The 71,868-nt window shown below is 42.6% G+C and overlaps 2 protein-coding genes across 2 annotated transcripts; both read left to right on the top strand.

Annotated features, from left to right (window-relative positions):
• The first annotated feature begins 24,342 nt into the window (after positions 1–24,342).
• TMEM35B (transmembrane protein 35B) lies at positions 24,343–42,897 on the top strand. Its single transcript, XM_074191015.1, has 3 exons — positions 24,343–24,518; positions 39,390–39,570; positions 42,362–42,897. Exons 1-3 carry the CDS (start codon positions 24,408–24,410, stop codon positions 42,472–42,474), a joined length of 405 nt encoding a protein of 134 aa, XP_074047116.1. The 5' UTR covers positions 24,343–24,407; the 3' UTR covers positions 42,475–42,897.
• A 5,696-nt stretch (positions 42,898–48,593) lies between these two features.
• LOC141490759 (platelet-activating factor receptor-like) lies at positions 48,594–49,616 on the top strand. The gene has a single exon (XM_074191005.1). It carries the CDS (start codon positions 48,594–48,596, stop codon positions 49,614–49,616), a length of 1,023 nt encoding a protein of 340 aa, XP_074047106.1.
• The last annotated feature ends 22,252 nt before the right edge of the window (positions 49,617–71,868 follow it).

Raw genomic sequence — 71,868 nt, 5'->3', positions numbered from 1 at the left:
GAAGAAGTTACCCCCCAGGAATTCAAGGATGTTGTCAGTGTCCATCTCTATAAAGGTAAAGGGAATAGGTTGGCCTGTGACAGTCACAGGGGGAATTCCTCTCTTAGCCATTTCCAGAAAGATTTGCCGGAGTTCTTAATAGTTTGTTCCTTCACCTGGAATATGGTCACCTCCCTGAGAGCAAGTGACTCTTCAGAAGGGCTGATGAACAGTCAATATGGTGTTTGCTATCCAACAACTCCAGGAGAAATGGAAGGAGCAGAATAGAGGGCCTGTACACACCATTTGTGGATCTGACCGAGGCCTTTGATATTGTCAGTTATGAGGGCTTATGGAAAATTATATCAAAATTTGGTTGCCAAAATTTCAAGATAGCCTGCTTGCCCGGGGTTTAGAGGACAATGTTCTTGAGCTTTCCCATTCACCAACAGAATGAAACAACATTGTGTCTTTGCTCCCATACTTTTTAGTATATATTTTCAGCCATGTTGTCAAATGCTTTCAAAGAAGACAAACACAACATCAAGGTCAATTACCACTAAAAAGGCTACAAGCCAAGTCCAAAGTGGAGGGAGTGTTGGTGCATGGTCTTCTGTGCATTCAATGCAACCTCTGAAGCTGCACTGGATCCATTCTCTGTTGCTTGTGCTAATTTTTGCTTAATAGCTAACACCAAGAAAACACAGGTGCTCTATCAGCCAGTCTAACACCATCATGTGGAGCCATCAGTTATGACAAATGGAGAATTTTTGAATACTGTCAATAAGTTCACTTGGCAGTATATTTTCTAAGGGTTGTACACATTGATAATGAAGTTGACATACATTGCCAGAGCTAACTCAGTGTTTGGGAGGCTCTGAAGGAAAATGTGGGAGAGAAGAAGTATTAGACTGACTACCAAACTGAAGGTCTAGAGAGCCATTTTGCTGACCTTATTGTTGTGTGCCTGTTAAACCTGGACAGTCTACCAGCTCCATGCCAGGAAACTGAATTGCTTCTATTTTTTTAGGGATTTTTTGGCAAGGCAATGGGATTAAGTGGCTTGCCCAAGGCCACACAGCTAGGTGATTATTAAGTGTCTGAGGTCGGATTTGAACTCAGGTACTCCTGACTCCAGGGCCGGTGCTCTATCCACTGCGCCACTTAGCCACCCAAATTGCTTCTATTTCAATTGTCTTAGAAAGATTCTGAAAATCACCTGCTGGATGGGAAAGTGGACTCTAGGGTCCTTTTTCTAGCTGAAAAGCCAAGCATTTAAATGTTACTTCAGAGAATGCAATTCTGATGGTCTGGCGATGTTGTTCAAATGCCAAACATGTTTGCCAAAAAAGACTATTTTACAGAAAACTTACACAGGGCAGGTATTCCACTAGAGGCTCAAAAGAAGCGATACAAGGACACTCAAGGTCTCTCTTAAGAACTTTGGAATCGGGGCAGCTAGGTGGCGCAGTGGATAGAGCACCGGCCCTGGAGTCAGGAGTACCTGAGTTCAAATCCGGCCTCAGACACTTAATAATCACCTAGCTGTGTGGCCTTGGGCAAGCCACTTAACCCCATTTGTCTTGCAAAATCCTAAAAAAGAAAAAAAGAACTTTGGAATTGACTGTGAAACATGGGAGACACTGGCACAGGACCACCCAGCTTGGCATGCTCTCATCAGAGAGGGTGCTGTGCTCTATGAGCAAAGCAGAATGGAAGCTGTTAAAAAAGAAAAACAAGATGCACAAATTAGGAGAATCCACCTGAAATGTTTTCTTGTCCTATTTGTACCTGACCTGTGATAGAGCTTTCTGAGCTTGTATTGGTCTGAACCGCCATAGTAGGTTACTATAATTTGACTTAGATAGTGCTGTCATTTTCTTCATCTCTGAGAAGGAAGGACAGCAACCATGTTTCAGAGCAGAATGAGTTCCTGAGAGTTCATCTGAGTTGAATGAACATGGCTCAAAATTTTCTTTGGGACCCTGGGTAAACTTAAATGGATCTGAGATATTGATGTGGGTACTTCCTGTGAGGATACTGATTGAAATCTGGCTACACTTTCTTATTTCTTTTGTTGTGATTTCTATCTTCCCAAAATTCTCCATAGAACACCTACACAATTTACTTGGTGATTAATAAGAATTTTTCTTTCATTCAGGCCATTTATCTCTCTTTTATCTTTCTGGCCATACACCAATCTCCCCAAGGTCCTCAGTGACATTTTTAATGAAGTGTTTCCAGACATCCAGAGTATCTTCCTCTTGTCTTCCCCTCTTGAATCACCTTTCTCTAATGAAATCATGAATGAAATTCTTTATACAAGTTAGTGTACCACAGTGGATAGGAAGCTGACTTGAAGTAAAGAACATTTTGCCTTCAAATCCTGGTTCTGATACATACTAGCTATGTGATCATGTGACTTAATTTCTGGGCAATTCTTTCAGACCATTACAGATAACTTGATGGGCATTAGTGCAGGGAGTTTACATTTTGGAAAAACCTTATGCTTGATGAAATCACTGATCCAGGATTATATGTATGTGTATGTGTAAAGGCTTATTTATATGTTTCTATATAATTTATTTCTGTATATATATTCAGAGGTTAGCTAAATGGCACAGTAGACAGACTACAAGGTTTAGAGTCAGGAAGAATTGAGTTCAAATCCATCCTCAAACACTAGCTGTGTGATCCTGGACAAGTCACTTAGCCTTGTTTGTCTCACTTTCCTCCCCACTGGAGGAGGAAATGGCAAACCACTCCAGTATCTTTGCTAAAAAAAAAACTCCAATGGGCTCACAAATAGTTGAACATGACTCAAACAACTGACTTTACAGCAATCTACATTCACAAGCTATTAAAACAGAACTGCAATAAGATTTTTAGAATGTACTGTGTATGTGAGTATGTTGTGGGATATATAAGTATGTATATACATTTATATATGTGTATATATATTCACACTTACATTATCCATTTCCTTCTCCAGCTAATTTTAAAGATGAAGAACTGAGGCAAACAGGATTAAATGAATTGCCTTAGAGTCACATAGCTAGTAAGTGTCTGAGGCCTGACTACAGGTCCTGCACTCTATTCACTGTACCACCTAACTATGCTATAGTGTAAACACACACACACACACACACACACACACATATGAAAAGTCTATACATATGTATTTTTCATATATGTAGTATATACACACACATATATATATATTATACATTCACATATATACATATACAGATAAGTAGATGCATAAATCATTACTGTTAATCCTGAAGTTTACTTAGCCCTTCCAGAAGCTATCAAGACATGGCAGATTTGCCACCACTGGGGGTGTGCTCTTCCCTTGGTTTCACCCTTCATCTACATTGCTTGACTGCTCACAGGTTATTTATTTCAAATTTTCAGTGTGAGCTTTTACCCTTCAGAAACTGGAAAATACAAGAAATCTGGGCTTGGTTTATTGTTTAGATTGTCTAGTTTTAAGAAAGTGAAGGAGAAATTGTACACAGTGCCAATTAAATGTAAATGTGGTGCAGGAGAATTGGTTGTTAACTTTACCAGCCCACTACTGCTCTCACAGTCCTGTAGGACTTACCAAGACCCTTTTTCTGCATCTTACAGCTATCATCTGACCTATTTATGTAACCTAAGGGCTAGGATTTCTGGGTCTTTCTGATTGCCTTACACTTGACCTTTTTTGTACAGATTCAAACCTCTCATTAGAGTATGAACTTGAGAACCCAGACTCTCTCTAATTTTTGTTTTTTGGTATTCCTATATGCTTTGCATATAATAAGTGATTAATAAGAACTTTTCATTCATTCAGGCCATGCATCTCTCTTGTCTTTCTGACCACCCACCATTTTATTTTTTTTTGCATATTGTGGGGGTTTGAGTCACATCACTGAAAATATAATGTTGTTAAAAAAGATGGATTTTGTGTTAGGTAGTCAAGCAAAAAGAGAAAGCAGTATGATATAATGGTAAGAACATTGTCCTTAGGAGCAGAGTTGAGTTCTAACAATGATGCCTACTAAGCTGGAATGACCCTGGGCATAGAATTTACTTCCTTTGAATACTTTCCTTTTCTGAGAAATGAGATTTACTAATTCTCCTATTACCTACCTTACAGAATTGTTATGGATAAAATGCCTTGTAAACCTTAACATATTATATAATTGGAAGCTACTGTCATGCCATATTTTACTAAGTAGAAAGCAGAGATTGGTCAAATTTAGGAAGTGGGGGAGGAAATCACGACTGAGCCCTTGAATATCTATCTGACTGGCATTCCCTTGACTCCAATACCCTGTTCTCTGCCCCCTGGGTCTGAGCCATGGCTTTCCAAGCATCAGGGGAGCTGAGGGTGCTCTGCACAGCAGTTGGCAACAGGCGGGCAGGCGGTAAATGTGTGAGGTTGGCACTGACGCCCACTTGGCAACGGTAACTACTTCCCCTCCTTCTCCTCCTCCAGGCCCTGCACCAGCTCCAGGCCATATGTGGAATGGGGAAAAAAAAGAATGCTTGTGTATCTCCCCCAACCCTCAAACTGGGATGGAATGTTACTGAAGTTGGTTCATGTGTTTTTCTTTGGGGAGTGGGAAGCTATGAATGATTAAGTAAGCTGTAATCCAAGGGTCAGAACCTCTTGGCTTCATAGAATCTCAGAGTTGGAAGGGATATCAAAGGTCAAACATTTTATTAATATAGCGTTATAAAGCATACAAAGAGCTTTTCTTGGGTCAGTTATCAAGTCCAAACTGAATTTGGTACCTGAATTTCCTCTATGATGGTCAGCCTTTGATGGAAGACCTCTAAGGAAGGGAAAGTCAGTAATTCTTTATTGGCTATGTGACCTTGGGTAAATTACCTTATCTCTCTGAGTTTCTGTTCTGTCATCCTTAAAATGGTGATGATAACATTAACACTAGCTATTGTTTAGGTGGCTTACCTTGAAAACTTTAAAGGGCAGTGGAAAATAATGCCTTATCACTTTTAGCATCATCAGTAGCCCCTTCCATTTCTGAAATGGTCTGATTTTTGGAAAGTCATTCGGTGACAGATGAAATGACTTTGCCTGGTGACAAAACCTTGAGTGGGGGAGAAGGGAAGGAGGAAAGGATATCTATCAATCAATCAGTCAATAAGATTTATTCATATGTGCCAGGCATTGGGGACACAGGTACAAAGAATGAAAAGATTCCTACTTGCAATGAGCTTATATTCTAAGGGAGGAGACAATGAATACATTAAATATTATAATAATTATTAATTTATAATAGATATTTAACTATGAAATCATTAAATACAACATTGTTTGGGAATAAGGGCTTCAGATTTTAGGGGAATCAGGAGTCTGCATGTAGGATATGGAGTCTGAGCTACACCTTGGAGGATATAGGTAAGGGAAGAAGTCCATGGAAGATGGGAGATGGAGTATTTTTTTTGCAAGTCAATGGGGTTAAGTGATTTGCCCAAGGTCACACAACTAGGTAATTATTAAGTGTCTGAGGCCAGATTTGAACTCAAATCCTTCTGTCACCAGGGCTGATGCTCTATCCACTGGGCCACCCAGCTACCCTGAGATGGAGTATTTTGAAGGAGAAAGAGAGAGGAAGGAATTGGAGGGAGGGAAGGGATAGGGAAGGAGGAGGAGAGAGGGAGAAGGGAGAGGGAGAACAGAGGAAGAGAGAGCCAGTTTTCCTGTATTGCCAAAGTATGGGAGGGGAAAAGTAGTGTTTAATGAAGTTAAAAACATAGATTGGGACTAGATTATAACGGGCTTTAAGAGCTAAAGAAAGGAGTTTATATTTTATTCTAGAAGCAATAAGAAGTCAGTGGAGTTGGTTGGGTAGGGGATTCTCATGGCCAATTCATGGTTGTGGTAGATGTGATAGATGGTGCAGGCATGGAGTCTAGTGAGGAGGCTGGTGCCTCTAGGCAAGAGGTGATGAGGGTCTGAACTAAGGTGAAGAAAAAGGTGAAAAACTTATGTGAGAGAGGTTATAAATGTAGAAATGGAAATTTGAGTAACCAGTTGGGCTTAAGATGTGAGAGAGACTGAGATTTAGTGAATAATGGTATCTTTGACAAGAAATAGAGAAGTTCAGAAGAGGGGAGAGTTTAGGAAGAAAAATGATGAGTTCATCTTTGAAGATGTTGTTTTTAAGACATCCTTGGAACAAAAGATTGAATAGGCAATTGATAATTTGAGACTGGGCTTCAGGTGAGAGCCTGGAAGTCTTCTGCATGGAAATTATAGTTAAAAACCTATTTTGGGGGGGGCGACTAAGGTGGTACAGTGGATAGAGCGCACTGGTCCTGGAGTCAGGAGGACTTGAGTTCAAATCCAACCTCAGACACTTGTTACTGTGTTGACTTGGGTCAAGTCACTTAACACCATTGCTTCACACAAACCAAACAAAACCAAAAAAAACCCCTATCTAGATCACAGTTCTCTGGAATCATGATCTATGCACAATAATAGTAATAGCAATTAACAATTACATACCTTAGTCCTAGGCATTGTGCTAAATGCTTTATAATTTTTTTTCATTTGAACTTCACAATGACTCTAGGAAGTAGGTGCTGGAGAAGAACTGGAAAACAAAACAAAAAGTTTTCAAGTTATCCAAAAGTAATGTCATATAATCTTAAAATTCTTGCAACATAGTGATAGAGAATATAGTCCCCAATCCCCATCCTAACCTTTGACTCCTGCCTTATTTATCTAATTTAGTTTTTTAAAAACAGCTTTTATTTTTTTACTTGGTTTAGTACATTTTCACTCAACAGTTAGTTTTAGCAATTTGGATTTAATGGTTGCCATACCTGAAAAAAAGGAAAAAAAAACTCAGACTGATTATCAATATATCATATACATAGATATAAAGATGTGTATCTTTGTGTATGCATAAAAAGATAATATAGATCCAAATTTATGATCTGTATTTTTGGTTGCACTTACAGGATAGTGATTTTTATTTATCCATATAATTCTTTTTTATTTATATTTATTTTATTTTTGTACAAATGATTTTTTATACATTACTAAAATATTCTTTTTTAGGAGTAAACATAATATCCCCTTCCCCCAAAATATAGACCCTCATGAACAATAAAGTAAAGGAAAGAGGAAAAAATTAAAATTAAAAAATAATAATAATAGGGGCAGCTAAGTGGCACATTGGACAGAGCACCAGCCCTGCAGTCAGGAGCACCTGAGCCCAAATCTGGCCCCAGGCATCCAACAATTACCCAGCTGTGCGACCCTGGGCAAGTCACCCCAACCCCACTTTCCTGCAAAAAAACCCCCCAAAATAAAATAAAATGATAATAATAATAATAATAATAATAGCAGTAGTAGTAGGGGAGGCCAGGTGGCACAGTGGACAGAGCACTGGCCCTGGAGTCATATCCATATAATTCTAACAAACTAGAATAATTGTTTTTGAAGACTATAATCAGTTTAAAGTAACGAATTCTAATTTGTGAGTAGAGAGGTTGATATACTAACAGTAGAAGCCTGGGGAAACCTCTCAGGCAGATGTAATTCTGACTTTGGCAGGGGGAAGGACAGAAAAAAGCAAGAGAAGAGAGGACTTGAGCCATATAAAGTGAAGAAAATCATGTAGATATCTTGGAACGGTCTTGTTTAACAAAGAAGGGCAAATATTAGATTTGAGGAGGAGAAAAATCTCTGGACCTAAATGATAGTCCAAAGTCTAAGAAAAGAAAGAGACAGTTTAAGCATTAAGGAGAAGTTAGTAGGAGAGACAAGGCAAGGAAAGTAAGAAAAGGTACCTGGAACAAATAGAGGGTTAAGTAATTTTCTAGAGTAGATTTTTTTTTTTTAGGTTTTTGCAAGGCAAATGGGGTTAAGTGGCTTGTCCAAGGCCACACAGCTAGGTAATTATTAAGTGTCTGAGACCGGATTTGAACCCAGGTACTCCTGACTCCAGGGCTGGTGCTTTATCCACTGCACCACCTAGCCGTCCCTGGAGTTGGATATATTGAGGAGAAAGAGACTGCTTTTCTTACCAATAACAATAAGATAGTGCTACAGAAATTAGCAGGAATGAGATCCATTCAGGAAGTGGCAGAGAAAAAAGAGAAGAACTGGTTGGATGATTGATTCCTTACTCAAGAGGTACTGTTGTGATTGATATTTTTAACAATAAGGTAAACTGAGGCAGAGCTCCAGGCAAGGTAACGTTTCTTAGTAGGGGCTTGCTACCTGTCAATAAATGGGTCAATGACTTGCTTCCATGAATGCCAAAGACTCTGAAAAGAAGACAATTCCCCTTTTGTAGGGTTTGGGGATTACAGAATAAAGAATAGAAAGCAGATGATACTATAGGATCAAAGAAAATATAATTGGTTACATAACTGAAGTAAAGAAAACCACATGATTGGTTGGAAGTTTGATTATTGGGGGCTAGCAACAACCCCCTCCCCCTCCCATTTTGTTAGGATATTATAAAGTGCTCTTTGAGTACAGGTATGAGATAGTAACCCAGATTTTTGACTAGCAAACCAAACCAATCTTTGAAGCCTAGCTTGTGTAGGTAAGATATCAAGTCCAACTACTTTTCTGTTCATATATTCCTGTAGTTGGCAAAATTCTCTGAGGCAAGAAAGCCAAATTTTTAGATTTAACCCATTACAAGCCAGCTAAAATTTGAAATATGTTCAGAGACAAATAACCATGACTTAAGTAATTACCAGGACAGAATTAACTAATTGTAAATAGGATTAATAAAAAAAAATGACCCAGGATCAGTCTTGATCTTCCCAATATCAAGACACTATTTGTTGACCTAAGAGCAACAGAGAGGTCTCTTGTCTGGTTCTTGCATCCAAGACATAATCAGCCAATCCACAAACATTTATTAAGTACCTGCTATGCTAGCCACTGAACTAAACTCTAGGGGTACAAAAGTGGCAAAAAAAAAAAATAATTGCTGCCCTCAAGGAGAATACAATTTACTGGAGGAGACAACATATAAGCAAATATATACAAATATGTAAGGTAAATAGAAAAATAATTAACAGAGAGATGGTGCTAGAATTAAGAGAGGCTGAGGAAGATTTCCTGTATAATAGATTTGGGGAACCTTTTTTCCTGCCAAGAGCCATTTGGATATTTATAGCATCATTCAAGGGCCATAGAAAATTATCAACTTAAAAATTACCTTGCTATATTTGGTCAAACATTTAATTAATTCACCCCTAAAAAGTTCTGAGATTATTGAATTTCAAGTCCCACTTGCAGTTGCTATGGCAGCACCAGACCCAGTAGTTTCATGGTCCTTATAAAGCCCTGGGGTCAGATATTTCTGCCCCTACTCTAGAAAGTGGAATTTTATCTGGGACTTAAAGGAAGCAGGGAGTTCAGTGTAAAAGCAGAGAATGGAGAACATTCTAGACTTGGGGGGGAAGTCCAGAGAAAATGTTCAGTGTTAAGAGAATGAGTATGTCATTTGTGGGAAAAGAAGGAGGCCATTGTCACTAGTTGGAGTAAGGTGTAAGAGTACAGGAAAGGTAGGAAGGGGCTAGGTTATGAAGAGCTTTGAATGCCAAACAAAGCAATAGGAAGCAATAGGAAACCACTGGAGTTTACTAAGAGTGTTTGTGTGTGTGTGATTTCATGATATGATCAGACCTGTGTTTTATTTATTATTTTTTCCCCTTCTCTTTTTAAAAATCATATAAATATTTTATTTGTTTTTCAATAGACCTGTGTTTTAGTAAAACTACTTTAATGACTGAATGGAGGATGGATTGGAGTGGGGAGAGACTAACAGGTTATTGCAATAGTCTAGGTATGAGGTGATGAGGTAGTGGCAGTGTCAAGAAGAGAGAAGGGGCCATATTGGAGAGAGATTATAAAAGTTAAATCAATAGACCTTGGTAACAGATGATAGGAATCCAGCAGGCAAGGGGAGGAAACTAGATTGAAAACATGAGGGAGGTGTTTGTTTCTAGTAAAAGAGAAGGTAGGAGATGGGGAGGATTTAGGGGGAAATATGAGTTCTCTTTTGGACATTAGTTTCAGATGTCTAATGAAAAGCATTGGAGTTGTGATTGGAGGTCAACAGAAGGAATGAGGTAAGAAAGGTAGATTTGAAAATCATCAACATAGAGATGGTAATTAAATCCATGGGATCTTGTGAGATCACCAAGTGAAGAAGTATTAGAGGGAGAAGAGAATAGAACACAGGACAGAATCCTTTGGGATACCTACAGTTAGAGGGCATGATCTTATTGAGGATTCATTAAAGGACCCAGACTAATCATATATATAAGGAGGAGAAAGAGGAGAGAATAATGTTCAAAAACCTAGAAAGAAGACAATATCAAGGAGCAGAGAGTGAACAAAAGTATCAAAAGCTGCAGAGAGGTCAAGGAGAATAAAGATTGAGAAAAGGTCATTGGATATGGCAACTAAGAGATCATTAGTTAACTTTGCAGAGAGCAGTTTTATAACAAAAAAATATTTAAGATTTATAAAAAAGGTTGAAAACTACTCACTTCTGATGTTTCACATGGATGCAAATAGATTTTTAGAAAGAATCTAAAAAGCAGTGCTATCAATTGTGAACTGTTGGATGGATCAATATGTATCCAAGTTTAGCACGATTATGTATGTATGTATAGTCTATATTAGATTACTTTTGGACCGGCTAGGTGGCGCAGTGGATAGAGCTCCGGCCCTGGAGTCAGGAGTCCCTGAGTTCAAATTTGTCCTCAGACATTTACTAGCTGTGTGACTTTGGGTGAGCCACTTAACCCTGATTGCCTCTCATCCAGGGTTATCACCAGTTGTCTTGATTCATATTTGGCCACTGGACCCAGATGATTGTTGAGGAGAAAGTGATGCTGGTGAATTAACACAGTAGCCCCTTACACAAATCCAATTCACCTACAAGTCTTGGCATCACCTCCCTAATGTCTCGGTCTTCTTCAAGAATAAAGTGGAGTCAGGAGGCCTCAAGATCAAATCTGTCCTTAGACACTTAATAATTATCTAGCTGTGTGACCTTGGACAAGTCACTTAACCCCATTGCCTTGCCCCACCAAAATGAAGGACAAAACATCATCATCATCATCAAAATGATATTGCTATATTGGGGTTAGTATACAGTGTGTCTGACTATGACTGATCAGACCAATATGAACTCAAAAGGCTCTACCACAAGTTAGGCATAGATAGTTCATATGAACATTTGGAATGGAGATGTCTCTAAAATTGCCCATTTCATGTTTCTTTTGAACTACAGCAATTCTGCTTTGCTCATAGAGCCCACAGCTTTCTTTGATGAGGATATACCTTGCTGGGCAGTTCTGTGCAAGTGTCTTTCATGTCTCAATCAATTCCAAAGTTCTTCAGAGAGAACTTGAGAGCATCCTGTTTAGCTTCTCATCACCATGTGAGCCCTTGCCTTGTGTGAGTTCTCCATAAAATAGTCTTTTAGACAACCATACATTTGGCATTTCTGCACCATGGTCAGCCTATCAGAATTGTATTCTGCAGTAAAGTCTGAATGCTTGGTAATTCAGCTCACTGTCCAGGACCTTATCTTGCCAGAGAATCTTCAGAATTTTTCTAAGACAATTCAAATGGAAGCATTTCAGTTTCCTGGCATGGTGCTGGTAGACTGTCCAGGTTTCATAGCTTTAACAATGAAGTCAGCCCAATGGTTCTGTAGACCTTCAGTTTTGTAGGCAATCTAATACCTCTTCTCTCCTATGCTTTCCTTTGGAGACTCCCAAATGCTAAGCTAATTCTGGCAATATTTACATAAGCCTCACCATTATGTGTACATCCCTGGAAAGTATACCACCAAATTAAGTGAATTTATTAACAGCATTCACAATTACTCCATTTGCTATAACTGATGGTTCCATGTTTTGATGATGTGGTATAGACTGGTGGAGAACCTTTATTTTCTTCGTTGGTCAGGTCAAAATTAGTACAAGCAGCAGAGAATCAATGCATACCTTGTTGTAACTCAATTTCAGAGATTATATTGAGTGCATATAAAAATTTGTAAACAAAAAATCATGTACCAAATCTTCCTCCACTTTAGTCTTGCATGTAGTCTTTTCAAGTTAAAAAAATTTACCTTAAGTGCCACTTTTTTTTGTCCTTGTTGAAGGTGTCTGACAACATTGCTGAAAACATTATTCTAAAAAAAGTAAGGAAGCAAGCACAGAGACCTGCTTCACTCCATTGATGACTGGAAAAACTTGAGAGCATCATCCATTATACAGAACCCGGGCAAATGCTGCTGTTATGAAACTAAATATTATAGATAGAGAAGAGCCTCATTCATCCCTACAAAAAAAAAAGAAAAGAAAAGAATAGCAGAGACAACTACATATTCATAGAAGACAAAAGTCCAACAGATGAACCACATTAAGACCCATGGCTTCAAGTGTCTATATAGAAATGTCCAAAGTTAAGGTAATAAGCAAGAGATACCTGAAGTCCCAACGCAAAGGGGCAAACTTGATTTCATAGGAATTACTCTGACTTAGTGGGTTGAAATCCATGACTGGACCATGGCTCTGGTTAGTTATGTTTTTACAAAAGAGACAGGATAGGAAAAAGGGAATTGGGTGTAGGGTAATTGTATATTAAGAAGGGAGGAAATCCAGGACCCAGAGGGAGGAAGCAAGATGGAGAATATTTAGGTAAAGATCAAAGGTGGGGAAGGGGTGGGGAAAGAAAGGGATTTTTGTTATCAGAGTGTGCTTCCTATCACTTGGAGAGAAAGAACAAATAAATGAGAAATTTGGGAAAGAAATCAAAATCTGGCCCAGAGGTATCCTATAATTGAGATATGAAACTTCAATTGTCCAAACTGTCTCTGCCAAAAGCAGATGCATCTGATAACTTCTTGAATTGTTATAATGATAATTTCCTCCTTCAAAAAGTACAGGAACCAATAAGGGGAAATTAGTTTCTGAATCTGATTCTCACTAATAGGAAAGAACTGGTTGCTGAGATGGAAATGATGGGAGTCCTGGAAGAGAGTGGTCACTCCTTCCTAGCATTTGTAAAAGACATGAGGAAATCTGAGTAGAATTTGAAAAGCACCATAGGTTTTGGGGAGGCAGATTTCAAAAGGTTCAAAAGGAAAGAAAGAAGGACCCCACAGAATAGGGAAAGGCATCCCAGGAGGGAAAGAAGAGACTGAAAATGGAATTCCAAACATATAAAGGAAGTGATTTCAATGAAAAGAGGAAAATGTGAAAATTGTCTAAAAAGACAGATGTTGATGCATAGGGAACTCCCTGATAGATTTAAGAAAGTATTGTACAGAAGACAAAGTCTAAATAAAAAGAAAGTTAATAGTAGAGCATAGCAAGGTCCTATTAAAATTAATGTGGGAGGTTTATATTTGATTCTGGAGGTAATAGGGAACCATTGCTTTATTGAGCTGGGGGGAAGATGGTGAAACCTGTACTTCAGGAAAATTCACTTTAACTTCTGAGAAGGGGATGAATTGGGATGAGGAGAGTAGAGGCAAAAAGAACAATTGGAAGGTTATTTTAAAACTTAGAATAAGTTGAGGCTGGTGACAGAAGCTAATGGCCACAAATAGTGTTTTGTTTTGTTTTTCATTTTGGGAGGAGAAGGAAGATCACATAGAATGTGGGACTTTTGCTTGAGGCAGATAGAATGATGACAATTGATGATGGAGAGAAGACTGAGTTTCTCAGTTCTTATGATTTTTTTTTTGTCTTCTCTGCAAAGGAAACCAACCTTTAAATTGGAAATGACAAAACAAAAATGACTAATAGGGAGTTTAGGGTCAAGATAAGTAATGAGATAGTGAGAGAGCACCTAGCTGCCCTGATGAATTCAAATCATCTAGCCTAGATCATGAAAGAATTGGGAGTTATGTTCAATGAATCAACAAGCATTTATTAAGCCCTTACTATGAGCCAGATGCTTCTCTCAGAAATGGTGGGAATACAACAATGGTGTAAAAGAAATAAAAAATGCAGTTTCTCTCCTCAAGGAGCTTGGATTCCACTGGAGACAATGACATGCAAATAACTGTACAAGCTAGATATGTGAGGTGTAAATGGATGATAATGTCTGAGGGAAGGAACTGGAGTGAAGGGAGGCTGTAAAGACTTCCTTCTAAAGGTGGACTTTGAGTTAAATCCTGAAGGAAGCTTGGATCATATGAGATGCATTCAAAGCATTAGAGACAGCTACTGAAAAATGCATGGAGTCAGGAGATGGAGTGCCCTATGTGATAGGTCAGTGTAGCTGAATTGTGCATAGAGAAGGTAAAAGGTTAAGAAACTTGGAAAAGTAGGAAAGGGGGTCAAGTAGGAAGGTTTTAATTTTATATTTTATCTTATTTTACATGAGAATTTTATATTTGATCCTAGAGGTAATAGGGAGCCACTGAAGTTTATTGAGTTGGTGGAACAGGACCTGTATTTTAGTTAAATTCCCTATGGCAGCTGAGTGGAGGTCTGGAGTAGGGAGAATCTTGAGGCAGGAAGAACCCCTGGAAGACTTGCAATAGATGAGCCAAGAGATGATAAGGGTCTATATGAGGGTGATGGTTCTGTGGAGAGGATATTTCTATGAGAGATAATAATAGTAATAATAATAATAATAATAGTAATAGAACAATAATCACTAACATTTATGTAGTCCTCACTATGTGCCGGTACTGTGTAAAGACTTTATATAATTATTATGTCTTTTAATCCTCGCAACAATCTTGGGAGGTAGGTGCTATTATTATTCCTGCTTTACAGATAAGAAACTGAAACAAATAGAGATTTTGTGACTTGCTAGGAGACCAATTTGAACTCAGATCTTTTTGACTCAAAGCTCAATATTCTATTCACTGTAACACTGGAAGGTAAAAATAATAAAATTTAATGTCAGATTGGATACCTGAGATGAATGGGAGTGAAGAGACAAGGATGATACCAGTCTTGGGAGAATTGGAGGATGGTAGTACCCTCAATGTTACCAGGAGGAAGAGAAAGTTTGACTAAGTGGAAAATAGAAGTACCATATGATTAAAGAAGACTAACTATTGACCTGATTCTTTAAAAAAAAAAAAAGGAAAAGGTAATAAGGAAAAAGAACAGAGCAACAAACTATAGGTCAATGGGCTTAACTTTGATTCTTGGGAAAATCCTAGGATGAATCATTCAAGGGATAGTTGTCAATACCTAGAAAAGGAAATAGATTACCAAAGCCAGCATGGTTTCATCAAGAACAGATCTTAAAAAACCAACATATTCTTGTTTGTTAGGTTTATTAAACTAGACTGATTTACTAAACTATGGATTTAATTTTAGCAAAGCTTTTTTTTTTTTAGGTTTTTGCAAGGCAAATGGGGTTAAGTAGCTTGCTCAAGGCCACACAGCTAGGTGATTATTAAGTGTCTGGGACTGGATTTGAACTCAGGTACTCCTGACTCAAGGGCCAGTGCTCTATTCACTGCTCCACCTAGCTGCTCCATTAGTAAAGATACTTCTGATAAAGTATCTCATCCTATTCTTGTGGAGGAGAGACATAGATTAGGCATGAGATTAGGAGAGATTCAGAACTGGCTGAATGACCTTGCTTGAAGAGTCATTGTTAATGGTTCAGTGTTAGTGTGGCAAGAGATGTCCATTGGAGGTCCTCAGGAATATGTGATTGACTTATCCTGTTTGCTCTACTAGTCTTGGATAAAAGGAAAGATAGTCTGTTCATCAGTCTTTAGATGACACCAAGTGGGAAAGGATAGTGGAAAACAGAGAAGAGATCTAAAAGAATATCAATGGGTTAGAACATTGGGTTGAATTTAATAAGGTGTATTTTATTTGGGATAAATGCAGTGACTTATAATGTAATGTCAGCTACTCAAACATAAAATGAGGGAAGCATGAATCAACAGAAATTATTATTAAAAAAAATCTGTGGCTTTTAGTGGATTGTAAGATCAATATGAGTAAGCAATATGTCAGTCAGTCAATAAGTGTTTGATATCATTAGTCCTCACACTGTGATAAAGGCAAAAGACTTATTCTCAAGGAACTCAAGAGTATAAAATCTAATACAATCTTGGACTGCATTAAAAGTAACATAGCTTCTAGAAACTGGGAGTCGAGAGTTTCTTGTGAAAGAACAGATGTTGTATTCTGTTGAAGCACTATGGCTTAAGAAGGACACTGAATTTTAATGAAAAAAGGAACCTGATGAATTGAGAAATGACTGGAGGATGTCCTTGGGTCCATGTCACATGAGGATTGACTGAAGAAACTGGATCTTTAGCTTGGGAAAAAAACTCATGACAGACTTTCAAGTATTTTATAAATGTCTGTCACATGATGAAGGGAACTGATTTGTTCTGTTTTATCCAGAGGGAAGAGCAATGGGTAGAAATTACAAGGAAGGAAATTTAGGTTCAATGTCTAGGAAAAACATTTCAATAATTATTGCTTCTCAAAATGGAATATGCTGCCTCTCAGGAAGTGGTGGGTTCTCCTTTCTCAGAGGTCTTTAAGTAAAGACTATTTAATAGACTATGTTGGTGGGGTCAAACTCAAATAGAAAAGACTTTCTGTGGAGTATATTGACTTAAAAAACCACAAATAACATTATCTTTTTGTATTTGTTTTTATTTACTTTGTTTAACATTTCCCAATAAAACTTTAATCTGGTTCTCAGACTCTTGGGAGTTTGGCTATTGTACCAACTGACTGCCTTGAGTCTGACCCGTTTGAGGAGGTAGGTTATAATAGGGATTCCTTTTTGTGTATGGGTAGAACTAGAAGGCCGATGAAGTCCTTTCTGGCTCTCAGATTCTGTGATTCAATCATTCCCCAAAACTTCCTTTTGTGGTCATTTGACCCCATTTGCCTCATCAGTTCTTAAGGGCACCTGGGAATAGTAAATACAGTGAAAAGGCCTCCAAACACCAAGAAAAACTGAATTTGTTCTGACTCAGAACCCGTTTCTAAACTATGAGCTTAAGGCAAGAGAGAAGGAGACAAATGGAAATCAAGGCTGGATATGTTCCAAAAGTATTGCTGATGTGATCTTTCTTCTTTTTGAGCCCTGGAATGGGATTTGGGAGGACAAGAAGCTGCTTCTTAACTACCTTTGTGATCTTGGGAAAGCCATTTTTCTCCTTCTGGTTCTCAGTTTCTCCAACATGAGAGATTTCCTAGTTCCCTTCTAGTTCTGACATTCCAAATTCTAGTCATAAGATCCTTTCCAGCTTTGACATCATATGCACTAAGGGCCTTCTAAGACTTGATATTCCGAGTTTCTTATAAGGGACAGTGGTGTTGTATTCCAGAAAGGAATAATTTTCTGGGATGGTCTGGGTTCAGTTAGCATAGGGGTTAACAGCAGACCATCCTCTCTAGTTTGGCTTAAGCATCTGTGGAGTCTGGGCAGCTTGAAACTATCCAGGACCTTGGAAGATGGGAACACAGCCAAGTCTTGGGTATCTGTGTACAGATAAATGAAATCCACAGATCATCCCTAAAGCCATTACTTGGAGCCTCTCTTCCCTCTCTGTATAAACTGCAGAATTGCCAGTTTGCTTCTCTTCCTTCTCTTCTCCCTCCCTTCCCTCTGCTATCTCCTCTCCCCCTTTCTCCTCTTTTCTATCCTTCCCCAGGACCCTTCTCTTTTCCTTTCCTTTCCTTAGCAAAGACCATAAGAATAGGTCACAGTTAAGGAGTGTCTCCTGAGTTCTCCATGTGGAATTGGCAGAGGGTCCAAGCTCTCTCCTCCAAGCCCTGGGAAAATGCTAATAAAGCTCCAAGTTACTCTGTGGGACATGACCCCCATCTTCTTGTTGATGCCATTTATGAAGGCAGGGTTTGACCTTCAGACTGGTTAACCAATGCAGGAATTTGTAGCTGTTCTGTATGTATGGGGCAGTTAGTTGGCACAGTTGGTAGAATATTGGCCTTGAAGTCAGGAAGACCTGAGTTCAAATCCAACCTCAGATACGCACTAGCTGTGTGACCTTGGGCAAGTCACTTAACCTCAATTGCTTCTCATCCAGGGTCATCTCCAGTCATCCTGATTCATATCTGGCCACTAGACCTTGATGGCATTGGAGGAGAAAAGTGAGGCTGGTGACTTAGCACAGCTCCCCTCACTCAAATCCAGTTCCCATGCTTGTCATGGCATCACCTCTCTGATGTCATGGTCATTGAGAATGAAGGACAAACATAATAATGTTGCCCCAAGGCATTGTGTACAATGACACTGGTGACCTTGATCACATCCAGATCCCTAGAGGAAGGGATGAGAGAGAGCTTTTTGTTTTTCAGTGTCACTGAAGCTGACTATCCCCCCAAGAAGAGATTGAAAATCTGAGAAACATGAAAGCTGTACCTTCTGATATCTCCACTTTTACATCTATCATCTATATCATCCACCTCCCAATTATCTGGAAAAAAGACTGCATAGAAAGCCTTTTCCAAAGGGATCTCCTGAGTTTTCCCAAGGCAGAAACTTGATTAGATTTCATGTCTTTATCACTATTATAGAAAAGAGCTTTGAGGACTGGCCAGAAAATAAAAGACCTAGGAAGATTTGGTTGAACATAGCACTCTGGATCTCCTTTTTAGTCTCATTTCACAGGGAAGAACATTCCATTGGAGTTTTGAATCTGAGAGTAGAAATCTGGTGATGGAGATGGGGTGGGGGTATGGATTGTCCACATTTGCAAACTTTTGAGATGGGGAGACTTGGCACCCAGATTTCCTGGATTACATTTCTCCTTTGTTCCTATAATAACAATTCATATTTCTATAGCTTTGTTAATCTTTCTAAAAATACTTCCCTCTAACAATTCTGCAATGGAGATCCAATTCTACTATTGTAGTTGTTCAGATCTGTGATTTCATGGGTATGGGAATTCCTAGCGAGCAAATACCTTCTCTTAATGCAACTCAGCAGTTATTCTCTAAGGTTTCTAATCTTAGAAAGTTCCTGGTGGTCCAAGAGGTTAGGGGGCTTGCCCAGAGTCTCACAGCTGATATGTGTCAGATGGACAACTTGGACTCCAAGAGTTCCTGAATCTGAAGCAAGTTCTCTATCATTATGCCAAGCTCCCTTGAAATTAAGTGACTATTCTTTTGTTAGGTCCTGGGCGTACAAAGGCAAAAAAGCAACAAATAGTCTCTACTCTCAATAAAAATCGCTTTTGTACAGTGCCTTAGGGTTTTCCCAAACACTTTATCAATATCTCATTTTATCCTCACAACAACCCTGGTTGCTATTATTATCTCCATGTTATAGTTGAAGAACCTGAGGCAGACATAAATAAAGTCACTTTCCCAGGGTTCCACAGCTAGTAAGTATCTGAGGCAGGATTTGAACTCCTAACTTCCTGAATCTAGGCCAGGCTCTTTCTCTACTTCACCATCTATCTATCTGACTGCCTCTGAAGGTCCTATCCCATTGAGAAGATACCACATGTACCTGAATCATATAAAAAATGTTTTTAAGAAGAAGGGGACTCTAATGCCTGGAAAGACCTTAAGGAGGAAGTGGAACCTGAGTGGTGGAAAGAGAATTGTATTTGAAGCCAGAGCACCTAAAGATGAAGGAGAAGTGAGTGGTAGAGACACCTGAACCCAGATATTCTAACTCCAAGTCTGAGGATCCTCCCTTTTCTCCCTACTTACCTCCCGGCCTCCCTCTCTGCCTACCTGGCTAGGATTTGAACTCAGGTACTCTTTTCTTTTCTGTTCTATTATTCTTTTTTTTTTTATTAAAGATATTATTTGAGTTTTACAATTTTCCCCCCAAGCTTACTTCCCCCCCCCCCCCCATGGAAACAATCTGTCAGTCTTTACTTTGTTTCCATGTTGTACATTGACCCAAATTGAGTGTGATGAGAGAGAAATCATATCCTTAAGGAAGAGACAAGTCTAAGAGGTAACAAGAGCAGACAATAAGATATCTGTTTTTTTCCTAAATTAAAGGGAATAGTCCTTGAACTTTTTTCAAACTCCACAAACTCCTTATCTGAATATAGATGGCACTCTCCTTCGCAGACAGCCCAAAATTGTTCCTGATTGTTGCACTGATGGAATGAGAAAGTCCTTCAAGGTTGAACATCACCCCCATGTTGCTGTTAGGATGTACAGTGTTTTTCTGGTTCTGCTCATCTCACTCAGCATCAGTTCATGCAAATCCCTCCAGGCTTCCCTGAAATATCATCCCTCCTTGTTTCTAATAGAACAATAGTGTTCCATGACAACATATACCACAGTTTGCTAAACCATTCCCCAATTGAAGGACATTTCCAATTCTTTGCCACCACAAACAGGGCTGCTATTAATATTTTTGTACAAGTGATGTACATCATCTCTTCAGGGTATAGACCCAGTAGTGGTATTGCTGGGTCAAAGGGTATGCTCATTTTTGTTGCCCTTTGGGCGTAGTTCCAAATTTCTCTCCAGAAAGGTTGGATGATGAACTCAGGTACTCTTGATTCCAGGGCCAGTGCTCTATCCACTGTGCTACCAAGCTGCCCCTCTGGTAGTCTTTTCTAGATACCTTCTTGCCATGCATTCTTCTTGGGTTTTGTTTTCCTTGTCTCAAAAATGATTAAGCATTGAGATTTGTGGAAAAAGTACTGTGTGCAAAAAGAAGAGGGAATGACTATCTCTCTAAGGCAAGGCAGCTCAGACCTAGACTCCCCCCTTCCCCAGCCCTAGCTGGTATCATCAAGTTTCCCATGCTGAAAACCTAAGATAACATTTTCCTCAGCCAGACCACCAGATAGACAATCAGACCCCAGGGCCTGCCTACAAGCCCTGCAGGGAGGGATGAAGAAGCCTTCAGCAAATGTAAAATACCATGGAAACGCCAGAGCAACAGCTTCAGAGGTGATCTGTGTCCCCAGGAAGAGACACAATCACCCCCTTTGAAATCGAAATGGGTGATTACCCATGACTAGGTAATTTTAGGTTCTTGTATCAGGGGCTTGGAGAAAAAAGGGAGTGAGAGCTGGGCGGAGGACCTAAGAAATGAAGACAATGAGAGAGAGGCCCTGGAAGGCACTGAGACAGTAAGAGACACTGAGAGACAAGGACCATAAGGAGACACAGACATACAGACATGGTGAGACAGTGATGGGGTATACAAGACAACGATAGGGGATATGTAGAAGCACAATGAGAGAAACAGAGAAACAGCAACCTGAAGAGATATAGGGAATGAGAGACAAATCCAATGCAAGCCCAGTCAGAAAACCTTTATTAACTGCTCACTAAATGCAAGATGCTATGTTAGATGATGGGGATGCAAAGACACAATGAAGGAAAGGATCTGCCCTCAGAGAAGCTTGCATTTCTTCTGGGGCTGGGAGTGAGAGTGGGCCGGTAGGATGCAACATGAAAGCAGATAAGCATACACATGATAATTTGAGGAGGGAGTGAGCATTAACAACCCGAAGTGGGGGGGGGGGGATCAAGAAAGGTTTTCTGTGTAGGAGAGGCTTGAAGGAAGCAGGGATTCTAAGAGGCGGGGGTGAAAAAAGAGGAGGCAGAGACACTTGGGGAGGCAGACCCAGAGAGAAAGCAAGAACATTTGAAAGTTTCATTTGCCTCAGTTGGTTTGGTAATCAGCAGTTATCACCCAAAATAAATTTTCCAAACCCTCTCTCTCTCTCTCTCTCTCTCTCTCTCTCTCTCAGCTGCCTCGATGCAAGATGTTACATGTGATTGGGGTTTTTGGGTGGAAGGGGGTGGGGGGAGAGGGGGCCTTCCATGGAGACAGGCAATGCGTGACTCATTATTTCCTCTCCCGGTTGCAGATGAGAAGAGCCAAGGTTGCCAGGACTGAAAGGCCCAGTAGGAGAACTATTAAATAACACCTGGACACAGAGCTGGACCTGCTGGGTCTGCAATGCTTGACCCTTTGTAGCTCTAAGGAAAAACACTGTCTTTGGGTAGCTCCTTCAAAGTCAGGTCTCCTGCCTTCCTGCCTTTGGAACCAGAGCTGCTGCTGAGCATCCAAAGCCCCCCCCCCCCCAAACAAATTCAGCCTCCCTTAAGTCCCTGGCAGAGGGACTGTTTAACACCAGGAAGGGAAAAGAGAGGTTCCCTGCCCTTTGGCCACAGGGATATTGACTTAGGATCCCTCTTCCTTGAATTGTATCCCACCTAGAAGCCCAGGAGGCTGCTGGATCAGTTTGGATTGGGGGTAGTGGACACTCCAAAAGTAGTGCGGTCAAGAAAGGACAAAGCCAGGAGGGAGCTAAGGGGAAAAAGGGGATGGCCACTTCAGGCCCCAAACACCCTCCCTTCCCTAATTACCCAGAGGAGAAACTAAGAGAAAATCAGGGTATTTCAGGCAAAGACAAAAGAATAAAAATAAACATTTCCATTTCTGTCTCACTTAACAGTTTACAAAGTGCTTTCTGCATCACAGCCTTGAGAGGCAGGACAAGGATTATTATCCCCATTTTTAATCACAGAATGTCAGCACTGGGAGGGACCTTCGAACATAGAATGTGAGAGGTGGGAGGGATCTTAGCTCATAGAAAGTCTGAGCAGGAAGGGTTCTTGAAACATAGAATGTCAGAGATGGGAGGGATCTTAGGATACAGTTTCTCAGAATTGGGAGGGCTTTCAGAACAGAATGTGAGAGATGAAAGGGTCCTAGAATATATTAGGTTAGAGCTGGGAGGAAGCCTTAGAACACAAAATGTCAGAGATGAAAGGGTCTTAGAACATAGTATATTAGAGCTGAAGGAAGCCTTAGAACCCAGAAAAGAAAGACCCTTAGAACACAGAATGAAGGATTGGGAGGGATATAGAATATAGAGAATCTCAGAATTGGGAGTGTTTTCAGAATGGAGAATGTTCTTGTTGGAAGGGAAAAGAAAGGTCCCTGCTCTTTGGCTACTAGGATCTTGGCTTAGGTTCCCTCTCCATGATCTGCCCAGGAGGCTACTGGATTGGGATGGACTGGTGGTGGTGGAGGACACAGAATGTCAGAGATGAAAGGGCTCTTAGAACTTAGAATATCAGAATGGAAAAGGCCTTAGAATAATAATATGTTAGAGCTTAGAACACAGGAATGTCAGATGAAAAGAATTTTAAAATACAGAAAAAAGGATTGGTAGGAACCATAGTATAGAGAATCTTAGAACTGGGAGAGGTTTCAGAACAGAGAATGTCCTGGCTAGATGGGAGCCTTGGAAAAAAGAATGTCAGAGATGAAAAGTACTTTAGAACAGAGAATGTTAGAGAAAGAAAGGACCTTAGAACACAAAATGTCAAAGATGGAAAGGGCCTTAGAACACAAAATGTCAAAGACAGAAAGGGCCTTAGAACATAGAATGACAGAGATGGAAAGGGTCTTAGAACATAGAATGTTAGAGATGAAAAGAATTCTAAAATACAGAAAGAAGGATTGGGAAGGACCATAGTATAGAGAATCTCAGAACTGGGAGAGATTTCAGAACAGAGACTGTCCTAGCTAGATGGGAGCCTTGGAACAAAGAATGTCAGAGATGGAAAGTACTTTAGAACAGAGAATGTTAGAGACAGAAAGGACCTTAGAACACAAAATGTCAGAGATGGAAAGGGAATTAGAATATAGAATGTCAGAGAGGGAAAGGGCCTTAGACTATAGAATGTTAGAGGTGAAAAGAATTTTTAAATACAGAAAGAAGGATTGGGAGGGACCATAGTATAGAGAATCTCTGAACTGGGAGAGATTTCAGAACAGAGACTGTCCTAGCTAGATGGGAACCTTGGAAAAAAGAATGTCAGAGATGGAAAGTACTTTAGAATAGAGAATATTAGAGACAGAAAGGACCTTAGAACACAAAATGTCCAAGGGACCTTAGAACACAAAATGTCAGAGACGAAAAGGGCCTTAGAACACAGGATGCCAGAGGCAGAAAGGGTCTTAGAACACAGAATATCCAGAATAAAGGGGATCTTAGAAGGTCGGAGCTGAGAAGACCCGGTGCAGACATGGGGATGTGAGGTCACATCTAGGATTCTCTTGAATCTTCCGGATCCCACCCAATTCTCTGTCACTAGACTTGGGGATCTGAGCTCCAGCAGCGCTGGGTACAGGGCAGCCCAGGCTGGTCTCTGCGCGGAGGGCACTGCTGGGCAGCACTTTGGCAGCTGGCGGCCTCTGGCCTCGGGGGTCCAGGTTTCTTCCCAAATGGGGGCCGGGCCGGGCCTCCTTCCTTCCTCTTCCCTCTTCTTCCCCAGTTTGGGGCCGGAGAGGGTCCAGAGGGGAGCAGAGGGCGGAGCCCCTTGGGGAGGCGGGGCCGTGGGTGGGGTGGGGCCGGAGGAAAGAGTGGGGGGCAGGGCCGGGCTTGGGCAGTCCCCAAGCTGGGCTGGGGTCGCTCCGGGCCCCCGGCCTGCGCGCGGCCATGGAGCCGGTGTTCTCGAGTCTGCGGCTGCTGCTGGGCCTCTTCTTCATGCTCACCGGGGCCGTCAAGTTCTCGGATTGTCACACCCCGGCCCAAGTGTACGAGCATGTGGTGAGCGGGGGTCGGGGGCGGTGCACGCGCCCGGGAGGGCTGGGGGGTCTCCAGGAGGAAGCTGGACTCTTCCGCACCCCCTTACTCTCTCTTTTGCAGAGAGGCAGCCCTCCGAGCCGGCTGGATCCCTTAGCCACCGCGGGGACCGCCTAAGAAAGTGGGCAAAGATTCACCCGGCTCTGGGTATGGTGACTGAGAGGGGTGAGGAAAGGGTGGGATGACGGAGTAGAAGAGGCAAGGGCCACAGGGTCTCCCTCCAGGACAGTCAGATTCCCTGGATCTTTGCCTGTGAACACTCAGAGAGAGGAGCAATCAGGATCACCGAGCGCTGGAAGGGACCTCAGAGAGCATCCCCTCCTCATTTTACAGACGAGAGAACAGAGGCTTAGTGACATCCGCTCCTGAGGTCACAATGAAGCCAGAATTTCTAACTCAGGTCCTATTACTTCGAGTGAATGTGTTGAACCTTTGCAAGCCCAGCCTATCAGAGGCAGAAGACAATTCTAGATAGGGGGTCCTCTAGGTGGCCCGGTAGATCGATGGGCTTGGAGTCAGGAAGATGTGAGTTCAGCTGTGGCCTCGGACACTAGCTGGGGGACCCTGGACTAGTCTCTGCCTCAGTGCCCTCACCTCACCTTGTAAAATGGAGATAATAAATAGTCCAGGATTGTTGTAAGGATTAAACGAGAATGATTGGGAAGCCCTTTGCCAACCTAAATATAGCTATAGGAATGCTAGTTATTATGGTTATTCATTTTACAGCTGGGGATACTGCCACTTTGGGGAATTGGCTTGCTCAGTGACAGCTCCATACTGTTCACCTGCTAGAGGTCCCGAGGTATGAAAAACAGGAAGAGGAATCTTGGGTCAGATCTGTACAAATGATAGCAATCGATTTATCCAACTTCCCGGGGTGGGGTGGGGGGGGTTGTGCTGGGAGGTTGGGGGGGAAGGAGGGGATGTTTGCTGGGAAAGGAAAAGGTGATAATCTCTCTTCTCTCCCTTCTTCCCCAATACCCCCAGTTGGGGAGCAAAGTCAGAATTCCAGCATCCCCTTCCCCGTGGTCTCCTTGATATTCCCCATATAATATGAATTGTCTTTGCACAGGTGTTCAACCTCTCCATTTCCTCACTTTCTCCACCCCCCTTCCTGGAATACTTTCAAGTCTACCGATTAGAATCCCTAACCCCCTTTAAGACTTAAATGTCATCTCCTTCAGGAGATCTCCCCTCCCCAACTCTTGTTAGTGCTTTCTCTAACCTTTAAAATTATTTTGTAGTCACTATATTTTTTGAGTCAATTTATCTTTGACTATATTTTCTTTCCTTCCTCTCTCTACTCTGTTAAACTGGTAAGATCCTTGAGGGCAAGACTTTTGTATCTATGCCAGTGCCTGTATGAAGCCTTTAATAAATTCTGAAGTGAATTCCCTCAAGTAACCTTGCCTTGGGTGTGAGGGATTCACTCTGGCCATCTTGCTGATTTTTGTGATAAGAGCCCACACTTTGAAGTGGGGAAGTACTACTCTCCTTTTTCAGAGCCCTGGCACTGGTCTGACCCAGTGATGTTGAAAATAAATTCCTTCCTTCTGTTTGGCCTTTTATATAACTTCCAGGGTGTATTTATGATCCTCATAACACCTCTATAGTACAGGAGTTATTAATCCACATTTGAGAGGTGAGGTAATGAGCAATTTCCTTCATTTCTCACTGCCTCTTGGGTTATATAGTGAGTTAAGCTGGGATTTGAACTCAGTTTTCTTGGCTTCCTGTTCAGGTTCCACATTGCTTCCATGGGACTCCTCACAGGAAGGGAGGGTTTGTTAATCTTCTTCTTCAAAAATTCTTGGGAAAGTCATCCCTGCCATGTTTCTTGGGTAGGGAGTTTGGGAAGGGGAGGTAGAGATTGTCTATCCCCCCCCACCTAATCACCTGAACCTTGACCTTCCTTTCTTGGCTTTGTTTAGGAGAGGATGTGGTAACTGGGCAGTTTAGGGAGTGTGGAGTGGCTGGCACAACCAAGGATAGTTCAGAACAGGTAGTGCTGGCAACAAGAGTTTAGACAAGGTGGGTAAGGGCCATGGTGGTTGTTCCTTAGCAGAGGAAGGGAGTGGCAGAGAAAAGGGGCAGGAGCAGTTATTCATGGAAGTGGTCATCAGACTTCAAATATTCACAGTATTTCCTGCCTCAGTATCAGGTGTGAGCTCAGGAGGGTTCCTGGGGAACTTCTCTGTTTGGAAAAAGACCTAAATTTCTTAGAAGGGACCAGTGAAGGGGGAATGGGGGTGTGAAGTATCTAAGGTTTGGTAAGAATATGTTAGGTCTCTTCAACCTTCTAAGCTATCTTTCCCTCTACTCTGTTGAAGAATCCTTATCCTCTATCTAGACATATTAACCAGTATTTAGGGCAGACCTGCTGAGATCATTTTCATGGAAGAAGCCCTTGACTGGGAGTCGAGGACTGAATTATAACCACTAGCTCTGCCAATAACTCCATTTTTGAACTTGAATATAGAATCTTTGGATGTCATAGCTAAAAGGGAGCTTAGCGATCACTAATACAATGGTTCTCAAAGTTTGGACAAGAGACCCTAGGAGGGGTCCCCAAGACTCTTTCAGGTGGTCCTATTTTTCTAATCATTAGATGGTTTATTTCTCATATAATAAATATCTCACATGGTGAGCTTCTCATATACTAAACATATAGATATAAACTGCAGACACAAAAACTCTTTGAAATCTTCAGTAATTTTTCAGAGTGTGAAAGGTCCTGAGACCAAGAAGTTTGAGAACCTCTGCTTTAATAGAAGTCCTCTCTGGGGAATTAATTTTTCTTTCAATTTTCCCCATCCATTAGTTTTTCTTTCCTTTTTGAAATTACTCTGTTTCTCTTTATATATATATATATATATTTTTTTTGGAGAGGCCTGGTGGCTATTGTGATCATGAGGTCAAGAGGAATTTAATTCAAAAACCACCTCTAATACTTGACAGTTGTGTGACCAACCTAAGCTTCAGATTCCACATCTATAAAATGGAAGTAATGAGACTGGTAGAACTTATTTCACAGGCTTTTTTTTTTTTGTGAAGGCTCAAATGAGATCATGCAGGTAAGTTAGCAAACTTTCAAGCTTTATGTAAACGCCAATTATTAATACTTAATTCCTCTCCTGTTCTGTGGGTATACTCCAAGGCGCTCTTCTGGGTCTTCTTTTCTAAGTGTTGCCTCTTGGTGATCCCATCCACTCCCATGGTTTTAGCTCTTAGATTTATGCAGATAACTCCCCAGTCTACCTTTCTAGCTCTTATCTCTCTCCTCAGCTCCAGTCCTGCATCTTCTCTTATGTCCCATAAGTATCTTAAACTCAACATGTTCTAAACAGAACCACTAAATTTCTTTCCTGCCAAACCTGCCCCTCCTCCTTACTTTCTCATTTCTGCAGAGGACCACACAAATCTAGTCACCCATATACACAACCCAGGCAGCATTCTTAACTCTTTAAGCTCATTTAAACACTGCCCCTCTCCTTTCCACAATTGAGGAACTGCAAAATCTTGTGGATTCTATCTCCTTCATTTCTCCCTCTCTACTAACACCACAGTCACCCTGGTTTATGGCCTCATTATCTCTCTGTGTGGACTATGGCAACAGTCTCCTGATTTTTTTCCTTGAATCCAGTCTGTCCACTCTCCAGTCCATCATTTTCATAGCTGCCTAGTTGCTATTTCATAATGATAACAGCAGTAGCTGGCATTTATGTGGTGCTTAAGAGTTTGCAAAGCACTTTACAGACTTATCTGATTTGATCCTCACAACAATTCTGGAAGTTAGAGGCCATTATTGTCCTCATTTTACTGATGGGGAAACCGAGGCAGACAATTTCATCCTGTTTAGGCTTCTGAGGCAGAAGCCTTCTCCTTTGAATATTCTTTTCAAAGAATATGAAAAAGGCAGTTTTCAAATACAAAAATTCAAACTATCAACAACCATTATAGGATTAATAACATTAATAAAAACTTTGAGATTCTATCCATCGGATGGACAAAAATGAGAGAAAAGAAAAATTACAATTGCTGGAGAGTCTGTGGAAAAACAGGTACATTATTGCATTGTTGATGAAGCTGTGAATTGGTTCAGTCATTCTGGAAAACAATTTGAAACTTTACATCTGAAGCTACTAAATTCTGCATAAATCCTTGTCCCAGGGATAACACCACAAAGGCTTGTATTTCAAGCAAATCAAAAAAAAAAAAAAGAAGAAGAAAGGGGCCTATAGTTTAAAAAGTTAGGAAATTTTTTATAATGACAAAGAAATAGAAATTCCTATTAACTGAGAGATGGTTGAACCAGTGATAGTATATGAATGTAATGAAATAATATGACACTGTACAAAATATTGAAAGGGATGGTTTTCAGAGAGTGAACCAAGGAAATGGAGTGAGCAGAATTATGACAGTTTGTACAACAAAAACAATGGTGTAAAGAAAATCGACTTTGAAAAAGTTAGCTCTATTAGATGCAATGACCAAGTAGGATTCCAGAGAACTAGTGATAGACTCAAAGTATGGTATGAGGCATAGATTTTTGGATATGGTCAGTATAGAAATTTGTTTTGCTTAACTATGCATATTTATTACAAGGGTTTTTCTTATTTTTAAATGAAGGAGGGGGTGGTTGGAGAGAGAAGAGGACTAGAGCTAGGGTTGCCAAAAAAGAAACAAATTTTTTTTTGATTCACGAAAAAGAACATAGAGGACCTGGAGGAAATACATACATGCAAGAATTTTTTATTTGCTTAAAAGGATAAACAAATTTTAAGTAATAGAGATTCTGAGTTTCTTAATGGCCTTGTGCAAATCTGTCTCACTTAAATACATTTTGTGCCTAAGTCAAAAGATATCAATCACATACTATTTTACCATTTTTACCTATTTCAAAGTTCTGAGGTGATGGGCAAATGACAAAGCAGCAGGTACAGATACACTGGGAACTGTAGACACAATTCTGCACACAGGTAGCTCAGGTTTTCTTGTCACTGAACTGAAGCAGTAATGGGATTCAAAAGGCTCCCTGTGTCTCTGAGCAGCCTTCTTAAAGGACTATTCTAGTCACATGCTGCCACAAGGAGGGGCTAGAAAAAAATGCCTTAATAATTGTCTGTTTCAACTAACCTTGGAATGCTCGCCATCGCAGGTGAGGATCCCGCCCTGTGGTCCAAATCCAAAAAAATCATACAAAACTTTTGTAAAGAGAATTCCACTCGTCTTCAGTACATTGAATATATGAACACGTAAAGAAGACAGGGAATCCATGTTTTCTGAATATGATGAATAGTTCTTGTTTGTAAAAGAACTCCGCAGGTATCATGTGCAAATAGTGCATTTCAGTGAAACAAGAGTGACAGATGAAGACCAGCTTAGTGAAATTGGGCCTGGATCACATTTTTCTGGGGTTATCATTGTGATGGGGAGCACCACGAAGTTGACAATGATATTTCCATCAAAACCAATTTAATCAACGAGCTTGTATGCTTTGGAAAAGGAGTGAATGTCAGGATAATGACAATGTGATTGGCACTTGTTGGAAAGCCCTATGCATTCCTCCATCATTAGTGTGTGTGCTCCCACCAAGATGAACTCTGATGAGGTCAAAGAAAATTTTATGAACACCTGGATTCCCTCATAATCAAGGTGCTGAAAGAGGATAAGCTTATAATTTTGGATGACTTTAATGCCAGATTAGACCCAGACTATCAGACATAGCAGGGAGTCCTTGGTGAAGATTTTTCATCTCATGACCTCATTACCAATACTGTCTTCTGTTTACCTAAGTGCAATAAAACTTCATGGATGTGCTCATTTTTAAAAATTATATTTTATATTTTCAATTACATGGAAAGATCATCCTTTTGCAAGTTTTAAGTTCCACATTTTTTATCGACCTCCCCACGGCAGCAAGCAATCTGGTATAGATTGTGCATGCACAATTGTATTTAACATATTTTCATATTAGTCATATTGTGAAAGAATTAGAACTAAGAGGGAAAAAACCATGAGAAAGAAAGAAAAATCATAAAAGTTTTAAAAAATGAACAAATATGCTTTGCTCTGCATTTGGAAATCATAGTTTTTTCTCTGAATGTGGATGGCATTTTCCATAACAGATCTCTCAGGACTGTCATTGATCACTGAACTGCTGAGAAGAGCTGCATCCATCATAGCTGATCATCTTATAGTGTTGCTGTCAAGGTGTACCATGCTCATCTGGGTCTGCCCACTTTACTCAACCTCAGTTCATGCAAGACTTTCCAGATATTTTTGAAGTCTGACCACTCATGATTTCTTACAGAACAATAGTAATCCATCATATTCATATATCAAAACTTGTTCAGCCATTCCCCATTTGATGGGTATTCATGGATGCAGTCTTGACAGAATGAGACTGATGAAGGTGATGTATGATAGACTGCTGGACTGATCATAGACTTATCCTCACCAAGCAAAATATTCACAATCAACAAAAGAGGTGGCCCCCAATGCAAGATGACTACCATAAGACTCAATGTCAACAGATGAGAGTGCTTCTCTAAACCAGTATAGTTCGTTTCTAACTTGGAGGACAAGCTGAGTCAACCCATGTTTGGTAGAAGTAGTTCAGGAAAGGAATGAGTAGCTTTCAGATTATTTGGTGTATAGTGCAGCATTTACTCATCTGGGCCAGAATACTTGCAAACATCATGATTGATTTTTATGAAAATGATAGGAAAATTTGGAAAATGCTAAACAAAAACCAAGAATTTTATGGAGTTTAGTTCATCCTTCTCTGAGAAAGCAGCATTTAATTCTAAGTGTTTCTTAGAAAGATCCATGATTCTTGACTCAGAAGGCAGATGAAATTTGGTTTTACCCAGATAGTAACAATCCAAAGAGCTTTTATGATTCCCTAAAGGCTATATAGTGTACTTTAACTATTCAGTGCTGATGGAGCCACACTGATAAATAATGACATGATGCTGGAGTGGTGAACATTTCCAAAGTGATCTGAACAGACCCATATCAATCAATACTGAAAGCCACTGGCCATGTATCTCAGGTTGAAGCCAATCCATCCCTAGCTGAAATTTCAATTGAAGATGGGGTTTTGAATGCCATTAGGCTTCTCTCATATGGGAAAACACCTGCTGTTGATTCTGTTCCAGGTGATATTTGCAAAATGGATGAATCCATTGCTCATACAAAAGCTGATAGAAATTTTCTGCGATTTATGTCAAAGAGTGGTAATTCCCCAGTAGTTCAAGGATGCCTCCAAAGTGGGGTCTCTTTCTTAGTCATTGATGGCAAAATCCATTGATTGCCAGAGTCCTCCTTAATAGACTGATCCTTCACCTGAGAGCCAATGTGGCTTCAGAAAGGGCTGGTTGACAGACATGGTGTTTGATGCCTGACAACTCCAGGGAAAATTCCAAGAGTGGAACAGAGGTCTATACATAGTGTTTATAGAACTGATCAAGGCCTCATGCTGTCAGTCATGAGGGTTTGTGGAAAATCATGGCAAAGTTTGATTGCCTGGAGAAGTTCTTCAATATTTTATATACTGGATTCTGGATAATGAATGATGCTCTCATGCTTTCTCAGTCACCAATGGAGTGAATCAAGTCTGTTCCCATGCCATATAGCATGGTGTGTTGGATTTCTTCAACCAAGATGAAAATGGCTTAAAGTTAGCTACCACACTGATGGTAAATTATTTAACTTGAAAAGGTTACAAGCCAAGACTCAAATGGAGGGAGTGTTGGTGCATGACTTTTTGTTCTCAGATGATTGTGTACTCAGTGTAGCCCCTTAGGATGAGATACAACAAAGTATCAATTGATTCTCTATTGCTTGTGTTAATTTGGCTAACAATTAACACCAAGAAAAATAGTTCTTCATTGGCCAGCATAAGTTAAAGCAAAGGGAGAAATTGTGAATTCTGTGAATTAATTCATTTAACTTGGCAGTATACTTTCCAGGGTTGTACATACAGATTATGAGGTAGATGCACACATTGCCAGAGCAAGATCAGTGTTTGGGTGATTCTGAAGGAAAGTGTGGGACAGAAATGGCATTAGACTGCCTATCAAACTGAAGGTCTGCAAAAACCATTGTGCTGACTTTATTGTTGAATATTTGTGAAACCTGGACAGCATACACCATATTAGGAAATGGAATTGCTTCCATTTAAATTGTCTTAGGGAGATTCTGAAAATTCTATGGCAAGATCAGGTCCTGACATCCAAACTTTATTGTAGAGAGGCTGACCATCCTGTTGGAATGCAAAATGTATGTTTGCTTAAAAGACTAGTTTATAGAGAATTCACAAAAGGCCAGGGCTCACATGATGATGAGAAGTGACGCAAGGATTCTCAATGTCCCTCTGAAGAATTCTGGAACAATTGTGAGACAAAAGAGACACTGGCACAGGACCACCCAGCATGGTGAGTTCATGTCAAAGAAGGCTCTGTGAATAAAGCAGAATTGTAGTAGCTCAAAAGAAATGTGAGATGCACAAATGTAGAGACAACTCCACTCCAAATGCTCATGTGAACTATTTTTTTTTGTTTTTTCAAGGCAATAATAGGGTTGAGTGACTTGCCCAAGGCCACACAGCTAGGTAATTATTAAGTTTCTGAGACCGGTTTTGAACTCAGGTACTCCTGACTCCTGGGCCGGTGTTCTATCCACTGTGCCACCTAGCTGCCCCCATGTGAATTATTTATATCTGATCCATAGTAGAGTTTTCTGAGCTTATTATATTGGTCTGATCAGCCACAGTAGGATATACTATACTTTATTCCCAAAATTTAAAATTTGCATTCCTTTGGGCAGAATAGCTCTACATAAGGGTGTGATATTCTCTATGGACGGAGGGAAAGGAAAGAAGGGAGGGAGGGAGGGAGGAAGGAAGGAAACAAGGAAGGAAAGGAGGAGGAAAGGAAGGATTAGGAAGGAAAAAAGAAAGAGCTAAATTGCCCAACTGGCAAGCAGTGGGGCATCGCCTATTACTCGCTTGTCCTGGCTTCTCAAAGAGGACCATGACATCAAGGAAGTGATGCCATGACATGCATGTGATTTGGATTTAAGTGAGGGAGAGCTTTGTAAAGTCACCAGCCTCACGTTCTTCTCCAAGCCAATCTGAGTCCACTGGCCACATATGGATCAGGATGACTGGAGATGACCCTGGCTGGAGTGGGACACTGACCTTTTTAAACTAAAATCTTTTAACAGGTCCTTAGTTTGATTGAGACAATGTCCATTCGATGATTATGACTAGGTAAGAAAAAAATAAATTTTGATCGCTGGAACCTCAAAAGATATCTTGGGGTTTGTTAGCTAGATTTCTTTTTTAAGGACTTTGCCTTGAATCCAAATCAAACTGGTTATAATTGATTAGCTAACAGTAGGTCTCAGATCTAGTCTCACTTGGTCAGTATTTGGACCTTGATTGACTCAGAAAATTAAAATCAATTGTTTCTGTTTTGGTCAGAAATCCTTAGGGTCTTCCCCTTCCAGATTGATTTTTTTATTTTTATTTTTTGGACTAGATTAAAGAGGTCATTCTTTGCCTCATTTCAATTAAAGACCTTAGCTTTAGAAGACCTAGGTCTCCCGTTGCATTCAAGGCCATCTCCAGGCATTCTGATCCACATCTAGTCACTTAACCAAATAACTCTGGAGGAGAAAGTTAGGCTGGTGACTTTGCATGGCTCTTTCACTTATATCCAATTCACTTGCATGTCAGGGCATCTCTTTCTTGATGTCATGGTCCTCTTTAATTGTGAAGGACAAACAGCAACTTTGACCTGTGTAGTGATGTCATTTTTGTTCTCTTTGAGAACTACGAACAACAATGATTGCATTTAACTCCAAATACCTATTGGGGGATTTTAGAGACTTGAAAATTTGACTCCATTTTTTACTTTTCTTGACTGATTACCTATTGCTCCTCTAAACTATAGGTGAACTGTCCTGCTTTCTGTTCCCTATATATTACTTTCAGTCTCCCCCTCCATGTCTTTGCACAAGCTATACCAGGGGTATACTAATAATAACTGGCCATCCAAAAAAAATTACCCAGGACAAAACCCCACATTTTTGTTTAATTTGTATTATTAATACCTTCCCCTTCACTTTCTCAAGTTTAGAAAATCAATGAAACAATAAATCAAGTCCTGATTTGTAGTGTTTTCTGATTTCCAAGTTATAAATCCTCATTCTGTAGATTTAACAGTCTGCTGGTTCAAACTACCTTCAGCTCACTTCAGATTATATACCCAATGCCTGCCTTTCTCTTTCTCCTCACCTTTAGCTTTTGAAACCCATAATTCTTCCTCTGTGAGGTGGAATGCATCATTAATTGGCAGTGTGGATGAAAAAAAAGTGGAAGATGACAGATGTTGGAGGGACTTTGGAAAACAGGCACATTAATACCTTGTTGGTGGAACGATGAATTGTTTTAGCCATTCTGGGAAATAATTAGGAACTGTTTGACAGAAGTTACTAAATTTGATAATGTTAGCACTTATATAATGTTTTAAATTTTGCAAAGCACTTGACAGTGTTCTCTCACTTGATTCTCACAACCACCTTGGAAGAAAGGTGCTCATCCCTTTTTACAGATGAGGAAACTGAGGTTTAGTGATTAAGTGATTTGCCTAAGATTACAAAGCTAGTAAATATTTGAGACTGGATTTTAACTTAGATCTTCCTGATTCCAAATCTAGCTCTCTTACTGAGCCACTTAGCTATCTCCAATACTACTATACAGCCCATAATCCAAAGAAAGAAAATAAAGACGTATATGTAAAAAATATTTATAGCACCCCTTGTGGGGGGCAAAGAACATCAGTCCAGAAATGCCTGAATAGATTATGGCATAAGAATGTAATAGAATTAGATTGTATTCCAAGAAATGAAGAAAGAGATGATCTCAGAGAAGTTTGAGAAGACTTGTATGAATTGATGAAGAGTAAAGTGAGCAGAACCAGGGGAATGATGTACATAATAACTTTTTTTAGGTTTTTTGCAAGGCAAATGGGGTTAAGTGGTTTGCCCAAGGCCACACAGCCAGGTAATTATTAAATGTTTGAGACCGGATTTGAACCCAGGTACTCCTGACTCCAGGGCCGGTGCCTGTGCCACCTAGACGCCCCAGTACATAATAACTTAAACAATTTTTAAAGACTGAAAAATTCTGGTGAACACAATGATCAACCATGATTCCAGAGCATCAAGTTTCCCACCTCCTGACAGAGATGGTCTAAATTATATAATGGGAAATAGCATCAGAGAGTCAAGGTGCAGAATGAGACATTTGTTTTTGAGACATGGTCAGTGTGGGAATTTGTTTTGCTTGATTATATTTGTTACAATTATTTTTTTCCCTTCAGTTTAGGTTGGGGGAAGTTGATGGGAGGAAGAAAAATAAATGCTTGAGAATTAAAAGAAAGAAACCCCCTAGCCTTTTTCAAGGCTTAGCTCAACTATCTGATTCTTAAAGAGGCCATTTCTGATTACCCAAGTTTTTATATTCCCCCCAAATACTTTGCATTCATTGCACATATTTTTAATTTATTTCTCTAGAAACTGAACATGTTGTTTTCCCTTTCCCTCAGAATGTTACTTCCTTGATGGCTTGGACTGTTGTTTTTGTCACTGAAATTTCTTGCTTAATAATTGTTATTGAACTGAATGGGTAGATTTTACTAGATAGTGGCCTCTTAAGGTTTCCTTTGACTCTTACTCTACAGTGTGCCCATAGTGATATTGTCATCGTTGCATTTTTTTATTGTTGCGAGGGTCAGCTAGGTAGTGTAGTGGTTAGAATGATGGGTCTGGAGTCAAGAAGACCTGAGTTCAAATTCAGATTCAGACATTGCTATTCAATAAATCCTGTTTAAATGTTAGTTCTTCTCCTCTCCTCCTCCTCCTCCTCCTCCTCCTCCTCCTCCTTCATCATCATTATGCTAGGCAGTTAGGGGGTTTCAAATCCAGTGTCAGAGACTTATTAACTAACTGGGTGTTTCTGAGCAAGGCATTTAACTTCTGTCTGTCTCAGTTTTCTCAGGTTCCTAGCTGCCTCAGTTTTCCTCATCATAAAGTGGGGACAAGAATAGCTAACTGCCAGGGTTTTTATGAGAACCAAATGAGATGATGTATATAATGAGTTTGTAACCTTAGCCTTTATGCTTATTATATTAACTATAATCTATATAACTATATATAATCTACATAATCTATATAACTATAATAAGGTTGAATTTATTATTAGGTATAATGATCATGAAACTTTATCCATTGATTCTAAGTTGACCAGTATCCAGTGACCTGCCCTCTGTCTTAGTAATTTCACAGACTGAATGCAGACCCAAGTAGAAAGCATTCTCTAATGGTAGTACAGTTGAAGGATTCTATCCTCAGCCCTGTGCTAGCAATGGTAGATCAGGACAGGGATGATATAAGACATATCATGAAGCTTGGTGGAAGAGTTAACCTATTCAGTTGTAGAATTGGGATCCATAAAGATCTTGAAAAACTTGAACTAATGAGATAAAATTTAATAGGAATGCAAAATCTAGCATTTGTATTTTTTTAAGTCAATTGAACAAATATAGGGTAGGGGATAGAAGACATATCAGGTAGTGAATATGAAGCTGACCCGAGGCTTTTAGTAGATGTATAAGATAGATGTAAATCACAAGGTAATATGATGGTCAAAATTATTAATTTTTTTGATTTTACTTGTGATTTTTTCAATGTAGGGAATTCCCAAAGTGGAAATTCCTTAGCCAATTTAAATAAGCAATAATTCCACAATCTGTCTATAATTTGACAGTTCTACTATATTAGAGAGAGTTGCTTGGGGGCACTGAATGGTTTAGTGACTTTTTTTTACAGTCACATAGCCATTTTAAATCAGATTCAGGGTTTGAACCCTAACTTCAAGACCAGCTCTATAGATTTAATGGAACTTTGGGTAATAATAATGATAGCTAGCATTTATATAGTTCCTACTATGTACTAAGCACTTTTCAAATATCATTCCATTTGAGCCACATACCAGGTGTTGTTATAGGAGTTATCATAATCATTTTTTTAGTAGGGGAAACTAAGGTAGACATTATTATAATCCTTATTTTACTAAGTTAGATAGGTATTATTATAATCCTCATTGTACAGTTGGGAAACTAAGGTAGGTAGATATTATTAAAATCCTCATTTTATAGTTGGGGAAACTAAGGCAAACAGAGGCCAAATGACTCACCCAAGGTCCCACAATAACTGTCTGAGGAGCAATTTGAACTTAGATCTCCTTGACTCCAAAGATTTACTGGATATTTATTATTTATTATTAATTTTTATTTTTAGTATTATATTTATTTTATTATTTATTATTATTTAGAGGCACAGTTTTTCAGAATGACAATGGTCATTGCTGTGATCAGACCACATCTTGAATATTCTGTTCAATTCCAAGTGTTTTATTTTAGGAGAGAATTGACAAATTGGAGTTTATCTAGAGGAGGGAGACCTGGAGAAGTCTGAAGAATGCCTCCTTATGAGAATTAATTGGATAAACTGTGATGTTTATTCTGGAGAAGAGGAGAATAAGGAAAAAAATCTTGAGTTCTAGCTGAGTGAAAGGGAATATGAGAACTACCTTCAGGTATAAGGAGGTCTATAATGGGAGTGAGATTTGACTTATCTTCCCTAAAAGAATGCAAGCCTTTTGAAAGCAGACTTTTTAAATTAAATTCTTTTTTAGGTTTTTGCAAGGCAAATAGGGTTAAGTGGCTTGCCCAAGGCCACACAGCTAGGTAATTATTGAATGTTTGAGGCTGGATTTGAACTCAAGTACTCCTGACTCCAGGGCCGGTGCTCTATTACTGTGCCACTTAAATTAAATTAAAAAAAAATTTTTGGCTTTCCAGTTTCAATGCTAAGACAGTGAGTGCTTGGTAAGTAGTAAGTATCTGATGATTGATTGCTTTGCTTTGCACCCTAGGGCAAAAGTAGAAGAAAAGGGGACAAGTGTGAGAGGAAGGGAGATTTCAGTTCCAGATGAAGTGACACTTTTAAACAATCAGAAATGTCCAACAGATCAGACAAGCCTTTAGGAATAATACTTTCCTCCAGTATCACTGGAGATATTTGAGCAGATGCTGAGTATTTTGTTAGAGATACAGTTGAGGGAATTTCTACTCAGATATGAATTGAACTACAGGTCCTCTGAGCTCCCCTCCAACTCTGAAATCCTCTGATTCTAAATAGAAGTAGTCGACCAACTCAGAACCCAATAGGAATACATTTTGTAAACCTTAAAGTATTAATTAAAGGTGAGGAAAGCCAATATGAATAGTAGTTGACACTTTCAAATGTTTCAGTGTCAGAAATTTTATCAGTGGAAGTGATTTTAAAGAAGGTATACTCTTTGTAATTGTAAAGAACTATTGCGTGGCTCTTGCACCCTAAGGTCTACGAAACCTTTAAAGACATCTGACTTGCAACCTCTTCTGTGTTGTCCCCCTTGACCCTCAGTTAGAATGTTTTTCTATTTATATTCCCAATGCTTAGCACAGCACTTTTTCATTCATTCATTCATTCATTCATTCATTCATTCATTCATTCATTCATTTATCCATCCCTATGGCACCCATTTCTACAGCTGGGAAAGGAATTCAGAGCACAGAGATATGGAGGGCTTTTTCCTCTTGTCCCCTCTCAGTATCCTATCCACTGCAAACAGCATGGGTGGACTCCCAGAACTTTCTTAGCAGCCAGGGCTTAGTACATCTTTGTTGACTATTTGTAGTTATTCATTTTCTCTTCTAGAAAGCACTGGTCATGAAGCTTGCTGAGGTGTTACCGCTGAGCCTCCTGGGCTACGAACCAGATCCTGAGGACCTTCTAATTATTATTGGCTGGTTGGAATTTATATCTGGTCTCCTATTGGCCATGGGACCACCCCACCTACAGGAGATCAGCACCATTGTGCTCACCCTGCTTACATTAGGTAAACTGGGGTTAGGGCTGAAGTTTAGTTGGGACTGGATGATGACCACTGGGCCCTTCTTCTTCCTCCCCACTTTTTTCTCCCCAGTCAGGAACCTGACTTTTGAAAACCTAGGAAAGGTGTGTGTGTGTGTGTGTGTGTGTGTGTGTGTGTGTGTGTGTGTGTGTGTGTGTGTCTCACCCATTCTAAGTTCTCTAGGATCTGGAGTTCTCACCATTTTCTTCCTTGAATTGTTATGAGACTCTAGGTAGATTATAAATATGACTTATAGTTGGGAGCTGTTGTTTCAGCACCTAAGGACAGAGAGTGTTATTTTGACCTTTCTTTGTATCTCCACTCCTTATTAAAAATACTTGGCATAATACTTGTTTACTGACTTTTACCCACCAAAATTTCCCCAACATTTTTCCTTTTCTCTCTTTCAGAGAGCCATGTCATATAACAATATTTTTAAAGACAAAAAAAAGAGAAAGAAAAAAAATCAGCAAAACTGATCAATATATTGAACAAATCTGTAAATATTTGCAATGGTCCTCCTACCTCTATAAGGAGGTAGGATGTGAATATCTTCTCATATGGGAACCATGCTTATTATTTATAATTTTGCATCACTGATACAAAAAATGAATTTGCATTTTTCTCTTTTGGCTAATTTTTTTTGTAGTTCTTTTCATTTATATGGTTATCATTAGCTCTGTTTTATTATGCATTAGTTCATATGACTCTTCCCACAGAATTCATCATATTTGTCATGTCTTATGGTACAGTAAAATTCCATTATATTTATGTGCCACAGTTTGTTTAACTATTTCCCCCAATCAATGAGGGGATATTTGCAACATTTGCTATCACAAAAAGTTCTGCTTTATAGACATTTTGGCTATAGAGACAAGTAGCTATAAGGGCTTTCCTCTTATTAGTGACCTTTTTGAGCATAAGTCTAGTAGTGGAATTGCTGGTTCAAAGGGTAAGGATACTTTAATTTATTTGCCTTATTTTAAATTATTTTACCAAATGAATATTATTCACAGATCTATCAGCAATGCATCAGTGGCTCTATCTTCCCACAATCTACTATTTCCATTTTTTGTTATCCTTTTTGTAGAATGTGAGTTGAAATCTCAGGATTGTTTTGATTTCCAATTCTCCTCTTATTGATGATTTGGGAAATTCTTTTATATTGTTATTAATAGTTTATAATTCTTCTTTTGAGAACTATTTGTTCATATCCTTTGGCCACTTATCTCTTTGGAAATAGCTTTTGGGTTTACATATAGTATATATCTATTAAGTGTTTATATATCTTGGGATGCCAAACCCTTCTCAGAGAAATTTGATTTCAAGTTTTTTTCCCATTCTTATACTTCTTTTCTAATTTCAGATATATTAATATTATCCATACAGAAGATTTTTAGTTTCAAGTAATCAAAGTTATTGATTTTCATCTTTTGCAATTATCTTTATCACTTCCTTATTTAGGACTATATCTCCTGCATAGTATGGAAAATACCATCCACATTCAGAGAAAAACTAGATTCTGAATGCAGGGCAAAGGACACCATGTTCACTTTTTAAAATCTTCTTTTATGCTTTTTCTTTCCTTCTTATGTTTTTTCTCCTTAGTTCTAGTTCTTCTTACACAATTTGACTAATATAGAAATATTTTTAAATTCGATTTTACATGTGCAATGTATATATTAGACTGTTTGCTGCCATAGGGAGGGGAGTGGGAAGGAAGGATGGTGAAAAAATGTGGAACTTAAAAGCTTGCAAAAGGATGAATGTTGAAAACCATCTTTGCCTATAATTGGAAAATTAAAAAAATACATCTCCTAGTTGTGAATTGGTACATTTTGGAGAATTATTTGGAACTATGCCCAGAGGGCTATAGTACTGCATATTCCCCTTTGACCTACCAATACCACTACAAAGTCTGTATCTCAAAGAGATTGGATAAGAGGGAATAGACCTAATTGTATCCACATATACATACACACAATACTGTAGATTGATTTATCTATCTATCTATCTATCTATCTATCTATCTATCTATCTATCTGAAAGATCTGTAAAGACATATAAACTGATGCAAAATGAATTGAGCAGAACTAGGAGAATTTTATACATAGTAATAGCAATTGTGTAATGATGATCAACTGTGTCTTAGCTATTTTGATCAAGACAATGATCCAAGACAATTACAAAGGATCCATGATTAAAAAGTTATATCCAGAGAAAGAACTGATGAGTTCTGAGTACAGACTAAAACATTTTTTTTGCTTACTTTATTTTTCTTGCTTTTTGTGGAGTTTTCTTTTGCAACATGGCTAATATGAAATTATGTTTTGCATTATTTCATATATATATATGTATATATAAATAATTGATATCATATTGCTTGCCCTTTCAGTGAGTAGGGGAGGGGTAGGTAGTAGGGAGAGAATTTGGAATCACAATTTAAAAAATGAATGTTAAAAAATTTTTAAGGTAATTGTGAAATATTTAATGAAATAACTAAAAGCATAAATTTAAAAAAGAATACAATTACCCATAACTGTGAGAGGTATATGACCTGCTTCTCTTCTGATTTTTTAAAGTATTGTTTTTAATATTAAGGTCATATAAACATTTAGAATATATTGTAGAATATGGTAAAGGATGTTGATCTAAGCCTAATTTCTTCCAGGCTGTTTTCCAGTTTCTCAGCAGTTCTTTTCTAAGTAATTTATGTTTTCCAGATTTTCAAATGCTGGCTTATTGAGCTCTGCCTTATTATTTCTTTCTTCTCCAGGTACACTCTACAGCTTGCTGATGCTGAGGGAGCCTGTGGCTTCATATGCTCCTACAGTCCTTTGCTTAGGAGTCCTAACTATGCTCCATGCCCATGCTTGCTATATTCTCTGAATCAAGGCCAAGACTATGGAAGGATTGGAGAGGAAGTAGAGGAGGAGGGAGGGAAAGGTGCAGGGTCATCAGTGGGAGCTGGAGATCACAGAGGAGTGGAGATAGAAGCATCTCTAACCTGGTCACAGTATGACTTCCAGATCATGCAGATTTGATGGCAAGGACATCTTTGAAACATGCAGCCTTGGGCCCTGAACTAGCTGATTCTGAGTTTGCTTTATTCTTTCACTGCCCTGGGAACCAGTCCCCCATCTAGCTGTGGGAGAGACTTCTCTACCTCATGCTCCTTGCGTGCCCTCTACTCATTCCTCCCATCCACCTGTTTTTAAGGGTTAAGTGCATATGTGCACGCTGGTTTCTCTCATTCTGAGACAACTCAATATGAGGAAATCCATCAGTGGTAAAATAGGGGCTTTCACTTTAAAGAACTGAAACTTCCCACTTAAGAAATTCTCAGGCTAAGGTGAACATAATGGCAAAGGGTGGTATTATGACAAAACTCTCAAGTTTGCAATCAGAAAGGAGAAAATTAGGGACCCTCAAGATGGAAAATGAAAAATCATCGGGCTCAGAGGAGAAAAAGGGCATCCCCCCCCCCAAAAAAAAGGAAGGGGATGGGGTGTAAGACAAGCAGGGAGATTCTCAAGATGGAAAGGTGAATAATAATTATATGCTGTAGCCTTAGCATATATAATGGAGTATTTTCCTCCACCAATGCAGATTCCAACTCTTCTAGGCCTTAATAGGCAGTTTTAACTTTCATAGAATTTTAGTCAGAAGGCACTTTAGTGGCCCAACCCATTCTTGAAAAGGAATCTGCAGCATCCCTGACAGGTGGTCATTGAGCCTCCCCTTGAAGGAAAGATATGATCAAGTGAAGGGAAAGCCACTACCTGCTGACAGACATAGCTCCTTCCACTTTGGGACAGCCCTCATCACTGGGAAGTTTTTCAGGCTAAATTTGCCCCTCTACAACTTCTACAAGTTGTTCCTTATTCCAAGTGATAGCTTTCCAATTCTTGAAGACAGTTGTCATGTCCTTCGCTGAATCTTCTCTCCACGTCAAACATCTCCTGTTTCTTCAGCCTATCCTCAGATGGGCTGGATTTGAAGGCCCATCAACATTTTGGTCATCCTCTTTTGCATGATCTCCAGATTTTCAGGGTCCTTCCTAAATGTTACATCTTCCCCACTCTCCTTTGGAACTAAATTTCAATATTCCAAATGCATTCAACCTTTGGTATGATCTAACCCTTCAGTGATGAGATACTTAAAAGCTGGTTGGGCCTTCTAGTTCTCAGCAGCAGTTCTGCCTAAGATTCAGGATGTCAGTGACCACCTACAGATAACTATAACCTTTGATAAGTGCCTCGTGGAGCTGTAAAATTCATTGATGAAATGGTTTTTCAGCCAAAGCAGTAGACATCTGTGTAAATCTCTATTTTGTCTTTACTCTGTTGTTTTTGAGGGGGAAGAATGGGGCCTTCCTTAGGGATAGGTTATTATTATTTTTTTAACCCTTTGTTCCCTACATGCTGGTTTGGGTATAGCAACTGGGCATGTTCCTCAGTTTTTTTTTGGGGGGGGGTGGAGCATTGCAGGAGGAATGTTAGTTTATAAGGACCTGTTCAGTATAAAATAAAAATCTTGTTTGTTCTTACAAAATTTGTTAGTCTTCTGTCTTTCCCTCCGTGGGTGGGTGAGAGGGAGGTGATGAGACAGGTACAGAGGTAGAAGGAATAGCCCTAGGGACTCTTGAGAGGCAACTCCTAGGGCCCCCTGAGGATCAGAGAAGACTGCAGCCAGCCTGTCTCCTTCCCCAGACCTTAAAATAAAACCTCTGGGCCTGCCAGGGATTAGAGCTTGATGTGTGTGTGTGTGGAAAGGAGGGGGGTTGGCTGTTCCCACCTCCCCAGCCTGGTGGTCAGAGCTGTCTCAGCTGCTGCGGAGGCCGCGGGAGATGCAGTGGGCGGTGGGCGGTGGGGAGGAGGGCTGGAAACAGAAAGGGAGGAGGGGGCGCCAGGGCCAGCTGGTGCCGGGGGAGCAGTTGTCTGGCATTGTCACATGTGGGGGCGCCAGACGGGCGGAGTGGGTCAGGGGGCTCCTGCGGAGCGGGGAGCGGCATAGTCTTCCCAAGTTTCATGGGGGGAGAAGGGGGGCTGATGATCTGGGAGTTGCCTTCCAGCCTAATTGTCTCCCTGCACTCCTACCTTACATTCTCTTCCTTTGGGGCATTTTCCCTGGTCTTCCTCACTCGCATGACAGCTCTCTCCTTCCCCTTCCCCGCTTGCCCCCTCTCCTGCCTTTCCTTCTCCCCCTGTTTATGATCCCCGCCTCCAGATCCCTCCCCTGGATTGAGCGATTGGACGTTCCTCCCCAGACCTCCCCTTTCCCCCAAGACCACAGGTGTACCCCTTCCCCCCTCCAGCTGTTAGACCCATTTCCGGACTACTCCGACAGTTTAGACCCAGTCCGAAGTAGAGAAAGTGGGCTCTCACCCCGACTCGGGTCCCTTAAACCTCCTAGGCCCACTTGGGATAATTCTTGGAGCAGCCGCAGATCCAGCGCCAGGTAAGGGAGGGGGACCCTATGGCAAGGGGAAGAGGAGGTCGTGGGGGTGGGGAGGGTCATTATGGTTTGGGGTAGTTTCACCACCTTGATCCAAATGGTCTAGTTTTGGCTTCTGTCTGCAGGACCTCTGGACAAAGTTGTAGGAGACAAAAGCAAACCATTCTTTATTCTTACCAGATAACAGTACTCACTTCTTACTGGGACCCTAGAGTTCCCTCCCCTCAAGCAGTAATCTGAAATTAAAGCTCTGACTCTTTAGCTGTGTAGCCCTCCCCCTAAATTGTGACCTAGATAGGGGACTTGGGTGGGTGGCATGTAATGGCATGAAGAGTGGAAATGGGAGAGGTCCTGACATCTTGAGTATCCGTTTCTTCCCTTGTCTGGGAGGGCAGGATTGAGAACTTTCTCCTCTCCCTTCTTCTGCCCTCCTCTCCCTTTACTGCCCTTTCCCATCCCTTAACTCGCCACCAAGGGCCAGAGGCAGTTAAATAGGTCCTTCAGTGAAGGCCTCTGAGCAAAGATGAGTTCTATGATTGTTGGCAGACATATCTGAAGGTATCTGGGTGACTGTCACATGGTTATTCCCTAATGAATTTATATGAATTGATACCTTTCACATACATATACATGAAACTCATGGGTTTTCCTCACAAGTGCAGATGATGAAAAAAAAATCTTATCAGTTTGTTGCCAGAAACTGAAAGTCTGAAAGCCTTGTCAGAAGGTTGCAGCACATTCACAAATACACACAATCCTACTTTCCAATGTGGACCCTCCTACTTTCCAATTATCTTCTGCGTTCCTCCCTACTCCTCACCCTACCATATAGCTACCCCACCTGGCTTCCTGTGCTACATACCTAACACTCCTGTCTCCCATCTCCTGATGGCTCCCAGTGCTTCTTCACTTCTGCCATTTAACTCCCCAGCTTGCTTTAAGACTCAGATCAATTGTCTTGTCTTCCTTATGGAAGCTAACCCACTCTTATGGAATGTCATCCCCCAAATAACATCTCAAACCCCCTATACTTTCCTTATTGTTTATCCTCTCTTGGTAGCTGTGCTAATCTTTCTTTCCTTTAGCTTCTGCTAACCCAGAAATACTTAAATAAAATTTTTAAAAAATATTTTTGTCCCTCAAAAAAAAAGATCAGTTTCTACTTTCTGCAGTTTCTAGTATCCACCCTTTTGAGATCATGGTATATTTACTATGTATATAGTATGTCTGTATTTGCTATTTGCCTGTTTCCCCCCATAAGAATATGTTTCTTAAAGGTAGGAAGGATGTTTTGTCTTTCTTTGTATCCCCATTAAATGTGTTGTAATGTATGGCGTGGAGTCAGGAAGACCTGAGATCAAATCATGCCTCAGACACTTAGTAACTGTGCAATCTTGGACAAATAACGTAACCCTTCTTTGCCTCAGTTTCCTCATCTGTAAAAGGGAGTTAATAATAGCACCTACCTCCCAGGATTGTTGTGAGAATCAAATGAGAAGATTGGAAAGAGCTTAGTATACAGTAGGTACCTTACAAATGTTTTTATCATAATCATTACTATTAATTGTAAAGTGCTTAGCATAGGATCCGCTACAAGATGTTAGTTAACGTGCTAGTTAATCTTGTTAGTTAACAAGATAACTACATAAATGTTAGTTATTATTAGTAAATGCCCTTTTATGTACTGGGCCTTATACTAAGCACTGGAGAAGATTCAAAGAAAGAAAAAACATAATCCCTGCCCTTGAGGAGCTCACATTCTAGTGGGGAAGACTGTAGGCAAATAGCTATATGCAAGCAAGCTCAATTCAATATAAACTGTAAATAACTGCCTGAAAGGAAGGCATTAGCTTTCCTTTAGAGGGGATTAGAAAAGGTATCTTGTAGAAAGCTGTGACTTGAAAGAAGCCAGGGAAGCCAGGAGGTGGAGATAAGGAGGGAAAGAATCTCCAGTGTGTGACTCAGTGCCTCACAAACAGTAAGAGCTTAATAGATGCTTGTTGACTTCTTCAGGATGTCTATGAGAACCTAGGCTACTTGTGAAGACATCATTGAGCAGTGGGAAGAACAGATTCAGAATTAGGGACTTTGAATTCTGCTTTTCTTTACTTCCTGTGTAATCTTGGACTAGTCACTTAGTTTCCCTAAATCTCAGTTTTCTCACCTGTAAAATGAGAGAGCTGGATCTCTGAGGTCCCTTTCTAGTTGTCTTTGTAGCCCCAGGGTCTAGCACACAGTAGGTGCTTCATATCTGCTTGTTAAATCCTATTGGTAGTCTGAGATCCCAAAAGAGACAAAGAGTCTCCATTTCGACCCTAACATCCTTCTAGGGGCAGTTTGCTGGCACAGTGGATAGAGTACTGACCCCTGGAGTCAGGAGGATCTGAGTTCAAATGTGACCCCAGACACTTTGGGCAACCCTTACTGCCTTGCATCAAGGTCTATCTCCAGTTGTCCTGATTTATATCTGGCCACTGAATCCAGATGTCTCCAGAGGAGAAAGTGAGGCCGGTGACTCTGCACAGCACCCTCTCACTCAAATCCAATTCACCTGCATATCATGGCATCATCTCAAATCTGATGTCATGGTCTTTTTCCATGAACAAAAGCAAACAACAGAATCCTCCTAGAGACCTCACTCTTTTCTGAAACCAAAAAAATTATTTATGGGATCTCTCTGACTTATCTTTGAAGACTTTATTTCCATAATTGCTAGCTCTTTTTCATATATCTTACTTAATGTACTAAAGCATGTATGTATACACACACACACATATATGTATTCATGTAGGTATTATCCTATATATTTCAGAATGAATGCCTGTATCCTTCTGTAATATTTCATAGTTGAGTTCATGCATATGAATAACATTCTTTCAGGTCTCTTTTTGTATAGAAATGTGCTTTTACATGTATATCTATGTTTATTGTTTTTATGTCAATATGTATTTAAATTTCTATATTGGGAACACTTCTCAACTTGTGTACATATATATGCCGGCATGGCTCTGAATGGGTGTATGATGTAGAGGGAGGATGCAGACTAGAATAAGAAGGAAGCTCTCCCTTGGGATGTGGTACAGTGGGGGGAGGGTCTATCGCCCCTGGGTTGGCCCTCTACCCCTATGCCAGACTTGACTCAAGAAGCCAAAATCGGTTGTATCTGAGGAATGAACTCCCTTGACAGTCAGTTTTCCAGTCTCTTCTTTCTCTGTTTTGTGGGCACTGATTGGAATTGGGAATTAGAGTGGGGCTCAGGGCAAATTCTCCTACATATATCTCCTTTTTGGTCTCAGATTCACTGACATTCTTCTAGAGGTGAGAGAGGGGCTGTTGATAGAGATGGACTTTGAGAAAAGAAAAGGTGAGGCAAGTTTTTTGGGGGGGGAGCAAAAGGGGTGGTTGAGTGGTTTAGGAAGGTTGGTTTTCTGAGGGGAGGGGGGCCAAAAGAGATAACCCCTCCCTTTATCTTTATTTGGTTTCCCTTCCCCCACCTTTCATGGTCCTCTCTCCTTTCTTCCCACAGTCCACCCACCTCTCCCTTGGATCCAATGAACAACACAGAAGCAGGTGCAGGCATTCGAGGATGTGGCCCTTGGGATGATCCTGCCCGCTTCATCGTGGTGCCAGCAGCCTACGCAGTGGCCCTGAGTCTGGGTCTGCCTGCCAACCTGGCTGCCTTGGCCGTTTTTGGGAGGGGTGGGGGAAGCCTAGGCCAAGCTTTACGTCTCTACCTGCTCAACCTGGCTGTGGCAGATATCCTCTTCACCCTCACACTGCCTTTCTGGCTCACCTACTATTTGGGCAGGGCCCATTGGCCCTTCCCTGCCTCTGTCTGCCACATCACTGGAGCCACATACTATGCTGCCACTTATGCTGCCATCTCCTTCATGGTCCTCATCAGCGTTAGTCGTTATTGCACCGTGCAGGGACCCAAGCCTGGGTTTGGCACCCGCCTGCCTCTCAACCAGCTCCGAGTGGCCCAGGCTGCCTGTACAGCCACCTGGATGCTATGCTTGGCCTGTGCTGCTCCATCTCTGGTCTCTGCCCAGGCTCTTCGCCCTGGCCCAGGAGGCGCTACCCGCTGCTTTGAGCATGGTTGGGCCCGGCAAGGCATGGCCTATATCACTGTGGGTTTCTTTATTGCTGCCTTCCTGTTGGTTCTTGGGGCCTACATATCCTTGGCTCGGGTTCTGGTGATGCCCCCTACATCAAGAGGGGCATCTCTGGGCCCTTTAGTTACTGGTTCACACAGACGCATGGCACGAACCATGGTCCTGGGGCTGTTGCTGGTGTTTGCCATCTGCCTGGCACCCTACCACCTCATCCTAGCCCCTTGGGTGGCCAGACAGGAGGAGAATGATGGTGACGGTGGAGATGGTGAGTGTCCGGTGCCTTCCACTCTGGATGTCCTGCATACCCTCAGTCTGGCCCTGCTCAGTCTTAACAGTTGCCTGGACCCCCTTGTCTATTGCTTTTCATTACAACGTTTCCGCCAGGATTGCCGGGGGCTAAGCTGCTGCCCGGGGTCCAGAGGACCAAATGTCCCAGCAGCCTCTTGTTCCTCCTCCTAGGGGATGTCCAGCCTCACCCAGGCCAGCTCTTCTTTCCTAGGGCTAGGGTGAAGATAGGGGTGGTGAGATATGAACAGGGAAGAGAAATTTGGCAGCATTTTCTTTTCATTTCTCCTTCCAATCTGAGGGTCCCTGACTTGAACACTAGCATAAGATAAAGTCCAAGAAGACAGTGCCTGTGATTTGAGGTTCTGAAAAGTAAAAATTTTAGCCACAATTGTTTATGTCTTTATTTCACTGGTGGGGATTGGGGATGGAGATGAACGGAGGTGTTGGAGTGTTTAATAAGGTTTTTATCACATAGATATGCCATATAGGGCAGGACCACTTCTAGGATGTAGTTGGCCAAACATATCAGGTGTCTGAGGTGGGCAGAGAAGGGAATAAACAATTATAGAATGCCTACTGTGTGCTAAGCACATTTAACAATTATCTCATTTTATCATAACAGTTCTGAGGGGTTGAGGAAACTGAGGTAAAAAGAAGTTAAGTGACTTGCCTAGGATCACACAACTAGGAAGTGTCTAAGGCTAGACTTGAACTCAGGTTATCTGGGTCCAGCAGTCACCACATACCTCATACCTACAATTCCCACCCAAACCTCTCAACATTTTTTATATAGTTGATATCAAGTTACAATGCATAGGGTGTAAAATGGTGGGGCTGGTGGGGTAGGGTGGGGAGATGGTGATGGTGATGGTAATATAGGGGACCAGGCATCAGTTGTCAAAGTGATCTTCTAGTCTGATTTCATCCCTGAATTGTGCCCTACTCTAAATAGTTGTGCTGCCAAGTATTATTAGATTTTACATATAAATGTATATATATATGTATATATATACACATACACACATGTAAATCACTGTGTACATCTTAAAGGTGTTATATAATTGTTAATATTATAAAGATGGAGAAAATAATACATTACTTACTTCCTGGGGTTGTTATGAGGAAGGTATTTTATAAACTTTAGAATGCTATTGAGATGGGAGCAATTATTAATAAAATATGAATGATTAAGATTACTGAGGGTGCTGCACAGTAGGATTAAGTTTCCACACAGAGCGAACAGAGGGTCACCTGTGCTCTGCACTGGTCTTCACTCACCTTGATAAGTTTCTTGGCAACGTAACAATTTACCCAGGTCTACACACTTGTCAAGTATCTGAGGTGGGATTTGAACTATCATTTTTTTTAGGTTTTTTGCAAGACAAATGGGGTTAAGGGCTTGCCCAAGGCCACACAACTAGGTCATTATTAAGTGTCTGAGACCAGATTTGAACCCAGGTACTCCTGACTCCAAGGCTGGTGCTTTATCCACTACGCCACCTAACCTCCCCAGAACTATCATTTTCTTGATTAACTCCATTGCTCTACCCACTGTACCCCCTAACTATTTTATTTGACTGATGGGAGAACTAAGATCAAGCCTTGTAGAGTAAAAGGATTAATAAATAGCAGGACTGGGGCAGTGAGGTGGTGCAGTGGCTAGAACACTGACCCTGGAGTCAGGAGGACCTGAGTTCAAATTTGACCTCAGACACATAATAATTGTCTAGCTGTGTGACCTTGGGCAAGTCACTTAATCCCATTGCCTTAAAATAAAAAAAAAATTAAAATATGTATATAAATAAGTAGCAAGGCTAAAATTCAAACCCAGGTCATCTTGACTACAAATTTAGTGCCTTTTTCAATGTGTCTCAGTTGTGTTTTCAGTTTGGTCTAGTCTCCATCAATGGCTTCTCCTTTGACTGTTATGGTTGAACTGACTCTTATTTCCATGCCCTTTTCACTGAGATTCTTTTCTGATCTTGATTAATGTTTCTTTCCCCATCCTGTAGCTTTCTTGACATGGGCTGTGAAGGAAAGATCCCTGAACTTAGACTCTATGAGTTAGACCTGTAGTCTAATCCTGTTTACTCTTTCACTTTTCTATTCATCTTGATTCCTGGGCCCTGGAAGAGAAAAAAAAAATGATTCTTTGTCTTCTTCTTCCCAAATCCCATCCTAACCTTTGAGATACCTTCTTTTCTCCTTTGGCTCCTGGTTCCTCCAGAAAAACATCTCTCATCACTGGATGTCCTTCTTAGTCTGAGCACAAGCCAGGATCCTCTCTCTCTTGCCTCATTGTCATCCCCAACCTGGAGGAGGGGGAGTGTTATTTATGCTTACTAGGCAGTTCTTACACTTGATTTTACTTCCTTGGAAAGGAAAGACTTTCTCATCTATTGCTCTGGGTCAAAAATGAGGCTTTGTATGAACATCCTTAAATTCAGGACTCCTCACCTCTACCCTCTCTTCCAGATTCACTTTAAAGGTCCATTTTTTCTGTCTCGGTTGTATTTTCTGTCTGGGGGGTGAAAAGTCATTTCTTTTCATTTTAGTGATGAAGATACATATGGCCTTAAAAGGGGAAGCACCTTACAAAAGATCATATACACAGCAGGGGCAATTAGGTGGCACAGTGGATAGAACACTGGCCTTGGAGTTAGAAAGATGGGAGTTCAAATCCAAACCCAGACACTTGACACTAGCTGTGATCTTGGACAAGTCACTTAACCATGATTACCTCACATCCAGGACTATCTCTACTTATCTTGATTCATATCTGGCCACTGAACCCAGAGCTCTGGAGGAGAAAATGAGACTGGTAGCTTATCACAGCATTCCCATCTCAAATCCAATTCATTCATTTATCATGGCATCATCCCCCCCCCCCCCCCCCCCGATGTCATGGTCTTCTTCCAGAATGAAGGGCAAACATCATCATCATCAGCACAAAAAGTCAAAATATTCTCTTTAGAAGTCTGAGACTCTTGCCCAGCTAGACTGCTTCTTCATCAAATGATTCCTCCATAGAGAGCACAGGGTTTGGAGCAATGAGACCCCTTTTTTTCAAGTCCCTTATTTTACTGCTAAAGAAATGGGAGCCCAGAAAGTTGGACTTGCTTAAGGTTACAAAATAGTAAAAAGTGAAAATGGGACAAGAATCCTGATCTAGTAACTCTAAAATTCAATACTTTCTCCATTGTACTACTCTGGAACCAACTTGGGGTAAGTGGGGTATAGGAAGGAGAAAGGTCAGGTGTTAGGGAGCTTCCTGGGTGCATTATTTCATCTCTCTAAGCCTTTGTTTCTCTCTTTGTACTAGGAGACTGATCCAGGGAGATACAAAGAAATTGTGTGTGTGTGTGTGTATGTGTCTGACACACACACACACATACACATGCACACAGTAGGGAAGGGTTAGATCTCAGTCAGGATGCAGGATCCCAAGTTTTCTCTGCCTAGAGTAAGGGGAGAAGAAAGGGGCTTTAATAGTAGGAAGGTTGCTTTAGATCTCTCCTACTCCCAGTTCCAGTCTCAGTAGGGAGAGAAGGCTGACATTTAGCAAAGCCTTGCTTCGTTCTCTCCCCCACTGCCTTCAACCTGTGGGCCTATGTGGGTTCTCCCACTTGCCCCCTCCTCACTCGCAGAGTCACTCTGGGCTAGGAAGGCGCTGATACATTGGGTTACTATCATTGGTTCTCCAGCCTGCCTGCCTCATCCATTCCTCAGTTTAAGCTCTGCAGTTTCCCTAGCTCTCATAGAACCAGCATGCCCCTTCATCCCACCCCATCCCTGAACCAAGAGCATAGGTTTGGACAGGGGTGAAGTTTCTCTTTTTGCTGAGTGATTCAGGATTCCAATTAGATATAACTTTAATTTCTTTCACTGCAGAGGAGCTGGGGTGAAGGGGGGAAAGAATGGAATGAGTTGGGAGGGCTCACTGTCCTGGGTTCTTGGCATGGTGACTTTTGGGACAAAGGAAAGATAATGAAGGGGGTCTATAGATATTTGGAGTTTGAGGATGGGCAGCTATGGAAGGTAAGGGTAAAGTCTTGGGAGGTTTGGAGAACAGGAGTTGTAATTCTGTTATGGATGTGAAGATGTATGACGGTAGGGGGACTGTTTGTGCCTATGTCCTAGTCTCTGTGTGTCCTTCCATATAAGGGGGTTTGGTGTGTGACCTTTTGTGAGAAACCATCTCTCGGGCTGCTTGTGTCTTGTGTCATAGTCTCTGCAGCTGTTTGGCATATGTGTGTAAGTGACTGAAGAAGTGGGATGGGGAGAAACTGTATCTCTGGAACTATTCAGGTTGTGCGGTGAGTGTGTGTGTCTGTGTGTGTGTGTGTGTGTGTGTGACAGACAGAAACAGAGACAGAGATAGGGAGAAACTAAATGATACAGATTTGTAAGCATGAGACTGGACCCTGTGTCACTCACCGCCTCGGAAACCGGTGTGTATGTCTACACCCCAGGACCTTGTACAGCACACCAGGAGCTTGTACCAGCCCTGTGTGCGGTTGTGACTGTCTCTGGATGCCTGTGACTGTCTGGATGCAAGGATGAGGTCCCTCTTCTCCACCTATTTCCCCCTCCCGCGGCTAGGAGGCGGAGCCGAGTCTCATTCGCATCCCTGAAGGCTACCCAGGGAAATCCCCCGCCTCCGCCTGGCTCAGCCCTGGGCACTGGGGGGCGCTCCCCGGGGCGGCCTCAGCCCCCTCCCCCCAGCACCTCGGACAGCGGCCGGCTCGCGGCGATCCGCAGAGACCCCCGCTGGCCCCGGTCCGACCCGCGGGCCCCCCGGGCTCCAGCTCCGGCCCCGCCCTCCCCCTTCCCCCCGCTGGCCCTGCGCGGGGGCGGAGCGGGCGGGATCCCCCCCGCCTCCCGTCCGGGTTCCCGGGAAATCCACCCTCCGCAGCTTGCCGGGCTCCCTCCCAGTCTCCGAGGCTCCGGCTCCGCAGCCGGCGCGGCCCCTTCGCTGGGGGCTCCGCAGTGCCCGGAACCCCCCCACCCTTTCTCCCCGCGGCCCCCTCGGCCGTGCCAGCTGCCGGGCCTCGGTGCCAGGGAGTCGAGCTCCCCGGCTCGGCCTGGCACCCCCCCGCCCCCCCCAAGCCCTCCGCCTCCGGGCAGCCTGCGGGCCGCCCTGCGACTGGACAGCCTGCCGGCCGGGGCCAGGTAAGGCGGCACGGGGGGAGGGGGCTCCCGGCGCCGCGCCTGCCCCCCGCCAGCGGCCTCCCCAGCCTGGGGCAGGGAAGCGGGGAGGGTCCTCTGTGCGCCCTCTCCCTTGGGCCGGGGGTCGCGGCCCTGCAGCCTCGGGCTGGGCGCCGGGGGCGGCCCCGGGCCCAGGCCCGGCTGGCCCAGCCCGGGCCACCGCAGCACCTGGAGGGCGGCGGGCGGCGTGGCGCCGGGGGCCGGGCGGAGACCCGGTTTCCAGGGGAGACTCAGCTCCCGCCTCCTCCCGCCTCCGCACAGCCGGGGCGGGAGGAAGGAGGGGGGACTTGGGGCGCAGGGAGCCCCGGCTACGGGGGCCAGTCTGGGGGATCCCCCTCCCCCGCAGGGAGGGCGAAGGGGCAGCGGGGGAGGCGCCCCTGGAGAGAAGTTTTCTCGATCTCTGGGTGACTGTGTGAGTGTCTCTGCGAGGCTGTGTCTGCGTGAACGTGAGTCCGTGTGCCTGTGGATGTGAACGGATTCACTCGGAAATGCTTTCCCGGGGGATTTCCTAAGGGAGAGAAGGGCAGAAGCAGGGAGACAGGGAGGGAACCGTAGACTTCAGATCCTTCCTGCAGCCTGTTCTGCTCCCTTGGAGCCGTTTGGATGTGGGACCCTGACTCCCTGGATCCTTGTCACTTTAGGGTCTCTCTGACTTGTCGAGATGTTGGTGAAAGCTCACCTTCCCTTGGGATGCATCGGAAGCCCGAGTCCTAGGTTCTGGGCCTGGGTTTCCTCACTGGAGAGGGAAGATGGGGACCAGGGTGAGGCATCGAATGAGCTTTTCTCCCTGGTTTTCTGGCCTTAAGCAATGAGTGTGAGACCAGAAACTGTGGGCCTGGGGGACCCTGGCCCTGAAGCAGAGCCCTGATGATGTCGTTGTTGGGAGGGGCCGGTTGGCAGTACAGGACTGAAGGGGCTATATAGGAACAGGTAGCATCCACCTTGGGTGAATGGTGATGGGGATCTTGGGCCCAGTGGATCAGTCATTTTGGAATCAGTGGTTGCACTGAAGCTGATCTGCCCTGTTTAGCAGATCTTAGGCTTACCTAACCTCTTCAATCTCCCCTCTTCAGGCATGGGTAGTCATTTTGTATAGTCCCCTGGCTCCAATAGGCAGTTCTACACCCTCTGAATAACTAAAAGGAGTTGGATTATTCTTTCTCAACACTGCAGGGTCTTTCCTGTGTCCAAAGAAGAGTCTCAAGAAGGTTCCTCAGATGGGACTATTTTTCTGTCCACTGACTCACTGTGATGGTGGGCAAGCCCTTTCCTCTCTCTAATCCTCAGTTTCTTTCTTTGCAAAATGAGAGGGTTGGACTAAATTATCCTTTCTAGAACTGGCAGTTTGTGATTTCTTGACCATTATTGGGACTAGGGCAGGCAATGGATAGGCAAGGAATATATATATATATATATATATATATATATATATATATATATACATATATATGGTCCTGTGTGCTGATACTCTTAGAAGGTCAGGATCTGAGGCTCCCACTGCCTCTGGATTGACTGGGAATGGAAGAAAGCATCTGGGTTCTAGCCTTTGTTCTGACCTTAGCTGATGGGGGGGGGCTTCTTACCTCCCTTGTCTTAGTTAAGGCCAGGAGACCCTAGGAAGGACTCTATAATGAGTCCTAAGAAAGCAGAGGGGATAAGGGGAGAAGAGAACAAGGAGAGGAGAGGGGGAAGGCTCATGACTTGGCTGTGAATCAATGTTAAAAATGGGAACAGGGAGGGGCTGTTTGGGCAGGTGTTTCTAAAAGGAACATTGGCACAGGTGGAGGAGACACAGATAGAGCCCCTGTCTAGGTCACACAATATGCAGCACAACATGCACAATATATGCAACATGCACATTTATAGTAATGTACGTAGATTTCTCCTTCCAGAAACAGGCTTCTCATCTGATTTTTTTTTCACATTTTCACATGCATATTTGTGCTCTCTCCTATCTAGACACATGTATAATCTTACATGCTTGCTGATGCTCAGTACCTGCTCTACCTCCCCTGAGGTTGGCACATTCAGTCAGAGAATATTAGGAAGGGACTTAGCAGTCAAAGATGCTTTCAAACTGGGAAGGTAAAAGAAGAAAGGGAAAGCAGGGAGAGCCAAAAGCTGAATAGCTGTTCTCCACTCCCATGTTGCTGCCTGCAACATGAGAGAGTGAAGTTAGACATCATAGCAGTCCACAGACTGTACAGCTGGAAGGGAGTTTAGAGGTCATCTTATCTAACCACTTATTTTAGAATAATAGAGCAAGAGTTTGAATTCAGGTCATCTGACTCCAAATCCTATATTTCTTCCAATAGAAGGAATTGCCTCTTTAGTGAGAACTACCTGATTACAAGGATTTTGAGATTCCAGAAGAGGTGATTTGGGGGGGGGGCTTCTTGAATAAACTCACTTTCCAGGGCCTTTTCTGACTTATGGGATCTTAGATTTAGAAGCAAAGGAGACCTGAGAGGTTTTCAAGGCCAAACCTCTCATTGTACAGATGAAAAAAATGAGGATCAGAGAAGTTAATGACTTGTCCAAGGTCATACAGTTACTTCTCTGAAAACAGCTTCCATCCCACTTTATCATATTGTCTCATATAAACAGTTTCTGGTGGAGCAAATGGTAAAATCAAATGCCAGAAGGAGAGTGTAACTGTTCAACTGAGAGTCCCTTATTGAGTCTTTACCTCTCTGTCAATTGATTGACAAACATTTCTATGAAGTGCTTGCTATTTTCCAGTCCTAGGAATAGAAAGATAAAAAAAAAAAATCAAACAATTCTTTCTCTCAAGGAGCTTACATTTTGTAGCACACAGATGGTCATTAAAATTATGTGTGTATAGCTACATGACCACATATAGAACAGAATGCAAAAAAAATGAATACAAGCTATTTTAGAATGGAGGAACTAATAGCTGGGGGGGAATTAGGGCAGTTTTCCATAAGAAGTAGTGATTTAATTGAGTTTTGAAGGGAACTAGAGATTCTAAGATGTAATAGTCATGAGGGAGTACCCAGTCATTGGGATAAAGTCTGCTCAGAGGTATGGCAATGGTAGATAGAATGGTTTGTGTGAGGAGACCAAATTGATTGAACTATTGAATGCTTGAAGGGTATAAGCTATTAATAAGAATGGAAAGACTGGATTCAGATTGTTATGGATTTTAAATGTCAAACAAATGAGTTTATTTTTGATCCTAGAGGTCATAGGGAGCTGATGGAGTTTATTGAGGAGGGTAGTAATGTTGTTGGACCTCTTTTTTACATTTACCACCTTGGCATCCGTGGCTAAAGGGAGAATCTGATAGAATGGGACTTGAATTAAGCACAAAGTTTTTGTTATTATGATCAAAATGATACCAATATTCCTTCTTTCCCTGTACCACCCTTCCTTCAAGTCCAGCCTGGCCCAGACCCAAACAGAGCAGCAGTCTCTCCCTTCAGCCTGAGCCTAATGAGACACTAAACGGACAGTCCAGCTTCTGGCAAAATCCAATAGAAATGGGATTGGATCAAGGATAAAGGAGCTCAACCAGCCCAGGCCCTTATAACATCTAGTGCCCCCAGGGAGGAGCACTGGGAAGAACTGGGACTGGGGGGTGGGGAAGGGCAAGGTCAGGAGCCCTGGGAAGGAAATATAGATGCTGGGAGGAAGGGCAGGGTTTCAGAGTAGATTAGAAACCAGGAATCCAACCTGTCTCTAATCCCCCTCCTAGTTTCCAGAAGTGGGCAAATTGCAGCTCCCTAGCCAGAAATCTCATGCCCATCATTAACTTGTTTTCCAGGGATTTAGGTAATACTCCTTAGTTTCAAGTGGTGTGTGTGTGTGTGTGTGTGTGTGTGTGTGTGTGTGTGTGTGTGTGTGTGTATTGTGAGGAGGCTTGAGGAAAAACTGTAGCCAGAAGTGATCAAGTATGTCTTCAGACTTGGGCCAACTATTCCAGTGCTCCTTGCCTCTAGTTCCTTGGAAGAGGAATCTCCCCCTCATGGACAGCCACAGTCACCTTGAGCCCTTCTGCTCAGTCACACTGTTTAATACAGTATGAAAAGCCAGTCTATTGTAGGGAAAGGAGCTCTGGACTTGAGAAAAAGGAGGCTTGGATTCTAGGCTTGAATCTGTCACTGACTTCCTCTATGACCTTGGGCAAAATCCATCCCTCCTGAGGCTTCAATGTTTTCCTCCATAAGAGAAACTAGATGATATCTAAGGTCTCTCCCATCTCTGAATCCTGTGATCCATTCTGAAGTCTAACCTCAATCCCTCATGCTGCAGCTAGAGGGGTTACATGTCTCTATGGGAATGGAGAACAACTGATCAGCCTCTGTCTGTCCCCACCCTGCCTTCCCTTTTCCCTCCTTCTCCTCCTCCCCTTTCCCTGTTAGGAGGGAGGCAGCTTCGCTTCCTGGAGAGCCTGGGCTGTGGCTGGTGATTCTGAGCAGGCGAGGCAGTCGCTCCATCGTTATGGTAACAGGCTGCTAGCTTCTGGGTGGGCATAGGCGTTTGCTCATCTGTTGTGATAACCTGGTGGGGGCCCTTACCCTAGCCCAGGTTTGAAGCAGTCACAATAAAACATGTGGAGGGGTATTATGACTGAGATTCTTGGTGTCTCCCCATTCTTGTGTGGACAGCTTACCCTTGGGGATTCAGTTGGAAATATTGTGGGGAAGGTTCTGTGTATGGACTTGTGACTACAACCATATAACATGTTTATGACCAGAACATATGTGTGTGGAAAACACATGTACACAAGTTCCCAATGCTGGTCCAGGCCAAAACATGTTTCATATGCTTCAGAACATGCTTGCAGATGCCCACACCCTCTGCAATTGGGGCAACCAGGAAATATTTGTGTGTGCCCCAGTGTGTATGTAAGGACTTACATTCTTATGTGTGCCAGAGAGTGGGCATGTGCCTGTGAGTGGGCATCCTAATGTGAATGTATATCTGTCAGTGTGCATACTCTAGGGTGCACATGTATGTCAGAGAATGTGCCATGTGTGCAGCTATATGCAAGACTATGTATGTGTTTGGGTCAGAGGGTGCCTTACATGAGTGCCTTTCTTTTTGGAATCACTGTCAGACAGTTGATAACAAAGGGGCAAAAATGGTGGTGGTGGTGGTTATGGGAGCTGATCCTAGGCAACTCTTCTGCTGCCAAGGACCTTGAAGGGGAGCCTCTATATGGGGGTCTTGTCTTGAGTCTTCCCTTACCCTTCTAACTCTCTGCAGCACTCAAACATGAAGGAACCTGGGCTATAGGATGGGGCGAAATGAGAGAGGATTCCCTCATTCTCTCGCTCATCACCCCCCCACTTCGCAGTCAGTCTCCCACTTTCTCTCCTCCCTCTCTCTCCCTCCCGCCTGCCCGCCTGCCGCTGCTCCTCTAGGCTCAGTAGGCTCCATGAGCTCTCTCGGCTCTGCCACATGGCTCGCCCCCCTACCCCGCCCCGCCCCATCCTGCCCCGCCCTGCCCGCCCCACCCCAGACTGGAGAAGGCTCCCTCCTGAAGGGGGCCATCGAGCTGGGTGTGGGCAGCAGAAGCAGGATACCCCAGGCCCACACCTGTCACCGGGTGAGTATTTCTGTCCTTCCCTTGGGACTGAGGAGTGAAGAGCGGGGGTGAGTCGTTGCTGAAGGCAGTGGGGAGTGCGGGAAGGGGCACCCAAGCATACGGATTTCCAGCCCCTCCGTTTTTATCTTTTGGCCTCCTGTGGGTTCATTGCCGGACTGGGCTGTTGGAGGAATGTGGTTAAATAGGAGTGAATAGGGCAGGAAGGGACCAGTGGTTGTGGGAAGGGCCCTGACAAAGAATTCCTGGCTGATTGACAGAGGGGGTACCCGTGCCCTCCTTCCCCTACTTAGTTCCCCCCGGCCTGAACAGCTTTAGACTGGAAGCTGTCCATGGTTCTGAAAGGGCCGCTGTTCTGCACAATTTGAAAGCTGGAGCAGGGTCCGGGAGGTCTTGCTGCTACGTGATCCACTTACTGTGACTGGGAGGCAGGGTCCCTTCTCTGATATTGGGCGGGGAATGGGGGGGGGAGGGCAGGGGATAGAAGGAGGGGAAAGAGGGAGGTCCCATCTCTGACTCCAGGCTTCATCATGCTCTGAAGGATCCAAGGGAAGAGGCTTAATTCTTGATCCTTCGGTTTTCATCTATATCTCAGGGAAAATTCCTGTGATCATGTATGGGGTGGGAGCTACTTCCCTTAGTTTCACGCTTTTTCTTCATGCATTGAGAATGTTGGGGAGGGCAGTGATAGGTAACACTGATTTCGAAGTGTTCCCATCCAATGACTCCGGGTGATGGAAGGTGGAGGTAGAGGTCATTTTAGGGTTTTGAGGTAGTAATGCAGAAGTTAGGTATCCAGGAGAATGCAACCAAGTCTGTGTCATGGAGGGGTGGCTTCCTAGAGGGAAGTGGGCTTTGAGAGATGGGAGTGAGGTAGGATTTCCAGACAGAGTTTAAGGGTGGGAAGTTGTTCGGTCATGGAGGAGGGAATTGGGAGAAACTGGAGGCAGGGAGGAGCCAGGGGATTAGAATGGATTGAGAAGGTTCAGAGTCATAGGTGAGGAATAAGAGGAGGACCGTAGATATGGATAGGGTGGGGGATCAGGGTTGGATAGAGAACCCTAGGGAGTAGTTGCTGGGGCCATAAGAGGAGGATGCCTGGACCCATCTCTTAAACTCTGAGCTACTCTGCATAGTCCTCTCCAGTCTCTCCTGCTGCCCTGAGGGCCCCTCGTGTTTCTGGATCCCCATTATCCCTAGGGCTTTCCTGGTGACTTGTTTTTGTCCTTGGGTGATATAAGTTCAGGACATGTAAAATAGTCTGTGGGGGAACAGTTGGTAGGAGCAGTGATTGCAAGCTCAACCCCCTTCCCCAAGAGAGCAATCAAATATTCAAATTAATCCTTTCTCTCTCTGTGGGGATGGAAGGTTCTGGGATTTTGGGCTAGGCTGGACTCTGGGTCCTAGTTTCTGGATTATTGATTCCGGGCTGGATTGAGCTCTGAACTCTGGTTTGTAAAATGAGGTGGGGGGGTAGTCTCAGGGAGAGGGTAGTTGCTTATCCCTAGATGGGCAGGTGCCCATGTCTGTCAAGATCTGTTCTCCATACCTCTGATGAGTATGTGGTTTCCAGACTTCCCCAGCCTTGTTCCACAATCCATGCCCTATCTTTCTCTGGTCAGAATATCTGAATTATGAGGGCTATGGTCCTGGGCTTTCTAGTCAATGGATCCCTTCTTTGCCCACTCTATTTTGGTATACCCCACCAAAATGACTCTTCCTTCAATGTGCTTTTATAGGGGACTTTGTGTTTTTAGTCCTGTGGGTACCAGAGAGCTGGTGTATGCATGTGCATATTTGTAACTCTCTCTGTATGTGTGTGTGTGTGTGTGTGTGTGTGAGTGTTATAGAGCAGGATATGTATGCACAGCTCATTTTTGCTCCTCCATCTCTTGGTTATATAATAGCTTTAATGAGCCTTCAGGTTGAAGCCAACCCTGCCTGGAAAAGCCCAGGCTAAAGGGTCCTGTTTCCTGCTCCCCTTCTCTTCTCTTCCATATGGTTTTCAGGCCTTTTCTTTGCTGATCTTTGATCTTCTTCCTCATCCCCCCCCACCCCGCTGTAGCTTCTCTTGTGCTCACTGTCCCCACCTTTGAGCTGAATTGGACCTCATTCACTAATCCTCCTGCTCTGCTGACCTGAGCTTGACCCCTGACTGAGTCCCCTAGGATTGTATTATGGCCTTTGCCTGTATTTTATTCCATATCTTTCTTCTTGTCTGGGCAGGACCCAGGTCCTAATGATCCCATTCCCTTGTTTCTGATCTTTGAACTTAGAATCTCTGAGCATCTGGTTTGGTCTTCTTCCACAGCTTTGCGGAGAGTGGGAAAGGCCTCAATTTCTTTCCCAGCAGCTACCAGAGCTGATAGGGTAGTGGTTTGAGGTGATCTCAAAATGGGCAGAAGATGGGAGGAAAGCCAAATCATTACCCTTTACTCTCATCATGTTTCCTGAGTAGCAGAGAGGATAACAGGAAAGCCTAACCTTAGACTTTGTTCCTATATTTCAGTTTCTCTTTTATAAGCTAATTAAAAAAGATGTGGGAGTAGGGATGGTCATTATCAGAGCAGTCTGCTCTAGAGTTGAGGCTCCCCAACCAGGCCTTAGTTTTGACCATTCCCTTTTCCTGAGAGATGGGTGGTGCTAAAGGAGACTATGGTTGGGTGAGTGCTCAGGTAGGATTAGTTAGGGTAAGAAAGCACTTTCTAAAGAGAGGTGTGGGAGAAACAGGAGTAGGAAGAACAGAGGCAGTCTCAGTTTCTTTTCTGAAGAGACCCCCAAGTATCCAAGTGAAGCTCCAAATAAGAATTGGATGAATTGAGCCCTGAAAGTTCTCATTATTCCAAGTGATGTGAAGGTAAATATGTGAGCTCACTATTTGGTATTTGTATTTGTGATATATGTATGTTTGACTAGAATATTTACTGTCTTCATCAACTATAGGAGGCAGGATTCCTGAGTTCTTTCTAGTTCCATTAGTCTTTCATTGCCATTGGGAACTTAAATCTCTCTTGTGGGGAGACTGCAAAGAAAAAGCTGAGATGAGAGAGGGATTTTAGGAATATGGTTTGGGTGGAGGTGACTGGGAAGGGGGTGGTGGTGAGGAGGTTGAGATTTTAATGTATTATGGACACCGAGAGCCTTTTGGAATGAGTGAAAATGTCAGACATGCCAGTGTTCCTTCACATATACAACTTGTGCAATATGTGCACACCAATACCACACCATGAATATGCCCAATGATGCCATGTGGGAATGAATACCCATGTAATGCCATAATAGATATACTAGTTTGCATAAACTGTAATACATCTGTATGCATAACTGACATTCATGCATATGGTAACACAGATACATGTTATAGGCATGTATACATTGAAACAAAACAAATAGTTGTATTATGACAATGTATATTCAAATAAGCCTCCATGCAGATTCTTATCCATCTGTGTCCACTCATAAAAAAAGATATACTCATACATGCACCTTCTTACCTGGCTCAAATAATCACACTAGGCCTAGCTTCAATCTCTCTCTCTCTCTCTCTCTCTCTCTTTCTCTCAATCTCTCTCTCTCTGTCTCTGTCTCTGTCTGTCTCTGTCTCTGTCTGTCTCTGTCTCTCTGTCTCTCTCTCTCCTCCTCCCTCCTTCCCTCTCCTTCTCTCTTTCTCGTTGTCTCTCTCTCTGACTCTTCCCTATCTGTCAGTCTTTTTGTCTCTCACTCTGTGTCTCTCCTCTCACATCCCTCCTCCCCCAATTCATAGCAGTGGAAAAACTGACTCTAGTAAGGGTGAGAGAGACAAAAAGGACAGGGAAGTGAGAGCCAGGACCTAGTCTGCATTTCCAGATCTTCCTTTCAGTCCTGGGAGAGATTATACATCTTGTTCCTGACATGAGGTAGGAGGGGGCCATTATGGTAGAGTCAGTAGAGACACAACTCCTTTGCTGGGCGATACTGGACACCTCAGAACCCACTGGGCTTTCCCCAGGCAACTGAACTATAGTACCAAAGCATCCAGGGACTCAGGCCCAAAAGACTGTCTCCTTTATATCTCCCCAGGAAAGTGCCCCTGGGGACCCTCTAATGTCTTATTTGTGTAGTGACCAAGAGAGTTAATCTTCTTTCAGTGACTGTGGGAGGGGGTGGTCTCCTTTTTTTTTGCTTTTCACACCCCCCTGGACTCAGAGCATGAAGAACTCAGGGGAAGAAGCAGCTGGAGCTGCTGTCTGTCCGTCCTATCCACGGTAACATAGCAACAACGCCTCTGCCAACTGAGATAGGGAAGAGAGAGGAGTCAGCTCTGAGGGTGGGTGGGTAGTGTGGGCGAGGGGCCTGGGTGGCAGAAGAGTGGGTGAGGGGGCTGGGCAATAAGTAGTGTGGATGAGGGGACTAAAGAGTAGCAATTCAGGTCTTCTAGGGGATGAGGGGAGGAAGATATCTCTGTGTATGTGTGGTCTTAATTTGTACCCTGCCTGGGGTTAGAGAGAAAAGTCTTCCTAGTGATCCCTTTTTCTCACCTTGGGATAAGTGAATCCCTGAGTTGTGACACTAGTTGAGATTGGCCTCCTAGGAACACCTGTTGGGGGAGGGGAACCTTTTATCTGTCAACCTATGCTCTGGGAATAAGGCAGTCTTCTGTTTCCTATCTTCTTCCTTGAGGCTTACAGATATCCCTGGAGGGCATTGGAAGCAGAGACAGGGGCTCTGAAAGCTGCCCACTCTACCCTGCCCCACCCTAGTTCTAGGGAAAGAGAGAGAGAGAGAGAGCTAAGCTTTTGGGTGGTGCCAGGGCTGAGGGGGCCCAAGAGCGACCTACTTCTTCCTTTTCTTTCTTTTTCCAAAAGGAAAGTGACCCACTTTCCAGCCAATCTGGCAGCGGCCTGGTCCCCACTGACTCCCCCCGACCCTGCCTCCTCAGCCCTTCATCCCTGAGATGTAGAGCCCAGAGGAACTGGGGCCCCACCCCTTCCCTGCCCATTGAAGTAGATATTTGAAGATTTTGGGGGAGATGAAAGACCCATTTTCCTTAATCCCTCAAATACTCAATATCTTTTCCCAAGGCAAAAACCTTGCACCCTCTCTTTGCTTCCTCCTTCTTCCTCCTCCCTTCCTCTTCCCTCCCCCCTCCCTCCCAGGAGGCCTGAGGTTCTGGGTTCTCCCCATTTGTCTCTGGGATATTGGTCTGAGCCTCAGGCCTCCTTTTCTTTCTCCCACCCCCCTCTCATTAGCTTGGGTCTGGCAGGATTTAATTATTTCTCTTCTCCTCAGCTCCAGATTAATTCCATCTATCACAGATCAGTGACAGGCAGAGCCTTCTTGGGACAGCCTCAGGGACCTGACTACCCTCACCTGGGCCTCATTCTGGGCTAGGAGGAAAGGTGGGGGTGCAGGGGAGGGGAAAGGAGGAGGCAGGACTCAGGCCTCAGTTCTGGTTTGAGGTGGTTTTGCTGTGTATCTCTGAGCATATGCTGGGTGTGGGTTATGTATATGTGTGGGTGACCATGACTTAGTGCACCTGGAAATGAATGTCTCTCTATGTGTGTGTGAGTGTACACATGTAAGGTAGGACTCTAAAGAACTTGAATGATTCCATATAGGAATCACCATCTGTCGTTTTGCTTTAGACCTCATGGTATTTGTGATTATGCATATACATATAGACCTGCAGCATTTCTGCCTGTCCCTGCCTAGCACCTATGGTGAGGGAAGCTCTGGGGAGCATGCCCCTCTCTTCTGGCCCTGCCTCTAGTGATCTGAATCTCCAGTTTTTCCTGATCAGTGTGTTATGGGATGGGATGGGTTAGAGACTGGACCAGGGAGGCATGGCTGACCCTGATGACCTTGGGGCAAGGCAATAGGTGGATGAGAGAAGGATGTGAGGGTTGAGGAGACAAAGCTAAGAGAGATGTAGGGGTGGGTGATGATGGTCTCTGTCTTTCCTCTGACCCTCTTTGATTATTTTTTTTTCCTGTTAGAAACTGCTGCAATCCAGAAGTCAAAATTTGGTTTTGGCCTGTCCCCTGGTTCTCACAGGATGGGAATAATAACTGCAGATATACATATTCTTGTTTACATATCATTTAAATAGGTTGCTATTGAGTGGTTAAGATAGTGAGTTTCCATCTTCTCTCCACCCCATTCCCTTGGGAGGGGGTCTGTGGACTTTCAGATCTTCTAACTGCCAGAATTGATTTCTAGCCTCTCTTTAAACAGACCCTCACTCTTACCCCCCCCTCCCTTACTTACCCTTCCCTGTGGAACCCACCCAGGGTTCTAGTACCTCATCAAGCTTTAGCTTCTGCTGCCTTGCAGGAGGATAGGCATGGGGAGGTCTTCCTTCTCTTGGGGGATGGAGCTGTGTTTCTAGCCCTATCAACTCCATTTCTATTCTTGCGCCAGATTTAGGGTATGATGGGTCCGGGTAGGTAGGGGACAGAAGGCAGAACTGAGCTCAGGCCTACTCTGTTTCTGTCATACAGATTCTTTGACCCTTGATTAGAGCTCAGGTTCTCAGACCTTTGGTGGAGAGGGGAGTGGGACAAGATTGAGGGAAATCAAAGGGCATTCAGGAGTCCTATCTTTTCTCCTCTTCCACTTCATCTGGTTGCTTTTCTTATTCACTCTGTGTCCTTTCTTCCTTGCTCTGCTATTCACTTCTCTCCTTCTTACTTAATATATTTTCCTGCCTTTTTTTGTATTCCCCATCACCCCACCCCTTGTCCTCCTCTAACCTCTGCCTGTGTCTGAAGTGAGTACTACTCTTCCTTGTCTTCTACTTTCTTTTTTCCTCCCCTTCCTCCTCTCTCCCTACGTTACCTTTTCTAATTTCCCCCACCCCTTTTCTCTTTCTCCTCTCTTCTTCCTTCTTCATTCTCCCTCCCTTTTCTCCTCTCTTCTTTTCTCTTTTCCCCTCCTCTCATCTCTTTATTCCTTTCTTAGGGCTTTCTCTCTTTTTCCCTACTCTTCTCCTTTCCCCCTTTTCCTCCCCCTCCCCATGTCCCTCTCCACTCCTTTCTCTCACCTCCTCCTCTTCTTTTCTCCTATTTCTCTTCTTTGCCTCTTCTCCTTCCTCCTTCCCCCCCTCCTTCCTACTCTCCCCCTTTGTGGTTCAGCCTCGGCTGCCTTTTCTCTTTGGCTCTGATCAGAGAGCTCTCTGTTGTTGGCTGGTTTGCTGGGCTCTTTTCCCCAGAGCTCAATCTGACTCTGGCCCTGCTGAGTGGTTTCCTCCTCTATCTCACCAATTATTGCTCCCTGTACAGTGGTTGCTAAAGCCTCAGCAGGTGGGAGCAGAAGCTGGGGGTGGGGTGGGGAGAGGATGTGGGACTGACTCTGATTTGGACTACAGAGATGGAGGCCATTGCTATCTTCCCAGCTGGGATGAGGAATAAAGAATAAGCTAATCTGTCAACCAGCAAGTCACCTTGCCCACAACCTGGTGCCTGGCCTTATGCTAGGTTATATGAGGGAGACCAGCCAAAATATGACCTGGCCCCAGTCCTTTCCTCTTTTTCCTATTTTCCCTTTCTTTCCTGTCTTTCCTTATTCTTCCCTATCTCATTTCTTTTCTCTTCAATCTTCCTGCTTCTTCCATTTTCTCCATTTTCCTTTTCCTCGTCTTTCCTTTTCCTTTTCTCTCTCCCCCTTCTGCCCTCTGGGAGTTCCCACTCTGGTTGGGGAGATGAGATTCACACACAGGAAACAATTAAGGAGAAAACAATTAAGGAGAAAACAGGACAGAATATAATTGCTAGATGGTGTGTGTGTGTGTGTGTGTGTGTGTGTGTGTGTGTGTGTGTGTGTGTTTGTGTGTTTGTGTGTTACAAATTTTAAAAACTAGAATTTTAGAGAAGGGAAAAATCAGTGTGACCTACAGTACTTGAGGAAACCTCCCGGGAGGTGCATGACCTGGGTCTTGAAGGATGTGTAGGATTTGCACAGTTGCCAGAGTTGTTTGAAGCATTATTGTATAGAAAAGAGAATATTACCTCTGAAGTCAGAAGATCTGGGTTCAAATCCCCCTCTGATGGGCCTCAGTTTCCTTATCTGTAAAATGAGATGGGTAGGCCTAAGGGTTTTTCTAGTTCTAATTCTATGATCCTATGAATAAACCAGGAGCTTTGGAGGAGAGGACTTACTGGTCTGGAAGTTTTGTTTATGGAAGAGAATGGAGTTGTGCGTTTCAGACTGCAGAAAGCCTTGAATGTCAAGCAGAGGAGGTTATAAAGTGTAATAGGAAAATAATGAGGATTTTTGAGAAGAGCATGATCAGATCTGGGCATTAGAAAGGTTAATACAACACAGGAAGCAGGGAGTTCAGATAGGAGTCTCAGAGTAGTCTGGAGGTGATGATGCTGATGCTATTTTTTTTTTTTTTAGGTTTTTGCAAGGTAAATGGGGTTAAGTGGCTTGCCCAAGGCCACACAGCTAGGTAATTATTAAGTGTCTGAGACCGGATTTGAACTCAGATACTCCTGACTCCAAGGCTGGTGCTCTATCCACTGCGCCATCTAGCCACCCCTGTTTGTTCTTGAAGAAGACCATGACATTAGGGAGTTTGGTAAGATGACAAGAACATGAACTGGATTTGAGTGAGGGGGAGCTGTGCTAAGTCACCAGCCTCACTTTCTCCTCAGAGCCATCTAGGTCCAGTGGCCAGATTTGAATCAGGATGACTGGAGGTGGCCTTGGATGTGAGGCAATCAGTGTTAAGTGACTTGCCCAGGGTCACACAGTTAGTGCCTGTGGTCAAATTTGAACTCCGCTCCTCCTGATTCCAGGGCTAGTACTCTATCCACTGTACTGCTTAGCTATCTGGAGGAAAAGAAAGGTGAAAGGGACAATTTAGGACTGGAAAGGAGTTATGAATAGATAGCACTTGCTGATGTAAAGAGACTTTCAGTGTTATTTAAGAATTTATTTATAGAATTTATTTTTTTTGGGGGGGGAGGGAATTGGACCCGTGATTTCAATGGCATAGTAGAATCTCAGGCTTTCATGAGGCTTGCTCTGGGTGCACGGAGAGGTTAAGTCCCTTGCTGTGGCTCACTTTACTAGTATTTGTTAGAAGCTCCATTTGAATCCAGGCCTTTCTGACTCTGAGCTGGGTCTCTGCTTCTTTGCCATGAATCATTAATGGGATATAAGAGAAAATTCAGGAGCTGCTCAAATCATTTTATAATGGGAAGCACACTGGATTTGGGGGGTCAGATGACTTGGATTTAAATTTTGACTGTGCCACTTGACACAGGCTACCTTAGGTAGGTCCCTCTCTTCTCTGGGCTAATTAACCAAGGCCTTCTCTTCTAGTTTCCATATTCTTTGATCCTTATGAGTTCTTGGAATGGAAAACAGGGAGTTCCCTTCCCTCTTGCTTTCTGGTTTGTGGTGGTTGGTTCTTCTGGACTCCTATTTCCCTGGTCCCGCCCCCCCCCCCCCCCCATGCTGCTTGATAATTTGTGAACACTATCTCTTCTTTCCCCTGCCTCTAAGTCAGTGTGGAAGGAAGCTATTAACTTCTGTGGGACTAGGTCTACTCTTCTGTTCCTCCTTTGTGGAGGGGAGAATGGGTTAGAGCAAGTCCAGAGAATTATATCAGGATTAAATACAACATCCTTAGACCCCTCCATCATCAGACTCATCCAGCACTAGAATCAAAGGCCTCCCTGGTTCTTCTCATGCCTATAAGGGGGTCAGGGCAGAAGGGGCATTTGGCCCTCTCATTTCTGAGTTGAGGGACAGGAGGCTGTCAAGGCCGGTGACATCAACTGGGGCTTGGAAAGAGTCATTTCCCAGTGTGGCCGCCCCATTACAAAAGTGCCTGAGCTGTTGACATTTTAAAAAGGTGATCTGAATGTTATTTGCATCTCATTTGCATCTCATTTGATGTAAAAATACACAGACTCCCCCATCCCCTCCCCCGTACCTTTCCAGTTTTTACTTGTTTCAAACCCTCTCCCCCTTTCAGGTCCTACTGGGTCAGGGTGAGCCCAATGAAGAAAAATGACTAGGCTCCTCTTTTATTGCAGTGTGTGTGTGTGTGTGTGTGTGTGTGTGTGTGTGTGTGTGTGTGTGTGTAGGAGATAGAGTGAAATCTCTTAAAGGGAGGACTTTCCCTTCAGTTTCCATCCCAGAGGGTACTCTCCACTGCTGAGTGTGAGAAGTTAGGGGCAGTTCTCTTCTTCCAAGGAATGAGATGATGGCAATTGTTTACTCTTCACTTATTTATCCCATTTGTGTCAACCTCTCCCAAGAAATATTCTTGGTCTCTGAATTAATTAGGTGTTTGACTGGTTTGTTTCCTCATTTCCTTTAACCCCCCTTCCCCTCTTCCTAATTTTCTCTTCTCCCCTCCTTACAGAACTGTAAGATCCTCCCTTGTCTGGTAGATCTGATATCTGCCCTACAGAGTCCTGTCCTGTCCGAGTGCTCTTTTTTTTTTTTTTTTTAGGTTTTTGCAAGGCAAACGGGGTTAAGTGGCTTGCCCAAGGCCACACGACTAGATAAAGTGTCTGAGACTGGATTTGAACCCAGGTACTCCTGACTCCAAGGCCGGTGCTTTGTCCACTAAGCCACCTAGCCGCCTCCTGAGTGCTCTTTTCAGGAGATCTGTGTTCCTTACTATCCCAAGTCCCCATTGAAGTTGCACAGATTCTGGGAAGTCTTTATGGAGAGAAGGAGGAAGAAGAGACAATTCAGAAGATGGGGGCTGGGAGTAGGGCAAATTAGGATCAGTGTGGGAAGGCAACCTCTCCTGCACTCACTGGTAATCTTTTCTGGTTCTCATCTGCAGGAAGCTGGTTGTTGGGGCCCATAGTTGGTGGTTTGACATCCTGATAATCTCTGTTTCTAGTCAACCTGACCCTCTGTAATCTGAATGTAGAAGTTCCATGCTGCCACCAACTAGGTGTGTGGGAGGGGCAGCTCCCTCTCCCTCCACTTCATTCTGATTCAAGAATGAAAAAACACTTATTCTTTTAAATTTTTTTTTATTTATGGTAATGGGGTTAAGTGACTTGCCCAAGATCACACAACCAGGCAATTAGACATCTGAGGTTGTATTTGAAACTCAAGTACTCCTGACTCCAGGGCCGATGCTCTTTCTATTGTACCACCTAGCTGCCCCTAACACTTATTCCTTTTACTGTCATCCAAGATCAGGGTAGAGTTTTGCTTAAGGAATTTTTATTTAGGAATGAAGGAAACATGGAATATTAGGGCACAGAATGTTGAATGCCACAGCTGAGTGGAATACTATGAAATTCATCTCCCTCTGAGGAAGAGATTGGTGGCCCAGGAAACAGACTTACTCAAGGTCACATAACAATTTAGTACCATAGTTAGGACTTCTTCTTGCCTGATTCCCAGGCTAGGAAGCTTTATCCTGAATCTTAGAACTGGATGGGACATCAGAGTCATAAGTTTGGTAACATTTGAGCAAGAATCTTTTCTAATGTTCATTATATTTTTTATTTATTTTATTGAACATTTCCTAATTACATGTAAAATTTTTTTAAACATTCTTTTGGTGGGGGTTTGAAAGGCAGTGGGATTAAGTGATTTATCCAAGGTCACATAACTAGGTAATCATTAAGTGTCTCAGGCTGGATTTGAACTCAGGTCCTCCTGACTCCAGGGCCAGTGCTC

The sequence above is a fragment of the Macrotis lagotis genome, chromosome 1, assembly GCF_037893015.1.
Source record: "Macrotis lagotis isolate mMagLag1 chromosome 1, bilby.v1.9.chrom.fasta, whole genome shotgun sequence".
Lineage (NCBI taxonomy): Eukaryota > Metazoa > Chordata > Mammalia > Peramelemorphia > Peramelidae > Macrotis > Macrotis lagotis.
Note: the sequence above shows the minus strand (reverse complement) of the source record. Positions and strands in the feature narration are given on the sequence as shown.

What these genes read in the sequence shown, in the direction of transcription:
- TMEM35B (XM_074191015.1), top strand. Translation starts at nt 24,408, where the DNA reads ATGGAGCCGGTGTTCTCGAGTCTGCGGCTGCTGCTGGGCCTCTTCTTC. An exon ending in CCCAAGTGTACGAGCATGTG is followed by an intron (nt 24,519 to 39,389) that starts GTGAGCGGGGGT and finishes TTTCTCTTCTAG; the next exon opens with AAAGCACTGGTCATGAAGCT. An exon ending in GCTCACCCTGCTTACATTAG is followed by an intron (nt 39,571 to 42,361) that starts GTAAACTGGGGT and finishes TTTCTTCTCCAG; the next exon opens with GTACACTCTACAGCTTGCTG.
- LOC141490759 (XM_074191005.1), top strand. Translation starts at nt 48,594, where the DNA reads ATGAACAACACAGAAGCAGGTGCAGGCATTCGAGGATGTGGCCCTTGG.